Here is a 72089-nt window from a genome sequence, read left to right as displayed (position 1 = left end):
ATTAGCCGGGCATGGCAGTGGGCACCTGTAGTCCCAGCTACTCGGGAGGCTGAGGCAGGAGAATGGTGTGAACCTGGGAGGCAGAGCTTGCAGTGAGCTGACATCACACCACTGCACTCCAGCCTGGGTGACAGAGCAAGATTCTGTCTCAAAAAAAAAAAAAAAAAAGGAAATGAAAACATAGAGCCACACAAAAACCTGTATATGAATGTTTAAAGCAGCTTTATTTATAATTGCCAAGAACTGGAAAAAATCCCCATGTCCTTTAACTGGTGAAGAGCAAAACATACTGCAGTATACAACAGAACCCTGCTCGGCAACATAAAACAACAAATGACAACAAACATACAACAACAAGAAAGCAACAAACATACCACCACATGGATGAACCTCAAATGCGTTATGCTGAGTGAGTAAATCCAGACTCAAGAGACTACACATTGTGTGATTCCTTGTATATGACTTTCTGGAAAAGGCAGAACCATGGAGACAAGAAACTGAGCCACTAGGTTGCCAGGGGTTGGAGGTAGAAGAGAGGAATTGACAACAAAGAAGTAGAAGAGAACACTTTAGAGTGACAGACCTGTTCTATACCTTGATTTCGGTGGTAGTCATACAGCTGAATTTACATGTCAAAACTCATAAAAGTATACTCTAAGAAGAGTGGGTTTTACTGTATGTAAATTATACCTCACTTAAATAGATAATGTATACACACATCAGGTAAGTGCTCCTTTTGACAATCCCCCAAACCACATCCTCCACCCTGCCATACCCTAGTGCCCCTCCCTGCTCCCTATGCAAAGAACAAAATGAGAAGTTGTGTCATTGGAAATGTTACGGTTAACATAACTACAGAAAACAACCTGGAATGGGAACCGGAGGAGAAAAAGGAGAGTTTCAACAATTAAAATGATGTCTAGAAAACAGTCAGGAAAATGGAGAGCATGTTCATTCCTCCATTTGCTTTGGGATGCACGTCTATGACTTTACAATAGTGAATCTCATTTAGCTTAAAGTGGAAGTCACTGAGTCATTGTCCAACCACCTGCAACACAGGGAGACTCGTCCCAAAGTCAGTAGCCCTATTTCTTCCGGATTCACTTTGCCTTGGAACACCCTGATAAACGGCCCAATAGCAGCCCACGAAGAGATTAAGAAACAATTCTGTTTAAGAGAATGCACAGTTTCGCAAAATGATCCTTGAATCAGAATGTTCTGCTTCTGCTATCTTTTATGAACAAAAGGAGCAGAGGTTTTGAGGTCACAGTCAGCCTGACCATATTTTGTTCTTATCTCCCTATTTTCTACTCCATAATGAAATTTAAATAGCTCGCTATCGCTAAGTAAATAATTGGTGCTGTAACAGCCTTCTGGAAGCTTTTAATTGTGTCAAAGCAGCTCTTCAATTCTAAACATTCCTTACAACCGAATGATAGTTAGAGCTTTGGGTGTCTTCTTGGCAGATGGAGATAAGAACACAAAATGGGATAAGAAGGCAGGAACTTCCCATTAATCATGGCAGTGTTCCTTTATTCCAAGATCATAAAATGCCTGAAATCACAGCTTTGTCTTGGTGAGGGAGGGAAAGGGGCCTGACTGAGACGCAGAAAGTCTAGGTTTTAGTCTCTGCTGGGCCCCTGCCCAGCTTCCTGATGTGGAACGAGGTGCTTAATTACCTCTTTGGACCTCATTTTCCTCCTGTGTACCCCAGATTCCATAGCCAGGGTGTCCCCTCCACATTGCCCCAGGTCAAGGTGCTCTACCAAGCAATAGTCTTACCCCCAGTTCCAGATGTGGAGCTTCTCCCCTTCACTTTGCTGTCTGTCCAGGGATCTGCTTTGATCTTACCAGTGTCCTAGGGTCCTTGTGGAGAAGTGTCCCCACAGGGTGGCCAAATTGTGGCATGCAAGAGAGACTCCAGGCACTGGCCAGACGCTGCTAACCCAAGATAAAGGGTTACCCCAGACAACGCTTTCCACAATCAGAAACTACTGGGAAATCCATCTGAAATCAATCAAATAAATTTCTTTGCCGCACGACTTCCCAGAGTCTTTATTTTCTCATGTACTTTGAGACTTTCCTAGAGGGAGGGACGGAAGTATTTGACCAAGGAATCCACTTTTTTTCCAAAGATCTATGCTCAGGTCTGGCATGCTTTAAAAATGCTGGTCCAGATTTATGACGCCGTCTGTTGATTTTTCATTCATTATCTTCAAATCAGGAGGGACTCAACCTTGGCTGCAGAATAGCATCACCCAGGCCCACTCCCTGGGCCTCATCCCCAGGGAGTACAGTCACATTTGTCTGAGAAGTGGGTACTGCTTTCAGCTCTCCTACAAATTCTGACGTGCAGCCAGCATGGAGAGCCGCTAGCTCAGGGAGCAGGGGAAGGGGATTCCTGCTCCTAAGCATATTCTAGAGTATACAAGAGGGAGCACAGCCCCACTCCCAGGTCAATGTTAAGCAGTAAACCCAAGAAAGTGTTTATCTCTCTACCCAGAGTCAAAGCTACAAGCCCCCTAAGCCCCGTACCTACTGGGAGGATCTCCCTGGAGGATGTGGAATGAGTAACACAGCATTTCCTAACAGTTACTCTATTAGGATTCTGGCCCTAATCATCACTTTTAAAAACCCCGTGGACTTTTCCTTTCAAAACGGAAATAACTTTACTGATTTTCTGGTTGTAAATTTAATGCCTACTCATGGCGGGCGGTTGGGGGGGGATCTACGTAGAAGGGTAAAGAGAAAACTAATTGTTCTTAATCCCCCTGCTGTGAGCATTTTGTATTTACTTCTAGGCCTTAATATGTTTTTAATGTCACTTTGTAACTTTTTTTTAACTTATCAACATTTCTCAAATGTCTTTTAATCTCAATATAAATAAAACAAGATCATTATTTTTAATGGTATTGCCATATTCTAAGTAGACCATAAACTATTTAACCGAACCCCGTGTTTAGCTATTCTAGTGTTTACCATCAGTAAAGGAATAGGATCTTTGCACATACATCTTACTGGTTTCTTAGAATAAATTTTTGGAAGTGGAAGCACTCACTCCAAATCCCAGAAGCCAACTGAACCCACTTAGGTGGGCTTCCCTTTCTACTTACCATCCGGGGGCACTGCTTTTCCTTCTCATTTCCCTACCCCAAGCCCCTCCAGCTTTCTCCACTCCCTAGCTCTTGTGAAGTATTTTCTAGCTGTTGTTGATCCGTGTCCCTCCACCTTTTATTGAATCTCCCTCAAGGTTCTCTGTTAAAGCCAGTATTTTACTTTAGAAAGTCTTGGTTCTATGCAAATCTTCATTCTCTTTGCACCCCCATCTAGTTGAGGCTGGAGGTCTCATCCCCCAGCAGAGGTCACCAAATCCTCTTTTAAGGAACGAGCAAGGGGAAGCAAGCTGAGGTTGTCCCTTCTGGAAAGTCTTAGGTGACCTCCCTTCCACAAACACCCTGGCCCCTCCAGCCTTCCCCAGAGTACCTGCCCTTCCCTCTGCAGTAGCACTTGTCACTCTGTGCTATGATTACTTATGCATCAGTTTTCCCTTGACGGTGAGTCCCTTGTCCCCATCCCTGTGCCTCCCGACTCCACCACCACCCTGGCTGAGAAGATGTCTTCAGGGTTTACTGAATGTCTGATATTAAAAAGCCACATTTTTCCCAGGAAAAACTCCAAGTGGTCCTTCTTTATAATATTAAACGTAGTAACTATCACCCACATCCCCTCCTTTTGCCAAAAAAATGACACAGCCTCAAACTCATGCCTAGGCTCAAGCTGACTCTCGTGACCTCACCACTGTCAGAGGCATTTGAACCACAGCAATTCCATCTTGAATTGGGGCTGAGTAAAATAAGGCTGAGACCTACTGGGCTGCATTGCCAGGAAGTTAGGCGTTCTTAGTCACAGAATAAGATGGGAGGTCAGCACCAGACACAGATCACAAAGACCCCACTGATAAAACAGGATGCAGTCAAGAAACTGGCCAAAACCTGCCAAAATCAAGATGGTGACAAAAGTGATCTCTGGTCATCCTCCCTGCTCATTTTACACTAATTATAATACATTAGCATGCCAAAAGACACTCCCACCAGCACCATGACAGTTTACAAATGCCATGGCAATGTCAAGAAGTTACTCTATATGGACTAAAAGGAAGAGGAATCCTCAGTTCCAGGAAATCCTCGCCCCTTTCCTGGAAAACTCATGAATAATCCACCCCTTATTTAGCATATGATGGAGAAATAACCATAAAAATAGCTAACCAGCAGCCCTTGGCGATGCTCTGCCTATGGAGTAGCCATTCTTTATTCCTCCACTTTCTCAATAAACTTGATTTCACTTTACTCTGTGGACTTGCCTCGACTTCTCTCTTGTGAGAGATCCAAGAACCCTCTTTTGGGGTGTGGATTGGGATCCCTTTCCAGTAATAAATACCACTGAATTACCAAGAGCACACTACCTCTTCCAATGATCAGGCATCGAAAGGAGCTCCACTTTTCTTACTGCATTTTCTACACTGATGCCTCCTGAAGTCCCCACCTGGCCTTTGGCAGGGGCAGCAAGGTTGCTGATAAAAACCTTCTCAATGCCAGGGAGTGACTCTACCAGCAAATGGCTTAGTGTGTTTCCTTCCTGCCAGCTCCGCTTTTACCCAACTCACCAGTTTATTCATTCATTCAACCAGTACTTTGCGACTGGAAACCCTATGGTAAAGCAGGGAGACATAGTCCCAGCCTTCAAAGAGGTTAATTTTAGGGAATCCAAAAACTAGTAAACAAACAAATAAAATATGTATGAATTTTGATGAACGCTTTGAAGGAAACAAAAAGGAGGCTAAAATAAAGAATAAGAAGTTCTTGTTGATTACTCTCAGTGATCAGGGTGATTAGGAAAGGCCACCTGCCTGCAGTAGGAAAGGAAGGAGAATATTCTTCCAGGACAGAGAACAGCACCCTGAGGCAACCTTGAAGCAGAAACGGGCCTGGAGCCTGGTGAGGCAGGGGCAAACTGGAGGTGAGTTTGGGGAGACAGGCAGGAGTGCTGATGTGTATATTTAGGTACATGAGCCTTAGATTATCTGTTGGAATTCAGGGTCCAGTTGGTCATTATCAGTAAGTTACCCAGATTCAAAATTACAAAATGCCTCGGGTTTTTTTAGTATCTTCCATAAACAAAAAAATTATTATCTTTGACTCTTCAAAGTATCTCAAACCATGGTCATGTCAAGACCATCCACTTGGATAGAATGAAACTGGGACACTATATTGAAGGAGAGTCACATAAAAATTATCTGAAACTCTGATTTTAATGTGTTTTCAGTTTCTCTGAATCAAAAAACAAAGCATATCTAGAGGTGTCATTTTCTATTTTTTTTTTCTAGTTTCAACTTTTTAATTACAAGATCTTCACAGATTCCTCTGTGAAGGAAGGAGAATATGAGAGGAGGAAAGGTAAGATAGAGCCATTTTATACAAGTTTCAAAATAGAAATGTGGGCCCTCCTTTTCTACTCTAAATAGTATGGCTTAAGCTGCTCTTTCTTAGTTCCTTGCACCTATTTCTGCTCCTCTCTGGGGCCCCACTTCTAGCCATGACTTCTTTCAATGGAGGTATTTTTGCCTTCAGCCTCCTGTTTATTTATCTGGCCCCAAAGTTAGAACATATGCAGGCAAGTGTCCATGTAAACAAGGTCTGACCTGAAAGGATTGCATAGATAAGGACCTGTGTTCTGCTTCAGAGAAGGGAGGGCCACACTGGCTAAGGCAAGCATGTGTTATTGGGAAATATGACGACATTCACAGTCTTCCTTAGTCAGGGCTGTTTGTGAATACAACAAGCACTGAATCCTTCTGAGTGCTGCCTTTAATATGCTGCCTCCCAGTAAGAACATCTCCAGCTATTCAGCTTCAGAAAGTTGATCTTTGAGGATTTCCAAAAGCAACTCAAATCCGAACTCCTGGAGAAGGGGGAAAAGGCAGAGAGATGGAAGGCACAATTCCATCACAAATTGCCTAGGTTAACATGGCTCAGCCAGCCTTTTTATTCTTACCCTGAGAATAATTTCAAAAACAAGTGTCTTTGAAATAAGTCACTTTGCAAACACATACTAGGGTCTTAGAAGAGTCTTTGAAGGGGTCTTTGCAACACTGCCAGGAGTGACGAGAAGACAAAGAAAAGTAAAACATAATAATCATCCTTGAAACATTTTTGCTGATTAAACATTAGAAGATTTTCATCATCTACAAGGCAGGAGGTGGATGAAGGGGAATCTCATGAAAAAAAAAGCCAAACAGCACTTCATAGTTAACCTAAGAGGTTAAAAATGCTGTGGGATTCAAGGGAGGAAAATCCCCCCTTGAATCCATCTGTGAGTATCAGGCATAGCTTCACAGAGGAATTTTCTCTAAATTCTATTCTGCTTCTTATGCCTCAGTATTGAGGTAGGTGTTGAGAGAAGTTGGGTCTGCCAGGGTCAAATTTTCTTGGCACTTAAATTACAGGGAAACATCACAGAGTTCGTGCAACTACAAGAAATTTCAAGGTTCTGAAATTTTAAAAAGAAAGGCTAAGATTCTAAAATTTCTTTTTTTTTTTTTTTTTTTGAGACAGAGTCTTGCTCTGTGGCCCAGGCTGGAGTGCAGTGGCACCATCTCAGCTCACTGCCAGCTCCGCCTCCAGGGTTCACGCCATTCTCCTGCCTCAGCCTCCTAGATAGCTGGGACTACAGGCGCCTGCCACCACGCCCGGCTAATTTTTTTGTATTTTTTAGTAGAGATGGGGTTTCAGCGTGTCAGCCAGGAAGCTCTCGATCTCCTGACTTCGTGATCCACACACCTCGGCCTCCCAAAGTGCTGGGATTACAGACTGAGCCACCACGCCCAGCCCGATTCTAAAATTTCAATATGGACATGCCAACCAGCTGAACCCAAACAAGGTACAGGCTGGGGGTGGGGGTGCACTTCATTTTGCCATACTCTGTACTAAGGGCTCCTTTGTTGCAATGGGCTGGAAATACGTGTGCAGGAAAAACACCCAAAGCCTCAGCAAGTGTTCTCTTGTTCCTCCCATATCTAATCGAGGGCATCACAGCCAGGGTTCCTTGTTTAGTAAGAAAGCACATAAAATAGACCAGTGCTCATGGCCAATGAAGAGGCATGTTCTTTCCAAACAAACAGAGCTCCTGAGAGTTATTTTTAGGCCAGGAACATCACGTATGCTTCAAACACCTGGATAATGTCCCCATTCCACACCCAAGTAGACATCACAAATCGATCATGACCCTCATTCTCACCAAGCCCAGATGCTACCCCAGAAAGCTTTTCAACATAGGACTCCAGGAAGTTACTACCATTACAATGGGGTGGGTGGCCATTAAGGGTCTTGCAGTCTTGGGCCCTGCAAAAAGCTTTATGGAAACTTGAGGTAAATCATTAAGAAGATGGCTGCATCCTCTTCAACAAAATGAATTTGTTATGTACAATCTTCCAAGGCTCCTTGAATAAATAATACTCTTACCTTTTAGGTTGACTCAGGTTTGAGCTATAAAGTAGATATAAATTTTTGGAGGTTCCAACTTTCAGAGCAGTTAACTTGGGGGGTTAAGTCACTTTCAAAAGGGCTTTAAATGCCAAGCTCCCCTCCACCAAACGTGTTAAAGACTCTTAACTACCTGACAGAAAAGGAAAGGAGGAAGATAGATAAATATAAATTCTACCTGCAGCAAGATACCACGGCCATTTGAAAATGAATCCCAAATGACCATGAAGCAGCTATGGGGAAATGTGATTCTATTTACATAAGTCTGATCTATACACACTTCTTCAGAAAGGACTGGACTCTGAAACCATCACACGCTGGGCTTGACCTGCAGGGCCCTGTGGCTGAATAGTTGTCAAGTGTGAACCACGGGCCAAGGGCAGAGTAACCTCATGGAGAGGCAGGAAAAAAAACTGGACATTTATCACTGAAAGCACACATGAGGCCATGTTCACAAAGCACAAGTCAACCGCTCTGAAGTCATTCTGAGGTTTTCACCCAATCAAGAACAGTCATTCTCATTCAGGGGCTGCTAAGGTCAGTTGGACCGTGGCCAGTTTAATTTCGAGCAGTGGTTGTCAAACATTCCCTGGAGGTGCCTCAGAGCTGCCCAGCGGGCAGAGGAGAGGGAGGCACAGTGGACAGGACTCTGATACAACACCCAACAAGCACACACATGCTTCTCTTAGAGCGGCTTCTGTCATCTCCTCTGCAGCTTGATGCCCCACATAAGATTTCATTTGCAAAGAAAGTGCTTCACTACCCAAAATAAAAGTTTTTTAAATTACTGGCGTTATCTATTCTAAGACGTGGTCAGACATCAACAGGATCCCCAGAACCAAAACCAACATACGGCATAGTAGGAAGACAAATGTTCCTGAACCAAAGCAGGATATGCAGGACTGAATATTTTTTATTTGAATATAATTTTAAACTTAAGAGAAAAACTGTAAGAATAAAAATAGCAAAAGAATGCCTGTATTTCTAGGCTGGGTGCAGTGGCTCATGCCTGTAATCCCAGCATTTTGGGAGGCCGAGGCGGGCAGATCACCTGAGGTCAGGAGTTCAAGACCATCCTGGCCAACATGGTGAAACCCCGTCTCTACTAAAATACAAAAAAAAAAATTAGCCAGGCATGGTGATGCATGCCTGTAGTCCCAACTACTCAGGAGGCTGAGGCAGGGGAACTGCTTGAACCCGGGAGGCGGAGATTGCAGTGAGCCAAGATCACGCCACTGCACTCCAGCCTGGCAACAGAGCGAGACTCGGTCTCAAAAAAAAAAAAAAAGAATAAAAAAGAATGCCTGTATTTCTTTTACCAAGATCCGCCCATTAACAGTTAACCCATTTGTTTTATTATTTGTTCTTCCTCTCTCTCTCTCTCTCTCTCTCTCTCTCTTTTTCTAGATGTATAGTTGATCCTTGAATAATACAGGTTTGAACTGCACTGGTCCACATATACCTGGATTTTTTTCAATAAATACATTGGAAATTTTTTGGAGATTTACAACAATTTGAAAAAACTTGCAGATAAACCGCATAGCCTAAAATACCCTAGATGAAGCTATTTTAACCACATAGCTTTAAAAATTAAGAAAAAATTAGGTATGTTATGAAAATATATGTAGATACTAGTCTATTTTGTCATTTACAACCATAAAATATACACAAATCTATTATTAAAAGATGATATTTATCAAAGCATACACACACAAATACCTCCAGACCAAACGTGGTATCATTCACAGTGGAGAGAAATGTAAACACACATAAAGATGTAGTTTGAAATTGTCACCGCATAAAGTTCACTGCAGTACATACTGCATTACTGTAATAATTTCATAGCTACCGCCTACTGTTATTGCAGTGAGCACAAATGATGTGAGTAGATGCTGAGCAACACTAATCATCTCCACGTGAGCAGTTGGTCTCTCCAGTACCTCCTTCATCACAGTAAAATGTGATCTCTGGCGGTTCTCGTGTATTTTTCATCGTGTTTACTGCAACACTGTAAACTTTGAATAACACCATGGGACCCATACCAAGTGCCACAAGTGATGCTGGAAGTGCTCCCAAGAAGCAGAGAAAAGTCATGACATTACAAGAAAAAGTTAAATTGCTTGATATGTACGATAGATTGAGGTCTGCAGCTGCGGTTGCCATCATTTCAGATGGACGATTCATCTTGTAAACAGATGACGCAAACTTACAGCATCAATAAATACAGTACGGTACTGCAAATGTATTTTCTCTCTTTTATGATATTCTTTTTTTTTTTTTTTTTTTTTTTGAGACGGAGTCTCGCTCTGTCACCCAGGCTGGAGTGCAGTGGCGTGATCCCGGCTCACTGCAAGCTCCGCCTCCCGGGTTCGCACCATTCTCCTGCCTCAGCCTCCCGAGTAGCTAGGACTACAGGTGCCCGCCACCACGCCCGGCTATTTTTTTGTATTTTTTAGTAGAGACGGGGTTTCACCGTGTTAGCCAGGATGGTCTCGATCTCCTGACCTTGTGATCCGCCCGCCTCAGCCTCCCAAAGTGCTGGGATTACAGGCGTGAGCCACCGCGCCCGGTCTTTATGATATTCTTAATAACATTTTCTTTTCTCTAGCTTACTTCATAAGAATACAGTATATGATACAGATAACATACAAAATACATGCTCATTAACTGCTTATGTTATCAATAGGGCTTCTGGTCAACAGTAGGCAATTAGTAGTTAAGTTTCAAGGGAGTTAAAAATTATATGAGGATTTTTTACCATGGGAGGATTCAGTGTCCATAACCCCTACACTGTTCAAGAATCACTGTACATGTTGGCCGGGCGCAGTGGCTCACGCCTGTAATTCCAACACTTTGGGAGGCCGAGGTGGGCAGATCACGAGGTCAAGAGATCAAGACCATCCTGGCCAACATGGTGAAACCCCATCTCTACTAAAAAAATACAAAAATTAGCTGGGCATGGTGGTGGGCACCTGTAGTCCTAGCTACTCAGGAGGCTGAGGCAGGAGAATCGGTCGAACCCAAGAGGCGGAGCTTGCAGTGAGCCGAGATCATGCCACTGCACTCCAGCCTGGGCAACAGAGGGAGACTCCGTCTCCAAAAAAATAAAGAATCACTGTACGTGTGTACGTGTATACATTCTCATATAGCCAGAGTATCATCCTCAACTTCAGTAAATTTAACAATGAAACATTACTTTTATCTAATCTACTGTCCCATTTTTGTCAATTGACCCAATAATGTCTTTATAGCATTTCCCCCTCCAGAATGGAATCCAGTCTAGGGTCAGGGATTGAGTTCAGCTGTCTCCATCCTTCATTGATCTGGAGCACTTCCAGACCCTTTCTTTGTCCTCCATGATGACATTTTCCAAGTCTAGAGCCCTGCCCCGTTTTTAACAGAATGTTTCTCATTTATAGTTTGTCTAATATTTCCTCATGACTCGGGTTATACATTCTTGGCTGGAATACAACAGAGGTGCCACTGTGTCCTTCCCAGGGCATCACATCAGGAGGCATACAACAACCATATGCCCTCATTGCAGATTTTGAAAACCCAGTCAAGCTGTCAAATTTCTCTACAGTATAATTGCTATTTTGGTTTCCCTTGGAACTAATAGTCTGTAGGGAGATATTTTTAGACCAAACAAATATCCTCCTCCTTATCTAAATTCCTCCCTAGTTTTTGCATCCATTGATGATTCTTGCTTGATGATTCTTGCTGATCTTTGCTGTAATGGTTCTAAAATGCTAACTTATCAGCTCCAGCCCTTCCTCCCAATTTATAAGTTGGCATTCAGCATTTCACTGGAAGCAAGAGCCCTTGCTTTTCCTCATATAAATATTTAACCCATTTATTATCAATAGGGACTCATACATTCTGATTTTTAATAGTTTATAATTCATTATTATACTTAATTACTTAAATTGTCCCAGATTTAGCCAGTGGGAGTTCTTTCAGGCTGGCTCCTGTGTCCTTGTGACATGGTCCCATCTCTTTTTGAGCTCATTCTTAATTTCTAGTATCAGCATAACAGAACATTCTGTTATACTAGAAATTAAGAAAGTTCCAGGCTCACCTGTTAACAGTCCTGCCCTAGCCTGGAATCAGTTGGTTCTCCCGAGAGCCCTGAGTCCTTTTGGTGGGGAATGGAATTAGAGACCAAGATCTGGGCACAAGATGTGTCCATTGGCCACTGAGGTGTTATTGTTTCTTGGCCCTTTCAGCAGACAAAACTAGGTAATACACACAGGTATATATATTTATAAGTACATATTCATGCAAATTTACATGCACACATACATATGCATTTTAGAAATATAATACACAGTGATACCCCAAATTTCAATCCATCTCAACAGGGCTCTTTCTTGCTTTCTCCCCATTCCATATATTGTCACTTTTTCCTTAATGAGAACCCTGCTTCCCAATAGTAACACATTTACTTATTTGCTCACTCCTATAATACATATGTCAAACCTAAATAACAGACAGAGTGGGAGACTCTCTAAAAGAAAATGATATTTATTAAGGAGTAGCATTGCAATGGGAATGCACATGCCATAGTAAACTATGTGCCTATTCAGGGAGGTTGAGACAAATGGAAGTTTTTCAAGGAAAAATGAGGGGGATTACATAATTTGCTTTGAGTCAATTATCCTTGGCTACAAGGATCAGTAACAAGGGTGGTGTCAGTCTGAGGTTGGATGGGCAGTTGCTGAACAGACATCCTTGTGGAAGTATTTTCTATGTAAAGTTACAGTGGCCTTTGTGCAAGGTTGTGGTTTTTGCAGTGTTTTGCGAAAGTTCTTACTATCAGGCATACATTTATGAGAACCCGCCCTTCATAACCTTCCCTGGCTTCATTTGTCAGGATTTCAACACAAGTGACTTCCTTTTGATTGTGACAACTTTCACAGATATAAAGTTGTTTCAGAATTGCTTTTTCTTGGCAGGATGCAGTGGCTCACACCTGTAATCCCAGCACTTTGGGAGCCCGAGGTTGGCGGATCACCTGAGGTCAGGAGTTTGAGACCAGCCTGGCCAACATGGCGAAACCCCATCTGTACCAAAAATACAAAAAATTAGCCAGGTATGGTGCCATGTGCCTGTAGTTCCTGCTACTCAGGAGGCTGAGGCACGAGAATCGGTTGAACCCGGGAGGCGGAGGTTGCAGTGAGCCGAGATCGTACCACTGCACTCCAGCCTGGGCAACACAGCAAAACACCATCAAAAAAAAGAAGAAGAAGAAAAAGAATTACTTTCCTCTATCACTACAAAAAACAAGTCTACTTTAAAAAAAGTTCAGAATTTATGCACAATTCTACGTATTCCTTCACCTAAGACTGAGGGTATATAGTCAAATACTATGTTCATAAGTTACTAGGATTAGTCCTTTCTTTTTTTCTCTTCAAGGTGGTTATGGTATTCATTTGCAAAACAATTGACTAATTTGTTTCAGTTTGCATTCAGTTTTAGGGATTTTTGCCCTTTTCCATCCTTATTAATTTTACTTTAGAATATATAAAACATTAACATGCTTATGAAGGTCAAAACTATGCAAAAAGATCTATTCAGAGAAGTATTCCTCCTTCCATATTTTTTCTGCCCTATTCCCTTCACCAACTTTAATGCTTCCTGATTTATCCTTTGTTTCTTTTGTAGAGATAAACAAATATATGTTTTCTCATTTTTCCTTCTCTCTTACATAAATGATAGCATACCATATATATTATTTTGCACTTTGTTTATCTTAACAATATCTCTTAGAAATAATTCCACATCAGTTCATAGATAGCTTCCTCATTCTTTGTTGTTGTTGTTGTTGTTGTTGTTATTGCTGTTGTTGAGACAGTGTCTCACTCTATCACCCAGGCTGGAGTGCAGTGGTGTGATCTCAGCTCACGGCAACATTCACCTCCCAGGCTCAACAATCTTCCCACTTCAGCCTTCCAAGCAGTTGTGACTACAGTGATGTGCCACCACTTCTGACTAATTTTTCTATTTTTTTTTTTAATAAAGACAAGGTTTCACCACATTGCCCAAGCTGGTCTTGAATCCCTGGGCTCAAGCAATCCACCCACTTCAGCCTCCCAAAGTGCTAGGATTACAGGTGTGAGCCACCTACCTAGCCACTCATTCTTGTTTACAGCTGCATAGTACTCCATTGTGTGTGAGTACCCATAATTTAGTCAGTTTCCTATCCTTGGACATTAAGGTGGTTTCCAACTATAATTAATAACTTTGTGCATTTGGGTTTTTTTGTATTATTAGAAGTACATCTTCAGAATAAATTACTATTAGTTTAATTGCTGGGTCAAAGGATAAATGCACATATAGTTTCATTAGCTATTACCAAATTCCCCTCCATAAAAATTATGCCATTTTTCATTCCCACCAACAATGGATAAGAATAGCTGTTTCCCTATAGCCTTGCCAATGAGTGTATTGTCAAGCTTTCAAATTTTTGCAAATATGATGGGGCAAGTTTGGATTTCAAGGAAAGGAACTCAGCTATGCACATTAAAGATTTATGATGGAAAAATAAAAACCAGACATAGAAAAATTGTTGGAGAGATTGAGGGCAGAATAGATGACCAAATGCATTTTACATTATAAGTATATAAATTAGGGATTAAGAAGTACAATGAGATGAAAGAAGAAAGAGACTAGAACTAATAAAAACCCAAATTACTTCTCAATCTCTGGAATTCAAAAGAGTCAACTAACATTACATGCAAGAAAGAATCCAGTTTTGTCAAGTGATTGGTGAATTCTGAGGTTACACATTTAGACAGTGATGATACCAACACGTATTTTGTCCTCCCAGTTGAAATGCCAAGGCATTTTTGTTCCTTCTTCTTGAGATGCCCCCTCTGTACCCTGTATATATTTATTCAACGGCATTTGTCTCATGTACTGCAATTATTTATTTTCAAGTTTGTCTTCTCTCCCAGACAATGAGCTTATTGAGGACAGGACTACATCTTATTCCTGTCTATATTTTTACCACGGAATAATTACAAATGAGCTTGGTCTCCAGCAATTAAATCTTGGTTGAAGAAAAAGAAAAAGAACTGGAATGGAAAATGAAAGTATTTAGTAACAACTAGAATAGAGGCACCGTATATCAAAACATCGAGGTTCAATCCAGTGTGAGATTCTTATTCAAAGAAAGCCCATTTCTTTCCCCAGTTAACTTACTGGCTCTGAAACGATACTTTCTTAACCTATATTTAAATATATGTTTAGAAATCAGAATAAGAGAAGGATGTCACATACCAGGGGTGATGGCTAATGTCTAGTGAACAGAAACTTCGTGAATTTTGTCAAGATTAATCTTTTGGTGCCTAAGTAAATCTTCAAGCTTTGATTACAGGTGTCAGTGCAGAATGGCACCTTGGTGAAAAAAGGAAATCAGTGGGATTCAATGAAGCATGAAATTTAAGCACAGAAGCATTCACTAACAGACATTAGCGGCTAATAAGGCATCATTATCACTAATGTAATAAATAACTAACCTTGAGAGCTTGCCAACATTTTACATATTACTTTTTGGATTCTTACAGCTTCAAGAAATAAATGTTGTGATAGTCTTTTTACGGAAGAGGAAACCAGGCCTTACTTACTTTATCCAAGATCACTGGATCCTGGTTTTCTGAACTCTATGGCTGTACCCTGCAGGCCAAAGAAGCTGTGTTAAAATCTAGCAAATGATTAGAATTGACTGGGAAAACAGGAACCCAACTCTAATTAAGGAATTTGCTAATTACCCTTCTCTCTGCAGACATTACTCCATTCTTGGTCTTCAGCCCTGGCATGGATTTGGCCTCTATCACACTTTTTGCAACACAGAAATGGCAGACAGAATATTGTTTCCAAGTTACATTTGGCCACAGAACAAATCCCTTCTGTCCTTTCTAGAGCTACATCCCCAGCCCTTGGAGAGCAGAGCTGCCTACTGCTCCCCCGAAACCATATTAAGCCGAGCTCCCCACCCAGGCTTTCCGAGGCATGAGCTTCCCAAGGCTCTGGGTCCCACTAGCTTGCCTCTTGGCTTTTCCTTCCTCTCTTGTCCCATTTGGACCTGGTAATATAGGTTCTGGGCAATCTACTTCCTGACCAACTGGGACATCTGGAATGCAGCCCCCAGAACCACCCCCAGACCCCACAAGGCATTGCCAATGCTCAGTGCCCACCCCAGGCCAAGGCTTGAAATTGTCAATGACCAAAACAAAGGACAGGTTGTCAGCACTTTGTGTACTCTTCCAAGCCCACATGGGAAAGTCAACTCAACAAGTTTTCTATACCACCTACAACTGAGCACCACAGAAGTTAAATATAATCAAGGAAAAAGGAGAATAATGTGGAGAAAAAAAGTGGTATCAGCACACAGATCTAGATATTTCCCTGTTCCCTCTCTCTCTATTCACAGTGCCACCACAGGCATAGTGGTTGTCTTAGTCCATTTTGATTGCTATAACTAAAATATCATAGACGAGTGGCTCAAGCCTTTATTTCTCACAGTTCTGGAGGCTGAGAAGTCCAAGATCAAGGCATGAGCAGATTCAGTGTCTGATAAGGCCTTGTATTAGATTGTTTTTGCATTGCTATAAATAAATAAATACCTGAGACTGAGTAGTTTATAAAGAAGAATTTTAATTGACTCACAGTTCTGCAGCCTGTACAGGAAGCATGATGCTGCCATGTACTCATCCTCTAGGGAGGCCTCAGGAAACTTACAATCATGCCAGAAGGCCAAGGAGCAGACAGCACTTCAAATGGCTGGAACAGCAGGAAAAGAGAGAGGAGAGGGGTGCCACACACTTTTAAACAGCCAGATCTCACAAGAACTTACTATCATGATAACAGCATCAAGGCTGATGGTGTTAAACTGTGAGAAACCACCCCCATGAGCCAATCACCTCTTACCAGGCCCCACCTCTAACACTGGGGATTACATTTCAACATGATATATAGGCAGGGACAAAGATCCAAACCATATCAGGCCCTCCTCCTGGCTCACGGATGGCTGTCTTCTCATTGAGACCTCATATGGCAGAAGGGGTAGGGAGCTTTCTGGGGTCTTTTTTATAAGGGCACTAATTTCCTTCATGAGGACTCCACTCTCATGATCTAATCACCTCCCAAGGACCTTCCCACTTCCAAATACCATCACACTGGAGATTAAGTTTCAACATACAAATTTTGAGGGGACAGAAAGATTCAGTTTACAGTAGTGCTTAAGGGTACAGGCTCTGGAACCAGCTGCCCAGGTTCGAATTCTGGTTCTGCTACTAACTGTGACACTTGGGCAAGCAAATTACCTCAATGTCCCATTTCCTTCATCTGCAAAATTGAGATAATAATAGCAGGACCTACCTCATAGTGGTGTCATGAGAAATCAATGTGAAATACGTGCAAAAACATTTAGACCAGTGCCTGGCACACATTAACTATGGTTTCCACCACTTCACTTTACTCAGGCTCCAAACCTCTCTTATTTCCAACCCATTTCTAATCACTTGTCAAGCCCAGTCATTATGTACCTGCATATCTCACATATTCTCCCTCTCCTCTCCATTCTCTTCACCACTAGTTGAATTCAGACTCTGAGGCACAACCTACCATTTGCCTTCCCCAACATCCCTTCTCCCCTTTCTCCTTAATGAATGAACTCTCCATTTTAGCCAGGCACATGGCGACCCAGCTAAAAGACAACTTTTCCCAGACTCCCCTCCAGTTAGATGTGGCCATGTGACTAAATTCTAGCCAATGGGAAGTAGGCAAGCATGTTATGTGGGACTTCTGGGAAGTTGTTCTATAAAAACATGCTTTTCTACCCCATTCCTCAACTTTGCTGCTGGAATGACCTTGAGAATGACTGCAGCACCCTAGGGATGGCACAGCAGAGAGCTAGAAAAGGACTAGATCCCTGTTAACTTTGTGGTGCCTACACATCAATTTTGGACTTCTTACCATAACTTCTTTTATATGAGAGAGAAATAAACTTAACTTGTAAATGTTCCTAGTACAGGCAGAGGAAATTAATCTTGACTAATCACCTCTCTGTTTCCCAGATTACAGGAATGGGTTCCTAATTTCTCTCTGTCTGTATCCCCATCTGACCTCTCTGCCTACACTGCTGCCAGACTGATCTCCCTGAAGCACAGCTCAGCACCCTGACGGAGTCTTCAATGACCTCCCCATTGCCCAGTCTTCTCAACTACCATGATTTGTCCCCCACCTTCTTTTCCACTCTTACCCCCACTCCTTCCCTCCTTTCCCAACCAGATCCAATTACGTCTCATTTCACATTCTCATCCCATTCTGTCCTGCCCTCTGTCTTTACCTATACACTCTCCCTTTAGACTTTATGTGCCCAATTCTGGACAGTCTTTCAGCGTTCAGACGCCATTCAGCCTCCTCCATGGAGCCAGTCTACCCCTAAGCCAGGAGTAATTTTCTATCCTCAGAACCTCCCCAGTGCTCACCACCTGCTTGTGTCAGGGAAGGTAACAAACATGATAAATGTTAGGCAAGTCACAGGCTTAAGGAAGCTCACAAGCCTCTTTTTCTTCTTTTTAAATTAAACTTTTGTATTTGAAATCATTATAGATTCACATGCACTTGTAAGAAATAGTACAAAGACATCTCCTGTACCCTTTACCCAGTTTTGCTAATCACACCATATTTCAAAACCATAGTACACATAGTACAATATCAAAGCCAGAAAAATGACATTGATACAATCCACCAATTGTATTCAAATTTCCTTTTTTTTTTTTTTTTTTTTGAGACGGAGTCTTGCTCTGTCACCCAGGCTGGCGCAAGCTCAGCTCACTGCAACCTCCACCCCCCGGGTTCAAGCGATTCTCCTGCCTCAGCCTCCTGAGTACCTGAGATTACAGGCACGTGCCACCAAGCCTGGCGAATTTTCTTTGTATTTTTAGTAGAGACGGGGTTTCACCGTGTTGGTCAGGCTGGTCTGGAAAACCTGACCTCGTGATCCACCCCCCTCAGCCTCCCAAAGTGCTGGGATTACAGACGTGAGCCACCGTGCCCAGCCTGGATTTCCTCATTTTTATGTGTGCTCGTGTGTGTACGTTTGGGCTTCTGCAGTTTTATTACATGTGTAGATTAGCATATCCACTACTACAGTGAAGATACAGAACCATTCCAAGGCTTCCTTCTCCTGTTACCCTTTTATAACTACCTACATGCATCCACCTCACTCCCACCCCACACTCCCATTGCTAACCCCATCCATCTCTAATCTGCTCTCCATCTCTACCATGTGTTATTGTTTATATAAACGAAATCATACAATATGTAATCCTTTGGATTGACTTTTTCACTCAGCACATTTCCCTTGAGATTCAGCCAAGTTGTCCCATGCACCAGTAACTCATTCCTGTTTATGGCTGAGCAGTATTCAGTGATATAGATGTACCATAGTTTATTTAACCATTCGCCCACTGAGAAACATCTAGCTTATTCCCAGTCTTTGGCTATTACAAATGAAGCTGCTATCAATATTTGTCAACAGGTTTTTGTGTATTCTTCCTCTATTTTTAGAAATACAAATGCAAATCCCGGTGGACTTTTGCTACAAAGACGTTATTTCCTTTAAAGCTGTAAGTTAAACAAGAGAGTCACAAGCCTCCTTGGACCATGACTCCTGCTCAGAGGCTCTGGCATCTTCTTGAGCAGGAAGCCATACCAGCACTGGGCTTCCTCCTTCTGGCTTCACATCTATGGGTGGGGCTCACCAAACCCCCAAACCACGCCCCCCCATTTTAAACCTGCTGTCAACATCCTCCATGATAGCCCTTTTTCCAGAAGCTAGGAAAGAAATAGAAATAAAAGCCCAAAGCAGATTTATCCTGGCTCAAGAAGACATTACGTATCTCAGAGAACCTTCAAACTAGAAACTGCCTTTTCAGGGGTTCTCTGCCCCTTATGAGAAGGAGTCACTGGGGCCATTTCCTCCTGTCTTCTTTCATTACATTTTGTCTCTTTCTATCTTAACACACCCTATAGTAACGGTGTGTCTATTTGCATCCCTTCCCATCCCCAGCTATACTTGACTTCTCTCCTGGTAGACTGTAAACTTCTTGGGGAAGAATCTAAATTTGGTTCATCTTTGCAGCCCTACCGAGCATACCTAGACCAATACCTCGCATGAGTAGCCACTCATTCAAGCATTAAATTAAAATAGATGAGATTTATTAATTAACTGCATCAATGAAGACCAGACTTGGCAGAAAGAATCTATGGAAAAGACAGACCCCAAAACCATCATACAAAGAAGAGATCCACTTGGATTTGCTGAGGAAAGGAAGAAACACTGTTGAGCAGGGGTTGCTAGGACCCTAGATTGATATTCTGGAAAACACTCTCCCTCTGCCTCTCTCATGAGCACATACCGGCCCTCCAAGCTTCATGCATGGGAGCCTCCAGCTTTATGCAGGCTTTGGGAACTCAAGAATTTCTGAAGTCAGGGATCTCAGGGCCCTTCGATTCTACTATTAATATATCTGGGATAGCTGGTCTTCTGGAAGACCAATGACAGTTTCAAGGGAAACCTCAGACCCAGGCTCTACAACTTGCACAGTTTTTCGATTCCCACATTCTCCATCCAGTTTTGGAATTAAAAATAATAATAATAGGCCGGGCGTGGTGGCTCACGCCTGTAATCCCAGCACTTCGGGAGGCCGAGACGGGTGGATCACGAGGTCAGGAGATCGAGACCATCCTGGCTAACATGGTGAAACCCCGTCTCTACTAAAAATACAAAAAAAATAAGCCAGGCGTGGTGGCAGGCGCCTGTAGTCCCAGCTACTCGGGAGGCTGAGGCAGGAGAATGACGTGAACCCGGGAGGCGGAGCTTGCAGTGAGCCGAGATCACACCATTGCACTCCAGCCCGGGCGACAGAGCAAGACTCCGTCTCAAGAAAATAATAATAATAGTAATAAAAGGCTATGTGTATGTGTTGAGAATATGGAGGGGAAGGTTGGAAGTAAATTTGTTGAGTAAATATCCTCCAATCTGCGTAATTCATTGTAAGAAAAGTCATTAGACTCATATCAGGCCACCTTTGTGAAAGCCTGTTACATGAAATTGTTTGGACTTGCAACCAAGGCAAGAAATCCTTCTTTGGAAAGGAAACAGTTATTTTATTATAAGATAGGCTATCAATCTCAAAATAATTACTGATGGTCAAGGAAAGATTCAAGCCAATTAGGTTTTTTGCTCAAGTTGATTCCGTCCCCGCTTCCAGTACTCTTGTGAAGCCTTTATATAATCCAGAGCAAGTCCCTCCCGACCACAGGAGGTCACAGATGAGAGGGGCAGCCTGACCCAGGCTTCATGCAGAGCAGATGTCCCCACTTCAAGCCAATTTGGAAGCAGGAACTGTGCTCTCCAACTCTAGCCTCTCATTATCTGTTTATATGAAGTTCTATGTAACTGGAACTGCTTGGAAAACTAAGCCATGTGGAAGCCATTTAAAATCATTTCACTTCTAATTATAAACCAGATAGAGTCATTTTCATGCAAGGGCAGGAACACTTCAGAGACTGTCAGGGTTCAGAACATTCCTTGGGTGACAGGTGGCTGGAATATTTAAAGAACTCTCTGTGCCCAAGATAACCTTGACTAGAGGAGTGAGCAAGGGAATTTTAAAGATACGTGAAGTTTGCATATGAAGTTGGAGCACGTGAAATACTCACTCAGACCTGATTTCAGAAAATGCATTGGACAGGTGGGACCACTGGGTTTCCTTGGGAGGCCACAAAGTGGGAAGGATAGATGGCTTTGGTGCTAGACCGAGCTGGGCTAAGTAAATGAGTGAGTTATAAGTCTCTCAGAGCCTCAGGTTATTTATCTATAAAAGATGGGAAATGCCTATTTGCAGGATTATTGTTCTAAAAACTAAATAAGGCTGGATGCAGTGGATTATGTCTATAATCCCAGCACTTGAGGAAGCTGAGATGGGAGGATTGCTTGAGGCCAGGAGTTCAAGACTAGCCTGTGCAACATAGCAAAACCCCATCTCTAAAAAAATTTAAAAAAAAAAAATTAGGCATGGTGGCATACACTTGTAGTCCTAGCTACACAGGAAGCTAAAGCAGGAAGATCACTTGAGCCCAGGAGTTTGAGGCTGCAGTGAGCTATAATGGTGTCACCACACTGCAGCATGGGCCACAGAGCAAGACCCTGTCTCAAAAATAAATAAATAAAATCTAAATGAGATAATGTATGTGAAACCATCTAGCCCTGTGTTCAGCACATGGCCGCTCCATCACTACATGATAATTATAGTCCTACTTATTATTATTATTATTATAAGTCATAATTATATGTTTGGAATAGTAGGTCAGGACTGGCCTACCACATATGACTGGCTGTGCTTATGCAAGAAGTATTTACAATGGCCCAGGAAAAATGAACGAGAGAAATACAATCTCCAACTTCAACATTGTTACATAACTCCCAAAGCTTTTTACCTTTTCCCATCTTCCTCCCCATTCTCAGCCCTTCCAGACAGAGTGATGCATCTGAGAAATTCAGTGTAGGATACAACATTCAGAACTAAGGATTCAAGGTGACCAGGGGATCAACTTTCTTGATCTTGCAGGAAAGCATATGTACAACTCCATGAGAGCTGACCTAGTAAGCTGAACCATCAGAGTCATGGAGGCCAGAACATGGTTGGACCAGATGAGCATGTCCACTAGTCTGGACTCTAGGGAGAAATGGTTACAAGTAAGGGATGTTACTGACCTATGGTCCCAGGTATGATCAACCCTGGTTTGGTAGTCTGCCCACTGGAAGTTTAAGGAACTGTAAATAAAACAATTATTTCAACAGCACTCAGTTGCCTCATTTGATGAAGCCTGGGGGGTAGCTCCTTGTAAATCTACTGCATTTCATCAGTTGCCCATAAATTTTAGACATGTCAGTGGTGTTTATTTTCATGGTTGGACAGCTCATCTTGGGTTACAGCTTGGTAATCCAACCTACATGTGAAAAAAGGAGTGCAGATGTAAGTCAGAAGAAATATTCAAAATATTTTGACAGCCAGGATGACACTAATACAGACCAATCAACCATGAGCTCTGTAGCAGGAAGGACTCTGTCCCTTTCCACAAAACGGATCCAACAGCACCAGTGCATGTAGGCCGAGTTCCCTGAATGGAATTAATTTTTCTTCACACTGGTAGTCAGAATGCACATTTACCAGCTACACTAGCTTTATACAAAACTTGAAAGCCAAGTTTAATCCTGTGTGATTAAAAACCCTGAGCGCCACATTCCCTCAAACTGGGCTTAAACACAGAACTCAACAGGTTTGTAATTACATGCAATGCCACTCTCTGGCATGACTATAATACCATTTTACAACACAAAGGAGAACTATTGAGTTCTATTCACAAGAGAAAGTGCTACATTGATTCCTCTCTTGGTGGGATAGAAAGCATATGTCACAGCATATATTTTTTCTGCAATTAATTTTTATGAAACCAAGCATAAAAGATAATGCACCTGAATTCTGTATTTGTTTTAATGTGCCCTGGGGAAGTTCTAACAAACCAGGAGAAGCAGGAACAATGATGGGACCCATCCGGATTTCAGCAACTGAGTAAGCAGATACCCCCAGTGTGAGAAGTAAACTTGTTTTGTTATCCTTGACTGCCTTTCCTCCTCCATCCCCTATCCCCCATTCCCTACTAGGCAAGACCACATGAAATCCAAAATCCACCCCCAAATGGATGAGACTTGCCTATTTCAAAGGTCCCTAAGGAAAGCCCACTTGGTCTTCATCCCAGTGACTAACACACCTCATTATCAGAAAACTCTGCCTCACAACTAAGCCCTATGTAACTGAGATGTCCAGCGCTTCTGACTCATCCACATTTCCCCAGGGGGCACTTGCATGCTTCAGACACCCTTCAAAGTGTGGGCACTGGAGCCCCTCTCCCTGACTGGGTTAGTGGGTGTCACTGCCTGCAGGAGCCCCCAAGAGAACCCTGGAGCAGAGCCTCAGTGGGTAGGAGGGACAAGCCAAGAACGAGGGACACGGGCACACACCAGGCCAGGCCAGGTGGGTCCTCTGCCCCACTCTTGCCTCAGGTGCTGGCAGGATGCCAGTCTTCACAGCTATTTCTCTGTGCTCCCTTCCTCCCCCACTTTGTGGACTGCAAGCCAACCCTAGAATGCAGGATCCAGGTGGGCTCAGCTTTCACTGCCTCATGGCCCCAGGGCCCCAGGCACCATCTCTGCTCCAAGCATCCTCTAGAGAATTATTAGTCTCTCCACCCAGACCCTGGTCCCAAAATGTCTGCTCACACCTCTTTTTCTGAAAAATAAAACTACCTGTAATCTTTCTCCATGTCTCCAGGAGTCTCAGACCTCTACATAGGAGCAGGAGACAGGGTACTTTCAGTCATTCAAAGATTTATTCTCCCTAAGAAATAAGATATCGTCGGGCATGGTGACTCATGCCTGTAATCTCAGCACGTTGGGAGGCTGAGGCAGGAGGATCACTTGAACCCAGAAGTTCAAGACCAGCCTGGGAAACAGAGTGAGACCCCATCTCTACAAAAAATTTAAAAATTAGCCAGGCTGGCAGCATGTGCCTGTAGGAGGCAGAGGTGGGAGGGTCACTTGAGCCTGGGAGGTCAAAGCTGCAGTGAGCTTAGATTGCCACTGCCCTCCAGCCTGGGTGACAGGAGTGAGACCCTGTCTCAAAAAAAAAAAAAAAAAAAAAAAGCAGGGGGAAAGAAGATATCTTTCCAAACCTTTCTTGCTAGAACAGAGGGAAAATACAGATTTAATCTCCAATAGAGCACACTGCTACATTTACAGGGTACATTTATTTTCTGTTTTTTAGTTCCCTCTATAGTGGATACAGAATAAAATTGATGAGTCCTCTCGATGCAGTCCTTGAAAATTATTGTAGTAAATCTCCCTATGATTCGTTTTTCTTCAGTTAGAACTAAGTTCATTTCCTTCACATGCCAGATAATTCAGATAAAATCCCACTAGAGCAAATACAATTAAGTAAATGTTCTACATAAAGCAATTTGCCTTTTATTAAAAACTTCATTGTTAAATGCCAATGTGAAAACAGTAAATTTTTTATTTCATCAGCTTTATATTTACACTGACTATGGATGCATGTCTCAGTTCAAATTGGCAGCAATTTACTAATTAATTAATTGCATTAAGGAGATTACAAGGTTAATAGCTGCCGTTTCTGATCATCGTTGGACTTTCATGCAGGGTATTAAAAAGTAAAAATATACTAGTATTTATAGAGCATGGGTTTGCACCAAATAAATTCAATCTAATCCAAGAAGAGGGGTTCTTTTCAGTGCAGGCAATATCAAATTTGGTGCAAAATGCAAAAACCTAGATTTGACTTTTGATTCCCCAAATCACTCCATCTCCTTTTTCTCTCCACTAAAAATGTATTTGACAGACTTAGATTTCAAATGGGAAAAATGATACCCAAGTGGTAGCTATAAGTGGGTAACAAGATCTGCCCAAGTTCCCTGAACTTGGATGTCACTCCTCAGTCTCACTTTCCTATCTGCAATTGTCCTTTGCACCTGACCTTGGCATCTACATTTCTCTTTGGAAGCTGAGCTCTGTGCACTGTTGAGCCCATTCCATTCTTCTAAATATTAATACAAGCACAGAGTTGGACACACAAGCTTAGAGAAGCTGCATTGGAGGTGGAAGCTGCATTAGAATCAGCCATAGTGCCCCTCAGACCCACCGAATCAGGATTGCTAGGAGCAAAACCCAGCAATGAGCATTTAAACAGGCTCAGGCTGAAGCGTAAGCACACGAGGGACACAAAAGGAGATGATGATGCTGTAGACAAAAGGTCTCCTGCAGATGTCCATGCCGGAGGTTATTGGATCATTGGCCACAGTGGGAGGCCACAATACTGTGAGTGACAGTGTGGGTGGCCTACCTAAAGGGCAGGTTCTTCCCAAAGCCAGTTGTCCTAGATCAGGACATTAAAACATGGTGGACAGGCTTGAGATAAGAGGTGGGGACTTCCTCTTCCCGGACATAGCTCTCCTAAACTGGACTCTGAGTATATAGAGATTCTCAAGATACCCCTGGGCAATGAGATGGAAAAATTGTCTTTGATGAGGGCCACAAGCTGGGGGCTGCCAAGAGAGGCCCCAGGGACAGAGCTGTTCCCATTGCAGCCACAGCTGGCTGCCCATACTCACTAGCTTGTCTGTGGGGAGCCCCCTTTGCAGTTCCCCCAGCAAGCCTGCAGAAATGTCAGAAGCACACACCAGCCTGGTCTCAGCTGTGCTCTAGGGAAAGATCTATGTCTTCCCTTGGCCAGAGCAGTAATCAGAGAACCGAGTTCAGAGCTAGTGAGTGAGGACAGCAGTAAACAGTCCCCCAAGAGGATGACAAACCTCCAGAGAAGAGTTGGAACCGGGAGTTCTGCTGGTGAGAGTCAAGGAGTGGGGAGAGGGCTGCGTTTGAATGCTATGCTAGGAGTCCAGAAGGCCTGGGAGGCCATTGAAGAGTTTTTAGCAGAAAGAGCATTATGATCAGATTTGTGTGCAAGAAAAATAACTGTAGCAGGCAGGATGGATTGCCTGGGGGAGGGCAGTGTGGAGGGGAGAAGGAAACAGAGGGATGGGTTAGGAAGACACTGCAGTCATTGGGTTCGGATGAGGAGTGAAAGGGAGCACCTGTATCACTTTCCCCATCTGTCACTTCCAGACATGCCATCAGGCCCTCATCCTTGTCCCTTCTGCCCAGGACACCCCTCCTAGGAGATACTGTCTGGACAGTCCCGCCTAGGACTGGCCAGAACCCTGGTAACTCCTGTCTCCCTCTCCTCCGCCGGCACCAGCTAAACTACTTAGAATGATTATTTTGTTTAAAACCAACTCTGTTCAGCTGTGGTTATTTATACCTTTCTTTGGTCCCTGGGAAGGCAAGGGCCTTTTGGAAGAAACCCCTCCAGCTAATGCTATTGAAGACCCCTTTGCTGTTCCCCCAACAAGCCTGTGGAAACATCAGAACCACACAGCAGCCTGGTCTCAGCTGTGCTCTAAGGAAAGATCTATGTCTTCCCTTGGTCAGAGCAATAATCAGAGAACTGAGCTCAGAGCTAGTGTGTAAGGACAGCAAGAAACAGTCCCCCAAAAGGACGGCAAACCACCAGAGACAAGAGTTGGAACTGGGAGTTCCAACTGCTGGAATGTCCCTTGCTGGGAGTTCCTTGCAGGAGTGAAGCTCACAGGCCCAGGCAATACAAATACTCCTTCGTGCTTCCTCACTGGTAGGGTTAGGGTTAGGGTGAGGGCTCAGGGTCAGGGTGCTCCTTGCATTGTTTTGTTCTTCATTTTAACTATAATCATATCCCTTTTGCTGTGTTGCTTTTTGCAGTGCATCTGGCTCAGCTCTCACCACTGGCTGTGCGACAGCCATGGGAAGTCACCTCACCTCACATGCCTCCAACTCTACTTGGATCATTCCCCAAGGGCCCCAGAGCTGCATTCTGAGAGCTATGTCACCTTTGCACTGAGGCCAATGACTGCACGAAGCCCAGATGCCAAGGCAGGTCAGTCTGAGGCTGGTGGACGACTTCGGTTCTGAGACTCCGCAGCAGCCTTGCTTAACCTTGCTTTATTTGCAAAGCAGTCTATGATGCTGCCACCCAGCCTTCCCTCCCCGCTCCCTCCTGCACTGGGGTGCAGAGTCACTCTTGCATCACACCCTGAAAGCTCCCAGACCTTTTCCCAGCTCTCTCCCCATTTTCCCTCACATAGGAATTTCCTCTAATAAAATCTTTGCATGTCTAATCCTGTCTTGACCTCTGCTTCTCCAAGGACCCAGATAAACGCAGCTGTCCAGAAAAGAGAGACAACAGTTGTGCATTTGGAACCTGGGACCCTCTAGCCCCTTATTCTTTCATTTCTGAAACGTCTGTGGAGAGCTTCAGGAACTCCCAGCACTGGGGTGGGGGATGGGAGAGTACTAAGGTGATGCTTCCAGAAGAGGCAGGTTGGGGATAGGAGCTCAAAGTCAGGTCAGAATCTACCAGTCTGAACAGCGCCCTGGGCACTGCCAAGAACTCAGCATGGCTCCATCTCAGACTCTAACAGGAGGAAAGACAGAAAACCCTTCCTTACACTGCCCCCTCTGGGAAATATTTCACACCCCTAACAGAATGACAGTTGTGAAGAACACCTAGCCAGCTTGATTGACAGGACCCAAGGACAGGTAAGGCAGAAGAGGAGCCTGAAGGATTAAAAACCACATAGGAAACACTTCCCAGCAAAAACCCAAATGTGAAATCAAGCTGAACGATTAAAATGGCTTACTCGCAACAGGACTTCATGGTGAAAACCCAAAAAGTCGCTGCCAATCAGGTGCTCTTTTTGCAATTTTTTTTAATTCATTTATACTTTTAATGAAAATGAATGCTGGGGCATGAGAAAATTTTGTTAACCCTCAATGTTGCCTAATCATGGCTAACAAGGATTCTCATACTTCTTCTTGACTGAGGATTAAGCTGCTGACAGCAAGTTTATTAAATGAAGTCATTGTAATGAGGCAGCCAGCTAAGTCTGCAGAGCTCTGTCCTGTGGTTCATGGTAGGTATCATTTAACCAAGAGCCATGAGTTGATGGACCTCAGTAATCACATTAATCTGCCTTTTCATTGTGATCTGGAGGATGTGACAAAAAGGAGTTTCAACATGATCTGCAGACAAGTTGGATCAGAGGAGTTGACAGAAGAGTCTTTTTATCCCCCAAGAAAATCAAGGGGCCTGAAAAGTGTTAAGACTCCGTATCTGTCACTAGGAGGTTGAACACCCCAAAGAGCGTTCACAAAGACAGACCTGTAAGAGAGCTAACAGAGAATAATGCGGAACTTGGCCAGCCTCGGCAAGCAGACTTTGCGTTGCAGTGTAGTCAGCTTGCCCAGAGGCCGCGAGCCAAAGGACTGTTTAAAGACATTCATCTAGGTGGGGGATGGTTGCTAGTAGAGCCAGCTGCAGGCAAACTGTGAAGTGGCAACTTGCTCTCTGCAGCTCCCACCCTTCCCTTTGCTTGTCCTGAAATGCTCTCTACCTCTCTGTCCTAAAGATCCTATTCCAGACCTAAGAAGAGAGAGGAAAAGAAAGGGAAACTATTAAGTGTTCCATTTAGTTATTCTATTTCCCGCATTACCACAAGCGCATTACAGTGGGGTTGGCTGATAAATTTCTAACAGTAATGTTTGAATTGAATTTTTCCCCTGTCCTGCTCCATAACCACCCTCTAATATCTCCAGGCTTTTGGTGAGACCTGCTCTGCCTGGGCCTTATCATTACTGTATTGGAAGAATGAGGACTGGTGGTTTCTAACAGAGGGTAAAGCAGGTAAGTAAGAAGTGAAGGCAGTCCCAGGAGACGGCATGAAGGTGAGGAGAGAATGACAATGGAGACAAAGGCAGGGACACAGGTCAACATAGGCACAGCAGAAGAACTATATCCTAGAGGAAGGTGACCCTCAAAGGGAGAAGGCAGACACTTGGGTAACATGTATACATCTAGCTTTCTTTCTGCTTTTTAAAAAATTTATTGCCATAAAAGACATGGAATCAACCTAGGTGCCCATCAATGTGGACTGAATAAAGAAAATGTTGTACACAGACACCACGGAATACTACCCAGCCATAAAAAAACACAAAATCGTGTCCTTTGCAGCAACATGGCTGCAGCTTGAGGCCATTATCCCAAGTGAATGAATGCAGGAACAAAAAACCAAATACCACATGTTCTTACTTGTAAGTGGGAGCTAAACATTGGGTACACATGGATATAAAGATGGGAACAATAGACACTGGGGACTCCAAAAAGGGGTAGGGAGGGACGGAGGGAGGGAGACAAGGGTTGAAAAACTATTGGATACCATGTTCACTATTTGGGTGACAGAATCAACAGAAGCTCAAACCTCAGCATCATCACTCAATATACCCATGTAGGAAACCTGCACATCTACCTCTTGAATATAAAAAAAAATTTTTTTTTTTTTTGAGACGGAGTCCCACTCTGTCACCCAGGCTAGAGTGCAGTGGCACGATCTCAGCTCACTGCAAGCTCTGCCTCCCGGGTTCATGCCATTCTCCGGCCTCAGCCTCCCAAGTAGCTGGGACTACAGGTGCCTGCCACCATGCCCGGCTAATTTTTTGTATTTTTAGTACAGACGGGGTTTCACCGTGTTAGCCAGGATGGTCTCGATCTCCCACCTCGGCCTCCCGAAGTGCTGGAATTACAGGCGTGAGCCACCGCGCCTAGCCCCAATAATTTTTAAAAAGAAGTCAGATTTAAGTACAAAAAAAATTAATGCTATAATGTACATAATTGAAATGAAGGCTAGTTTTTGATGACATAGGCTTACCTGAAGGGTGGTACTGCCCTTACATTTTGGTTTATACATTCCAAAAATGTCTGACCTTCCCAAATATCGCCTATATAGTTTCTAAATACCATAAAGTTTGCTAAAAATCCATAGCATAAGAATTAAGACAACCTGATGTGAGAGCAAAGTACTCAAAGGATCTTAATCTTAAAAAGGGAAAGCTTTAGAATCCAGGGAGTGAAAGGAGCTGAAGGCAAACATAGCCTCAAACCAGGGATCAAGGCTAAGAGAGGTTAAGAGTCTCATTCAAGGTCACGCAGTGGAGATGAAGCTCCAAGAGCCAGGTCTTCATTTAACTAATGCTGGGTTCTTTCCACTATAGTCTGGCCTAAGAGTGTCCTTACTTGTCCTCTGAAAAAAAAAAATTTTTAATATTTCACTTTTGAGGTTCTCAATCATTTGAGACTAGAACTTCTGTAGGACAGTAAAGCCTTATTTAATATTTTTTTAACCAAATTGTTTCCCCAGGAATCTGTTCTGGTCCTTTGCTTGTCGCTCCCCTTTTCCATGTTTGATTCAAGCCTCTGGATTTATTTAGTCATGGCTGGAGTAAAGAGAGAGGGGAGGAGACGGCACAAGAACGTCTTTAATAACCATAAGATGGCTGGCCGCTAAATCCTTTTCAAGAATTGAAGCTTTTGCTGTCTCACTGCTTTTCAGTCAAATTACAGGGAATGATGTCTTGGATGATTAGGTCTGTGATGAAACTGGTTATAGAAGCTATTTCAGAACCCACAGTGGTTCCCACTTAAAATCTAAACACGAAGACCTGCCACAGATACTCTATCTAAAACTATTTCAACGTGTTACGCTCTTCTGCACATGTCAATATTCTCTCGTTCGCAAAGCTAATCAATAACTAAAGAGAAAAAAAAGCAGATCTCAGTGAAAAAACATATTTGGCAATCCTTGGCTATATAAAATACTGCTTCAGTGCGGCATCCTTCGGTTGTATTTGCTGGCTTTGTTATCTGTGTAAGCTGTCCTCTGAACTATTTTTGTTCTCTGTGTTTACTTTTGAAATTGAATTTTTTTCATTCTAAAGTGCACCAAGGATGCCACTGTAGACAATCCAAGCTCATGCAGCATAGAGTTAAGATTTGATAACAATCTGGTTTAGTTTGACCATTGGAGGCCATCAAATCAGTTCTTTTAGTCGCAAATGACCATTTGTGGGTCTGAGGGGATCCCACATAGCTCTGAAAAATCAATCACGTTAACTGGAAAATAGGCAAACTCCCAAAGCCCTGTGTACGGTAAAGACCTCTCCCAGTTGTTTTTAACAGGCTTGAACTATTACCAATGAGTCACCACGGACTTTTGTCTTAATTCATTCCTTACTCTATGAAGACTTTTCCAAGGCAAACCTTACATGCTATGATGTGGATCACAACAACAAAACAAAATAACCGGGTCGGGTGGTATTTTCCTTTGTTGTAATATCAATGTGTTTTTTAATTTACCACATGAAGAAAGCTACGGCAGGTACAGTATTTAGGAAATGCTAAGAAACTCGCTCCGTAACACTTGAAGCAACCGGTTTCTGCCCTTGATGTACTACAGCTCTCCTTCCACACCCATGACCCCTGGGGAGAGAAACAAAATCAAAGGTAACCACATCCTACTTACTTTTGGCAAGTGGGATTACTCTCTATTGGAACCGTTAATAACCCCTTTCCGGGGTTTTGTTTCCTGCCCTGAATTCACTGCAGATTGAGTATAATAAAGAGAGTAGAAAAGGGCAAGTAAACTCCTTTAATACCATGTCCGAAAGGCCGCTACACCCTGGAGAGTGAGCCAGTGTCTATGGTAACTAGCCCCCTCTCCAGCTGCGTGTGAATTGCTAGAAACAGAAATCTTTAGAAGTAAACAAAATAAGCTAAGAAATGTAGATGTGCTTTGTAAATGATAAAGCAGATAAATGTTTGTTGTCCCTGTTACTTTGGTAAATGTGAATGCAAACATTCTCAAATGCCCTTAGTGATGAACAAGACATTCACTTACAGGAGACCTAAAATGAGACCCAGGAACTGCTAATGCTGTCCTCTACCTGCTCAGGTTTCAGTTCTTCCTATGAAAGCCTCAGATTGCAGGGAAGTCTTTTTTTTTTTACTTTGGACATCCCCAGCTGGTGGAATGTGCTCATTTATAGGGCCCTCTGTGACTGAGGGGAGCCAAGGATAAAAGGAAAAATGGTATTCTCAAGTACGCAGATCGAGGAGGAAAATCCACCAACTTCTATGTGACCAGTAAGAGAGTAGTGGGAATATGCCAACAGTGTGGTGGTAAATGGTTTTTGGTGGGTGTTTTGGGAGGCGGGGGCAGAGTTTAATGTTTTTTTTTTAAATTTTTTACAAATACGCTAAAGATTCATGCAGTGCTGCCAGCATTGGACGTCAGCCTGGGCCACATGGCTGCATACTCCTTTGCAACTGGCCCTGTGATGGCAGAACTTTTCATCACACCTTTATTGCTTACTACAACCCTGGCATTATCTTCAAAATAAAGAAACAAGCCATCTTTTCTCTGGCATGACTTCTGTTGTCACATGACCACTGCTGGATGCACCTTCCTTCTGAGCTCTGGCTCGCCTTACTGACCATGGCCATCACCACGTTACCCACACCAGCAGAAAGTTTCGCTGTCGCTTGATCTCATTCACAGAGATGACTACAGATTTTTCACTCCTGTGTGGTCAACACACTTGATCACATTTCCTACCAGAAGACCCAGGGAAACCCTGAATTTCACATAGAAGGACCCACCACATCCTCACACTTCAACATCTTCAGAAAGAGCGTTGGTAAATATTTAACAATTGCTCTCTGGGGAAAAATGAATGCATATATAGATATACTGCATGTAGATGTTTGATACAAATCTTACCAATATAAAGGATCTATAGTACCCAATTTACAGATAATAACAAATTATACTCTTTATGATAAACTCCATATAGCCAATAGATCCTCACACAAGGCTTTGTTGATTTTTGCAAAATTCTTCTACTGTACTCAATCTAGGGTTGGAATAGATAAATGAGTGTGGTTACAACATGAATGTTGGTTGATATTTTCCTTTACATTAACAAGAAAAAAGAAAGTGAGTTAATAAAGATGTATGTCAGTATTTTCACTTGCTCTTCAATGACATGAGTGATTGCTTGCTGTATCAGATGATAGTTTCAAATACCGGGAGAATTTCCTAAGCTTTTTTTTTTTACTATTCACAATGTAACAGTTACGGACATGACACACGTTTAAGTTTAATACGCATTATTCACATCTTCTCCATCACTTTCTTAAGTCTAGGCAATCAACGAGACAATAAATCAAGCCCTGATTTGTACCATTTGCAGATTTCCAAGGTGTAAATATTCCCACAGGGGTTGATTCCAAGCTACCATTTTGATGTCATGGACTACAGAATTGGGAAGAAATGTGCAATAGCACACCGTGATATACTGTTTCCACCATACTGAAAAAATGGGTAGAAATAACCTCACGATCATAGAGAACAGTAAAAAGGTAGTAGAATAAATAGGAAGTAATGAGTTTCGAGAATTTATTGCCTTTTTCATGTAATTCACTTAATTGTAAATTTACACAATTTAATTTTTAAGAATGGCTGTGTTTAACAATTGGCTTGAAAATTTCCTGAAAATTTGACAATCAGCTCTCATGAGCTGGTATGAGCCACTCCAGGACACCACAGGAAAATGCCCAAAACACACCTGTGTGGGCTGGGAATTTTTGAGAGGCTGAGCATTTGAGGCATTCACATACCTGGGTTTTAGATTTTAGGCAAGTTGCCTAATTTTGAGCCTAAGTTCTTGAAGTGGTGGTTAAGATGTGGAGAAGCCCATCTGAGCTCCTGGCCAAGCTTTGACGGCTCCTCCTAGATGTCACTGTTAATCTTCATGCATGATCTTTCCAGTCCAACTAATTATACCTATTTTGTTTTGTTCTGAATATCACCCATTTGACAAGTAAGGTTACCAAACCTAGCACAGCCTTCTCCAAAGCACATCCTGAGCCTGAAGTCTGATCAGCTTGGTTCCACAAGGAACCAACCGTCAGCTGATAAATCACAGGAAGATGACCGGCCAGGGGAAGGCTGAAGGATACCTGAATAATTTCACGATAATCATCTGGAAGATACTTGATCTAGGAAGAGGAGGCAGGAAAAGAAAGATTGCTGGACCAGGTTTGAATGCAATAATATGCCTGGCGAGAAGAGGGAGGAGACGGTGAGCAGTCACATGGGTTGGTACCCAGATCCTTAATTTAGTGTTTGGTGAAATCTTGCTACCACTCCTTTGCCCCCATGGCTTAGGGGAAATGCAAACATCAAAATTACCTAAAGTCAGAGGTATCTTATTTGGTGCACTTGAAAGTTGACATGGTTCTCCTGTAAGGTCCAATCACCCTTGGGTCAGAAAAGCGTTGAAGTAGAGAGCTAGTTGCACACAACTTGGGGAAATTCTCCTGATATTTCCTACAATTTCAAAGAATATGAACATCTGAACACCCAACAAGAGGGAAAGAACAATCATGATGAAAAGTCTGCTAAGAGTAAGTAGAGCCAGAGAGATCAGGGTTAAAATCTCTGCTTCCCCACTTACTAGCTGCGTGACCTTCAGTGAGCTTCCTTAATGGTAACATGGGAATAATCATTTTACTTACATTTTAGAGTCATCTGCAGATTATATTTAAAGCCTCTAGTAAGTTGTAAATATATAATATATTCGCTTTAAAAAATGCAAAAAGAGGAAGCACCTATAGTTGTTTTTTTAAAAGCAGAAGAATACAAATTTATTTACATTTCTGTAGTATATCGGGAAAAATGGCCACAATATTTTGCAACTTCTCTCATCAAGTGGCAAAATCCATTTATCCAATCCTCAAATATGGGCTTGGCATGTAACTAGCTTTGGCCAGTGGAATATTAGCAAATGTGACACAAGCAAAGACTTGATAAGTACTTGCACAAGTTCTTGAGAATTACTTCCCTTCTTGCTGATGGGAACACTTCTGCTGTCATGTGACTGGCCCGTTGGATAATGGGAGGCAGGTGGTCATCATCCCAGTTGTCATCACATCAGCTGCCACACATGTGAGTGAGGCCATCCTAGACTATCCAGTACCAGCTTAGCTGGCCAGAACAGAAGAACCACCTACCAGACTCCAAGAATCATGAACAAATAAAATGCTTCTTGTTATAAGCCACTAAATTTGAGGGTTGTTTTTTTTGGGCAGCAACAGCTAACTGATACAGTTCTGACTGCAGCTATATAAAGATACTTATGCAATGAAACAAGATTTAAGGGATACTGAGCTAAATGCCTCTTGCCCTCAACTGCTCACAATCATTTAAGTGAGAGAGACAAGACATAGAAATAGATAATACAGTTCAGCACAGAAGTTGCCAATAGGTTCAGGGTGGTATTAACTATGAGTAATTTTTTAAATGTTCTCTTAATATTATGATAAGTTTTTTCATACAGTTTTTAAATTGAATTTAGAAGGAGTGACTTAAGACTGTTAAGCTAGCATCTGCCTGGAGTGGAAGTTATAGGAGACAGAAAGAAGATGTGAAGTCTTCCCATGTGTACCCTCCTGACTCTAAAGGAGAGAGCCAGCCTGGCCAAATCATTTTCATTACCTTGAACAACCCCATATCAAAGTCAGGATGTGTAGATTTACCCGAAGTTATCTACCTTATCATTTCAATTAAACATATGGCTGAGGAATCTAATGAAGAAGGCTTGAGTGATGGCCGTAGAATCAATAAAGTCTTTCTGGACTTATCGATTTAGCATTCTCCATGCAGTAGAATTGATTTATGTCCTCAGATTTATTTTGATAACTCAATGATAACTCCACTATTCCTAAATTAATGTCAACTTTTCCTCAGGCTAAACTTTTTTCTAGGCAAGGAAAAAATCTTATATCAAGTCAAACTGATTTTGCTAAGTAATTCCATGGCTAACAGGATGTCATAAATCAAAGAGAACCATGTACTACTATAATTGTAAATCATCCTTGTCATGGAAAAGTACAATGGCATTTATTTGTCAGTATTGTGATTGTATCATGCAGGGCCTCTTTCCTGTCAAAACTCATATCTTCCAATACAAACTCTATAATCTAATTGCAATTTAATAAATTCAATAGATTGCTTAGAAACTACATTAATTTTCATCTCCTACAGCTTAAATTTCCAGAACATGTGAGATGGATAGGTCCTAATTTCTAATTAGCACAATCTTATTGAATGAGATAAACCATCATCTTTGCATGAGGAATATTCATCTTGGGCATACACAAGCAAGACAATTAGTCAGTGCCATGTAAATGGGTATATTTGCAAATGCTTTTTGGGAAAACTATTTTTCAACCAGATCTACAAAGCAAAAGGAAAAACAGAGAAATTTTTCAATAAAAAAATACCATAATGAGATAGTCCAATTAATCACCAAGTCTGTGAGTCCACCTCCTACACAACTCTGAAATCTACCCAATTTTCTCTATTGGCCCAGCCACCATCAGGACCAGGAGAGCATCACTGCTTGCCAGATGCTGCAATAGACTCCTTGCTTCTCTTCCTGTCACCACTGCCACTTTTTCCAATTCATTTTCTACATTGCAGCAAGAGGGCTTATTTTCAAAAATGCAAATCTCATTATAACATCACTGCCTACTCCTTCCCCTGGCTCTCAGAATAAAGAAAAATAAGCTATCAAAGCAGTCTGCAAGACCCTGCCTGCCTCTTCTAACTCATCTGTCCAGGCCCCTGCACTCTCTGCTCCGGCCAGGCTGGGCTTCTGTCAACACCTCTGACATGCCCCGCAGTCCCACACACATGCTAGTCTCTTGACCTACAGCACACCTGCACCCTCTCTTTGCCAAGCTAATCCCCACCATCCTACAGTTCTGGGCTCAAACACCACTTGATATGATTTGGCTGTGTCCTCACTCAAATCTCAAATTGTAGCTCCCATAATTCCCACATGTCATGAAAGGGACCCAGCTGGAGGTAACTGAATCATGGGGGCGGGTCTTTCTCATGTTGTTCTCATATAGTGAATAAGTCTCATGAGATCTGATGGTTTTATAAAGGGGAGTTCCCCTGCACAGACTCTCTCTCTTGCCTGCCACCATGTAAGATGTGACTTTGCTCCTGGTTTGCCTTCCACCACGATTGTGAGGTCTCCCCCCACAGTCACATGGAACTGTGAGTTCATTAAACCTATTTTTCTTTATAAATTAGCCAGTCTCACCAGGCGTGAGTCTCACAGGCTCACTCCTGTAATCCCAGCACTTTGGGAGGCCAAGGAGGGCAGATCACCTGAGGTCGGGAGTTCAAGACCAGCCTGACCAACCTGGAAAAACCCTGTCTCTACTAAAAATACAAAATTAGCCAGGCGTGGTGGCGTATGCCTGTAATCCCAGCTACTCGGGAGGCTGAGACAGGAGAATCGCTTGAACCCAGGAGGCAGAGGTTGCCGTGAGCTGAGATCACGCCATTGTACTCCAGCCCGGGCAACAAGAGCAAAATTCCATCTCAAAAAAAAAAAAATTAGCCAGTCTCGGGTTTATCTTTATTAGCAGTGTGAGAACAGACTAATACACCACTTCTCCCAAGAAGGGTTCCGTGCTCCCCCAGTGGGTTAGACCCTTCCACAACCTGCACTTCTCCTTTACAGCCTTTTGTGCTTCTCTGCTTAGTTTCTGTCTTCTCTGTTAGATGGTAGCGTACTGAGGATAGGGACAATGTCTGCTTACTCCCCACTCCCCTGTCATACTGGTGCTCAGCTCATGTTTGATTACTTCTTGACTGAGATAGGGCAGGCAAGTGGGGACAGGGACCAAAAGAGCAGGAGCATTCACTGGGACAGGGCTGACGTAAATCCAAGTACACACCAAAGGTCCCATGGGGGAAGGCGGGCCAGGCCAGCAGTGTGCAAATGGCAGGTGCTTCTGTGACAGAACGTTGACCCACCTTCTTAATTAATGGACCTTTTCATTTTCAACGAACTTCAAACCAACAGAAAAGCTGCAAAAATAGTGTAACCAAACCACCATATATCCTTCACCCAGATTCACATATTCAAATTTTACCAACTTAATTTGTGTCTTTAAACCTCTTAAACAGTTACCAATTGGAGACAGCTAAAATACTTAGCCTAGCCAACTAGGCAACACCTTGTCTCTGAAGTTTTCCAGAGGTGGCAAATTATTAAAACCCAGTAAAACCGCAAAACCAGAAAAGTTTCAGGTAAAGTAAAATTCCCAGATTTTCTCTGAGCAAATGCAAACCACCTATAAGCACAATTCCAGGATCAGTTTGGCCTCTAAAAATCCTCCAGAGGCAACCCCCTTGGGCTTATAAAACTTTAAATCAGATCAAATCCATCTTTAATGCATTGCTAGGCAGGTCAATAGCAAGCACAAGCTCATTCCCAAATATAAGTGCCACCTCTCCCAACTGGACCAAAGTGAGATACAGAAACAGAGTTAATAAGGGCAGGGACAGGGGCTGGTCACAGAACAAGCACAGCCAGGGGACATTCAGTAAATTAAATGGCCCATGGGAGGCAGTTCACACTCGAAAGAGCAATTTAAACTATTTATGATCGTTGATGGGCCCTGAATTAGTTATAACTTCCTAAAGAAAAAAATCTTGAAATTATCACAAAGCCAGCGCTGAATATGGCTGCACAGTGCTCACTGGAGGTCATGAAGGAGAATGAGCTATTAGTCTGTATTAAGGAGCAAACACCACGGTAATGGCGAACTAGTGTGTAATACAAATGCGGGCGGCCCGACCTTGACTGCCGTTCAGTGCTGGGCCCTCCATCTCAAAAGGAAATAGACGAGGCAACAGGAGGGCCACAGGGTGATTAGTGCATCAGTGAGGGCTCAGAACCTCTAAATGAGGAAAGGTTTAATTATACAGGCAGCTAATTAGGAAGAAAAGAGGAGAAAATGGACAGAGGTGTGTACATGAAAAGATGAGGATTCAGGGGTGACTGAGTGAGGCCCCAAAGGTTCTAAATGAGACTTGTACAAAACACATCCATAAGGTTGCTTTTGAAAGAAAATTTTCAGTGGATCAACAAATTCTTTGGAGGAAATAAAGGGCTGGGCTCCACAGAGCAGTTCTAAACATCTAAATAAATATGCGCCTGTTTGGAATTGACCAGAAATTTTAACCGGTTATGAACTATGTTTTATCCAGGAAACTGGATAGAATAGAGTCGTGAATTCAGTTGTTTGTGACTGTTAGAAAAGACTGCCATAGCTAGAAAGGAATGATGGGATACTCAGACGAGGGTCAGCAAACGATGGCCCTCGGGCCACTTCCAGCCTGTTGTCTGTTTTTATACTGTCAGCAAGTTAAGAATGATTTTCCATTTCAAAGCGGTTGAAAAAACTCAGAAGGAGAGTACTATTTCAAGACACATGAAAATTATATTCATGTTCATGAAATTTTATTGGAACACAGTCACATCCTTTCGCTTTTGCACCATGACAACAGAACTGAGGAGCTGCGACAGAGACTGTATTGAGCCACAAGTCTAAAATATTTACTTTCTAAACAGGGCATAGTGACTCACGCCTCTAATCCCAGCACTTTGGGAGGCCCAGGTGGGCGGATCACCTGAGGTCAGGAGTTCGAGACCAGCCTGGCCAACATGGAGAAACCCCATCTCTACTAAAAATACAAAAATTGGCCAGGAGTGCTGGTGCACGCCTGTAGTCCCAGCTACTTGGGAGGTTGAGGCAGCAGAATTGCTTGGGAGGTGGAGGTTGCAGTGAGCCAAGATTGCACCACTGCACTCCAGCCTGGGCAACAAAGCCAGACTCTGTCTCTAAATAAATTGATTAATTAATTTAATCAAATATTTACTTTCTGGTCCTTTTCAGAGAAAAATCTGCCCACCTCCACTCTAAGGTGTTGTGTGTTAAATATTTCCATTGTGGCCAGAGACCCACACAATCAGCAAGTGCTACCATTCCCATGCCTGGTATCAGGGGACGACGTAAGCCTCTTGCTAGGGTCCCCCGCCTGGGCCCCAGGCTCAAAGGAATGCAGGTAAAGTGACCGGAGGAAGCTCCTGCACTAGCAAAGAGGGCCACATACCACAGCAGATCCCAGTCGGGGCCGCCCAGCGGCCTGCTGGCCTCCTAGAGAGGCTCCCTAGCAACATGGAGTCAGTGTGCTCGGAACCCTTGACTTCACAGAAGCATTAGGTGAGCGCTCAAGGGCTTTTTGTGCACCAGAGCCAGTAAAATGCCATGTTTGCCAGCATGTGAAATGCCCGGGGATATCAGATACATCTCAATTTTTCAGAAAGTTTTTTGGAAAAATAAATAAAGACTAAGCTGTAAGGGAAATATTTTATTCCTATAAATATAGTACACAGGATTGTGACTCCATTAAAAAATAATACGGTTTTGATACACAGTCTATTATCCCTAAAAACAAGAATAAAATCACAGAGCTAAAAAGAAATATCTTGGTATTTAGGAATATGAGTTGCAGTGAAAAAATACTTAAATTCATAACATAGGGGAGTTACTCAAATTCCATATTCATCTGTGTGGTCTCTGGTTTTTGTTTTGTTTTTTGATAAGGGGATGAAAAGCGCTCACATTTGCAAAATGTATGTTGCCATCTTCTGCCACTAGGGGGTAGCATGCCCCATTATTTTACCTCTTTCTCAGCCTGCCAGCTGTCCCCGATACCAAAGCGTAAGACTGACAAGAAAACTTGTGTATATAATAAACAATTAGATATCGTACAATGCCATATATTTGATATATGTTATGTGTATAGTATTATGTAATACGTAATATATCTTATGTTGTAACATATACATTATTCATATATAAAGTATAAAATTTTATTTTGCATATATAATCCATCATTTGGGAAAAGCGGGGAATGTATCCTATATACCGGTAAACACAGCAAGCCTCACTGGTGCACAAAAAATCTAGTCGGAGTTCACCTGCTTCTATTAAAAGATTGAGGGCAGCTCTGCTTGATGTTAAAGGAGGGATTAGGGCTATTAGGATCTTCCCAGCGGAAAGCTCCAGAAAGTTTGGACCACCTAGAAGGCTCCGTGGTCACCGACCGGCTTGTGGAAGGAGAGGGAGGACGGGAGTCATGGGATGTACAGACTCAGTAGCCAAGGAATCTGAGAGATGCCCAATCTAACTCAGAAGCCAAGAGGCCAGAGCACCGCAAGGACACAGGGAGCCCTGGAGCCTGAGGGAGAGTCCAGAGCTGCAGGCAAAGCCGTGTCAAGAGTCCAGGCTTAGAAACAGCCGCAAACCAACGCTCCAAATAGCTCAATGCGTCACATAGTCGGAATCTCAAAAATGTGACTTTAAGTTCATTTCCAAAATAAGACAAGGAGTGGCAGAAGGGAGATTCAAATTCCAACCTGTTCAGACATTCTAAAACATAAAACCCTGAATGTTTGGGGGCAATTAATACAGAAAACATCTCAGTCAGCTTCTAACATCTGCCGCTGGAGCGAGGATGGAAAGCACTGGAAATGAAGGGCTTTCCTGGATCTGGGAATCTGGGTGCGCAGGCCAGTTCCCAACGCGCATGTGAACATCGCTTTTCTGCAGTCAGGACTAAAGCTGCCTTCCACATGGTCCACGTACATGAGGTCCACACACATGAAATGTCTTTGTGCTGCTTCTCAGCATACATCATACTTTTCCCATGAATCATTTAAGACCAAAAAAAAAAAAAAGACCTAAGAGATAGGTATTAATATCATACCCACTGTACAGATTAAGAAACAGACACAGAGAGCTTAAGCAACTTGCCCAAGGTCACAACAGTGAGTGACGGTGCCAGGAGTTAAAACAGAAAACTCTTTGTATTAGTCTGTTTTCATACTGCTATAAAGAACTTCCCGAGAATGAGTAATTTATAAAGGAAGGAGGTTTAATTGACTCACCGTGCAGCATGGCTGGGGAGGCCTCTGGAAATTTACAATCACGGCAGAAGGTAAGGGGGAAGCAACGCACCTTCTTCACAAGGTGGGAGGAAGGAGAATGGCCGAATGAAGGGGGAAGAGCCCCTTATGAAACCATCAGATCTCGTGAGAACTCACTCACTGTCACGAGAACAGCATGGGGGAAACCACTCCGTGGTTTAATTACCTCCACCTGGTTTCTCTCTTGACCTGTGAGGATGACGGGGCTTGCAATTCAAGATGAGATTTAGGTGGGGACACAAAGCCTAACCATATCACTCTTCTTGCTTCAGAATTGCCTGTTCTTTCTGCTACATTTGCTGCCTCCAAAAAAAATATTTCTCTGAGCCAAGAAGTGTATAAAAAGGCAAGCTTCAATGAGCACAATAGATTTGTACACATCAGAGGCATTCGAACCAGAGTGACTCCATTTTGAACAGTGGCTGGGTGAAATGAGGCTGAGACCTGCTGGGCTGCATTCCCAAGAGGTTAGGTAATCTTAGTCACAGGATGAGATTGGAGGTTGGGCCAGGTGCGGTGGCTCACACCTGTAATCCCAGCACTTTGGAAAGCCGAGGTAGGCGGATCACGAGGTCAGAAGATCGAGACCATCCTGGCTAACACGGTGAAACCCCGTCTCTACTAAAAGTACAAAAAATTAGCTGGGCATGGTGGCGGGCGCCTGTAGTCCCAGCTACTCGGGAGGCTGAGGCAAGAGAATGGCGTGAACCCAGGAGGCGGAGCTTGCAGTGAGCCGAGATTGCGCCACTGCGCTCCAGTAGTCTGGACAACAGTGCAAGACTCCGTCTCAAAAAAAAAAAAAAAAAAAAAGACAGGAGGTTGGCAGGACCATTATCACAAGATACAGGTCACAAAAACCCTACTGATAAAACAGGATGCAGTAAAGAAGCCGGACAAAACCTGCCAAAATCAAGATGGTGACAAAAGTGGCCTCTGGTCATCATCACTGCTCATTGTACACTACTTATAATACATAAGCATGCTAAAAGACACTCCCACCAGCACCATGACAGCTTATAAATGCCATGGCAAACTCTGGAAGTTACCCTATATGGTCTAAAAGGAAAGGAATCCTTAGTTCTAGGAAATCCTCCCGCCCCCTCCGCCTTTCCCAGAAAACTCATGAATAATCCACCCCTTGTTTAGCATATGATCAAGAAGTAACCATAAAAACAGCCAGCCAGCAGCCCTCGGGTCCGCTTTGTCTATGGAGTAGCCATTCTTTTATTCTTTTACTTTCTTACAAACTTGCTTTCACTTTACTCTGTGGATTCGCCTGAAATTCTTTGTTGTGTGAGATCCAAGATCCTTCTCTTGGGGTCTGGATTGGGACCCCTTTCTGGTAATATATACATTAAAAAGAAAAAAACAAACAGTCAAACATAATAGAATTTTTCCAAAGGCTAATGGGTAGCCAGGGGTCATGAGAGAAAAAGAACAGGAATTAGGGAAGAAAGAAGGAAAGGATTCGAATCATGAGACAGGAAGATGGGCACTAACCTCGTAAGTATATTTTCAAAGCAAGCATAAGAGGTGCCTGCTGGCCGGGCGTGGTGGCTCACGCCTGTAATCCCAGCACTTTGGGAGGCCAAGGCAGGCGGATCACGAGGTCAGGAGTTCGAGACCAGCCTGGCCAATATGGTGAAACCCCATCTCTACTAAAAATACAAAAATTAGCCGGGTGTGGTGGCGCTCGCCTATAGCCCCAGCTACTTGGGAGGCTGAGGCAGAAGAATTACTTGAACCCAGGAGGTGGAGGTTGCAGTGAGCCAGGACAACAGAGCAAGACTCCATCTCAAAAAAAAAAAAAAAAAAGTGCCTGCTGCATTTGGTGGCTTAAAGTTCTTAAAGTTCTGAGGGAGTCTTTGGCCAAAGAATGGAATCAGGAAAGGTGCCTTGGTATGTAAAATGAGCTGAATCAACAACAGTGGAAGGAATGCAGGAAAAAGGCGGATTTCTGCCCGGTCTAGTGGCAAAGGACAGCAGTGGAAGCAGGGGCACTCCAGGGACTGAACAGAAACAAAGACTCTAAGAGCAAGTTGAGTCTCTCCACAACTGCACAAAGCCACATTCTTTGCCTAATTACTTAAGCCAGAGTGTGTTCACCTGGAAATTTCCTGCTGGTCAGAGGAAGCAGTTTTGTTTCTGTTGTTGATGTCTTGGTTGAGGGAGGGGCTCCAGGTGATTGTAGCAGACAGGGCAGGACAACAGGGAGCAGGGAATGTGGCATGCCGGATGCCACGATTCCACACACCACAAGTGGTTCCATTTCAGCCCAGAAATGATGAGACTAGCCTGGGATTTGCTACTTTTCCCATTCCTCCTGCTATGTTCTTTGCTTTAATGAGAGAGACAAAGGGAGAGGAGAGATGGACAGAGAGAGAGAGAGAGAGAAAGAGAGAGAGAGAGAGAGAGAATGTGTCTCTAACAGTAAGAAAATAGCCATGTATCCATCCAACAGGAAGGCAGGTAAAGAAAGGGGGAAGGCCAGGCACGGTGGCTCACGCCTGTAATCCCAGCACTTTGGGAGGCCGAGGCAGGCAGTTAGCCTGAGGTCAGGAGTTTGAGACCAGTCTGGCCAACGTGGCAAAACCCTGTCTCTACTAAAAATACAAAAAAAAAAAAAAAATTAGCTGTGCGTGGTGGCGTGCGCCTGTAATCCCAGCTACTCCGGAGGCTGAGGCAGGGGAATTGCTCGAACCAGGGAGGTGGAAGTTGCAGTGAGCCGAGATCGCGCCACTGCATTCCAGCCTGGGCAACAGAGTGAGACTCCACCTCAAAAAAAAAAAAAGAAAGAAAGAAAAGAAAGAAAGAAAGGGGGAAAAGTGGTCACTGAGAAATTTCCAGCAAAGACTGGCCTCCTGGAAACCTTGGCGTGTCCCTGGAGAGGCTGCTGACTGCACCGTGTGCCGAGTCCTGCCTTGGCTGATGCTCACCATCTCAGTCCAGAGGGGAGGCTGTTGCAGCGGATCAGGTGAGGCTGAGTCAAGCACTCGGGGCAGATTTAGTGCCTGCCGTAACCTCATCTAGTTATGTTGTAGGACTTTCTCCTTAGTTCAGCTAAAAACGGGGTCCTTGTCACATAGCCAGGAGAGATTAGGCTCACAGGCACTTTGAAGGGTGAGAAAAATTGAATTTATTGGGCAAAGAGGAAAAAAAGGAAATAGGAACTCCCAACAAAGTGAAAGTCCTACTAGCTGGCTTCCTGCCTCACAGATTGAATCCCCAGGGTACCAACCCAGAACAAATGGTGCGAGCTTCCCCACTGCAAATGGTGCGAGCTTCCGTGGCTCCACCCTCCTCTCAGTGCGTAGGTGGATCCGAGCCGCTCCAGCGAGCCCTGACTACCTGTCTGTCTCAGCTGCACCTAAATTACCTGCTTATAGAAGACTGTGGTTTAGTCTACCCAGGATGCTTTACCCACTGTCTTCTCCTGACCCTTTGGGGAACTCACCCTCACTCTTTGTGGCCCCTTGAGGCTATCAAACACATTGGTGACGTTTCAGGTGGAGACTCTGCCCACACTTGTGATTCAGAGGTCCCCATATCTCTCTGTCTGTGGTGAATTGATCGGGAATCAGCCAACCCAGGCCAATGGTGATCTTGTCAAGGCCAGATACATGGATAAGAGGCGAAAGAGAAAGGAGAGCGCAAGGGGCTGCCACCGCCACCACCAGCACAGTGTGCAGGAGCCCAGAGGAGACCTGGGCTGTCTCCCTGCCTCCTCTTTCCAGCAATCTGCTAAAACAGGGTGGATTACCAAGAAGTTCCAGGCATGCAGAGACATGCCTCACCTGAGGACATTAAAAAGGCATATTGGAAACTGGCACTGAATTGGCACCCAGAAAAAAGAAAGAATACCCTGAGAGGAAAGAAGCAGAGAGAAAATTCAAACAAGTGACTGAGCCATATGAGGTGCTACCAGATGCTTTTTTTAAAAAAAAAAGACATCCACAGCAAAAAAAAAAAAAAGTGACAATTACAGCCAAGAAGTATTAAATGAGGGAGGTAGGAGATAGAAGTCATTTTGTCAGTCTGTGTGAGCTTGGCTTCACATTCCATAACCCAGGTGATGTCTTCAGGGAACTATTTGGTGGAAGGGACCCATTTTCATTCAACTCCTTTGAAGATTCATTTGAGGACTTTTTTGGGAATTAGAGGGGATCCCCGAGGAAGCAGAGGCCAAGGGATGTGGTCATTTTTCTCTGCCTTCACTGGATTTCCATCTTTTGGAAGTGGATTTTCTTCTTTTGATACAGGATTTATTTCAATCAGGTCACTAGGTCACAGGGGCCTCACTTCATTCTCCTCCATGTCCTTTGGTGGTAGTGGGGTGGGCAACTTCAAATTGATATCAACTTCTACTAAAATGGTTAACAGCAGAAAAACCACAACAAAGAGAATTGTCAAGAAAGAGTAGAAGTTGAAGATGACAGCCAGTTAAATGATGGCCAGTTAAATAAAGTCTTTAACAATACATGGTGAGGGGCAGGCAGCAGCTGAGCTTGGATAACAAGCAATTCAATGCACACATTTAACAGAAATGTTCAACTACAACAAGCATCATTTGAAGATTAACAGGAACAATTTTTTGACGATTTCAAACGAACTTGCCTTTCAGTATAGTTGCACCTAATCTAAAGTATTTAAAAACAGCTCATCAGAGCCCCTATTTGTCATAGACTTTTGAGTTTATTTGAGACTGTATTAGTCCGTTTTCATGCTACTGATAAAGACTTACCTGAGACTGGGCAATTTACAAAAGAAAGAAAAAAAAGAGGTTTAATTGGACTTACAGTTCCATGTGGCTGAGGAAGCCTCACAATCATGGTGGAAGACAAGGAGGAGCAAGTCACATCTTACATGGAAGGTAGCAGGCAAAGAGAGAGAGCTTGTGCAGGGAGACCCCTGTTTTTAAAACCATCAGATCTCATGAGTTCCATTCACTATCACAAGAACAGCACAGGAAAGACCTGCCCTCATGATTCAATCATCTCCCAGCAGGTCCCTCCCACAACATGTGGGAATTATGGGAGCTAAAAGATGAGATTTCGGTGGGGACACAGAGCCAAACCATAACAGAGACCTTTTTTTTTTTTGGTCTTTAAAATTGTTGTAAATCTCTGTTTGCACTTTGCTTTTTTATTAAACTTACTCCAAGGTGAGCCTTGACTCTTTAGTGGTAGGACAAGATCATACACTGATACCAGCATGGACCTGCTTTTCCGTTGTGTCTGAAATGTGAGTCAAGTAGTATCAGCCTGCTATGACATTAACATTGCCAGGATGAATCTCTTACCGAAATCACTTCGATTTTATTCGGTATTTAGTAGTGAAAGATATTCATGCTTTAATGGTAATACTTTCTGATTTAATATACATTAAGGATGTTTTTCAATTGTGCACGAATGCTGATGACTTCGTTTTGACAATTGTTTATGTATGTCATGTTAAGCTTAGGTTTAAAAAAGTAAAGCCAGTAAACTGGGTCTTTATTATTTGCTTTAAAAAACGAAAATAAATGTGAATGCGTTTGGTGCATTAAAAACAAACAAAAAAGAAGTCCAACCTTCTCGTTCCACACACGTTCCTAAGCTGGAAGGATGTGGGTCTGACACGACTACTGGTCATCTTATCTGCTGCTCAAAGGCAGCTCTTCAAGGACAAAGGAAGAAAGAAGAGCTGAAAAGGCAACAAACTCCCAACGATAAAATGTATGTTCTTGGATACAAACATGTCTGAAGTGAGTCCAGCCTTGGGCTTCCCAATCACACGAGTATTTGTTGTTCACTCAGGCTTGGGTTTCATTTCTGCAACCTGCTCACCTCTTTTCCCCAGCGGTTCTTGTTTCCCCCATCAGCCTCTGCCCACACCATGGCTTACTCTCCTCCCATCTCTACATATTTAACCCTGAAGTCTTTTAAGTATCCACTCAAATGCCACGACCTCCCCCATGAAGTCTTTCCTTACCTCTCCTGTGCCAACTCCCCTGTCCCACCTGGACAGCCCCCTGACACTTAATCTGTACTTTTCTGTGTCTGTATCAGGATTACATTGAGCCTCAGGGCACACAAAACTACAGAAGCTTAGATAAATAGGGATTTCTTTTCCTCACATAAGAGGTCGTCTCATGGAAGGCAGCTGCCAACTTTGCTTTGGGGGCCTGACAATATCAGGGACAGCATCTCCACAGTGGCCTTTATCTGGTACAGTCCCCAGATGGACTTGGAAGACCTAGTTCCTAGCCCCTTCCTTTCTGCATGTAGTTCTCAGAATAACTTTAGAAGGTGCTGGAATGCAACATCCTGAGATAGGACTGCCTGAAAGAGCTTAGCTCTTTTCCTGTTCCTCCTGGGGAATGTAAGATCTTGAGTTAGAGGGAACTGTTCAGGACAGCCCACACTTTGTTCCTCTCTTCCCTGGAGGTAGGATGTCCTTCCAAGCTTTGCTCGGTGAGTCATGGAGCCCCTGAGGCTTTTAACTGGAAATGAGCTATCTTTTAGGGGCCCTCAGCTGCCATGAAAGTAGGGCACAAGCAGTGGAAACTCCATCCACCCTGGGCAGCTTTCTTGAACACATTCACACTCCTTAGGGGACTGGCTCACAGTGGCTCCCAGTCTTCTTTGTCCCTTGCTGACTATTGCTGAGTAATAAATCCATTTCCTGTAACTTGTTGCATGTGAGTCTGTTCTATCTCACGGGACTCAAGCAATTGGTAAAACTACAGCCCGCAATGCAATGGGCAGAAGTGTTCAGAATCCTAGTCATGGTGGTTGGCGTAGTGATAGTCTTTGCCGTCCTCCAAGCACTGGGGGTCCTCTCTTGTGACTGGTTATTGGTGAACCCGTTTCTCAGCCTCACAGTTGCAAGATGGCTGCCACACATCCAGGCATCATATTTGCTTTCCAGGCAAGAATAAAGGAGAATTAGGAGGACCAATTGCTTCCTCCTTTTTAATCCGGAGAACAGAAGTTTTCCTGGAACCCACTAGCAGACTTCCACTTAAAATTCATGACCCCAAACCACATCATCACTGACTAGTTGCAACAGAGGGCAGGAAATGGGGATTTAAGTCCCCTAGAGTAGACAAGGAAAACAAGAAGGAGATAGGGAACGGCTATTAGGTCAGCCTAAGAATAGTCACTGCCCTGCTTGCTCAAGGCCCTGGTCACAGTTGTATCTTTTATTACAGTTTTTTGCATACTAAAATCTGAGCTCCCTCTGGGAAGGGGCTGAGTTCTCAATCACTACACCCTTCAGAAAGCCCAGCACATGAGACTTTGATAAATCTATGCCTGGTGACTGTGGCGCTGCTACTTGCTCATGTTCATGGGGCCTCCTGGCAGGTTGAGCAGATTGTGGCTGCAGTGGGGTAATTAAATGTGCATCCTTCTTTGATCTCTAAGCTCTCCTGTTTGGAATTCATCTGAAAGGAGTAGAAAGATACTGGGGATGTGGACTCCCCTGCCTTGTCTAATCATCCAGAAAGGGTTAAACCATTTCTATTTCAGGTCTCTTGTGATCAAGAAAGCTCTGCTGGCAGGAGTGCCTATTTGGTGCCTTAAAGGCAAGCAATTGTGGGAATTAAGAATTAGCTCTCACCCTGACTATTCTCTCGATATAGTTAGAATAAAAGCAGCAGTGACATTGCCAATGACCCAGATGTTGGAGAACCTTGGATTAAGCCACAGAGGCCCTTGCCTCCAAATCCTATAATATTGCATTAACACAGACTCAACCTGCAGAATTGGATTTAAATCCAGCCCTCGAATGCTCACCCTACTCCAGCCCCTTCCCCACACCTAATCTCATCTTGTCCTCAGAGTGCTGAAAATAATGGTAATGTAGTTGCCGTGGAAAGTGACTGTGTGAGCATATTTTACATCAGAAAGGCTCTTAATAAAGTAAAAATGCTTTAAATGCAGAAGTCTCTCCCTTTACATCCCTCCTTCCTGGATAATAAATGATTTGTTACAGTTTCAAACTTCCATGGCCTGCTGGGTACAGGGGCTGGAGACAGCCAAGCAGCCCTCTCCTGGGCACAAGGTGCTCATGTGTGCTGGGATGTTGGGTCCAGACCTACGTGAAACACAAGACAGGGACAGCTTTATGGCCAGAGGCTCTCCTCCACCTTCACTCATACATGTCAACAGAATAATAATAATAATAATAATAATAATAATAATAATGGCAGTTACCATTTGTTGAGTACTTATGACATGTTAAGAGCGGTTCACACATTGTCTCATTCAATTTCCTCAACCTACCTAGAGGCTGGGCGCTATCATTGTCCCCATTTTACAGATGAGGAAACTGAGGCTCAAAGAGGTCAAGTCACTTACAGGATCACACAGATAGTGGGTAGGAGAGCTGGAACTCATGCCCATGAAAGCCCCCATGCTGCCTGGTCTACCTCCACGTTGGAGTAGGGCAGTGGTTCTCAGTCAGGGGTGGTGGGATACAACCACCTGGCAAGTTTTAGGGACCCCACTCAGACAATTAAATCTTAACCTCTGGGTACAGGGCCAGTGCTTGCCGAGACTTTAAGCTCTCAGCCGCATTCTGGTGCTGTGGTCTGAATCCTTGTGTCTCTCAAAATTCCTACGTTGAAACCTAATCCCCAGTGTGATGGTATTACAAGGTGGGGCCTTTGGAAGGTGATTAGGTCATGAGGGCAGAGCCTTCCTGAATGGAACTAGTGCCCTCATGAAAGAGGCTCCAGAGAGCTCCTCCACACCTTGTACCATGTGAGGACACAGCGAGAAGTCACCATCTATGATCCAGAAGGTGAGTCCTCACCAGATACAAATCTGCCTTGATCTTGGACTTCCCAGCCTTCGGAACAGTGAGAAATCAATTCCTGTTGTTTATAAGCTACCAAGTCTATGGTATTTTGTTATAGCAGCCCTAAGGGACAAAGGCATCCAGGTAAAGTGGAAAAGACACCTTCCCTGGAGTCAGGCCTCTGGAGTGGCATTCTGGCTCTGAGCCTAACTAGCTGCCCTGCCCACTTCCCAAGGTGTTTGCAAACACCCTGTGAGGCTCAGTGATATATGACAACACAGACAGGCCCGGGCCCCGGGCAGCAAAGTACAAAACCAGCTCTAAGAAGTACACCCAGGAGCCATGATTCTGTGATTCATCCTTTCACCATTGATTTTCTCTATTCATTCAATAAGCATTCACTAAACACTTATTATGTCCAAGGCTTTCAGCTAGAGAGGGAGGAAGACAGAATTCCTTCCATCCACAGGAATTATCTTGCCGTTCCCTGCCCTCAATCCATTTATGATCTAACTGAGGAGAGCAGCCGGCATAAGAAAAATGACAACATCCGCATGTACATCAAGTGCCAGATGAGTGGCACAGCCAGGAGGGCTTTAAGGGTTCTAAGAGGGAGTGATCTCCAAAGTCAAGGAACTTCATATGAGGGGAGGGTTAGGGCAGAGCTTTGGAATGCCAGCATAGCCTTCCCGCTGGGCAGTAGAACCTACATGCTCCCACTGGTCCAGGGAAACCCTTCCTATCCTAGGTCAGTTCTGGCCTGAGCAGGGCTCCTCGTAGCTGGTCCTGGAGTCTGCAACTCGGTGCCCACCACGGCAGGAGGGCAGGATGGTGGAGAGAAAGAGCAAATCAGGTTCTCTTTGGCAGTTGGGTGACAGCAGGACAGCAGGCATCTCCTGCCCCATCAGGACACCTCGGCAGACTTGAAGACTGGTTTTCTCAGCTGTTAAACCAAGGCAATAGTACCTTTGCACAGCGCCAGTGGGAAGATCAACCATTACAATGACCGTCAGCTCCACCACCATTGATGGAGCCCTCTCCAAGGGCCGAACACAGTGCTCACCATGTCATTCACTTTAGAATCTCAGGGAATCCTCCCAACAATGATGGGAAGGGCACCATTATTATACCCTGTTATCCAGAGAAGGAAACTGATTCTCAGAGAGGTTAAGCAATTTTCTCAAGGTCATATAACTAATGAATAACACAGCTGACTCAAACTCAGACCTGTCTGATTCTAAAGCCCACCCCCCATACCATGACACACCATACAACAGGAGTTTGTAACCTGGAGTCCATGGATAGGATTTAGGTGTCTTTGAACTTAGATGGGGAAACAACGATACCAGAATTACATCTCTATTCAGTGGCATACGGGGGTGAGGGAGGCAAGTAATGGGAACCTTTGGCCCCTGCAGGGATGTATTTTGTCACTGACAATCTTTTTTTGTTGTTGTTGTTTTTTTTGCGGAGTTTCACTCTTGTTGCCCGATCTTGTTGAATCTCCGCCTCCTGGGTTCAAGTGATTCTCCTGTCTCAGCCTCCTAAGTAGCTGGGATTACAGGCATGCGCCACCACACCCAGCTAATTTTGTATTTTTAGTGCAGACGGGGTTTCTCCATGATGGTCAGGCTGGTCTCGAACTCCCAACCTCAGGTGATCCGCCAGCCTCCGTCTCCCAAAGTGCTGGAATTACAGGCATAAGCCCCTGTGCCTGGCCACTGACAATCTTGAAAGCCAATGGTACATAGTGATAATAAAATCAAGACTGGCCAGACATGGTGCATCACACCTGTAATCCCAGCACTTTCGGAGGCTGAGCAGAAGGATCACTTGAGCCCAAGAGTTTGAAACCAGCCTGGGCAACATGGTGAAACCCCGTCTCTACAAAAAATACAAAAATTAGCTAGGCATGGTCGCATGTGCCTGTAGTTCCAGCTACTCGGAAGGCTGAGGTGGGAGGGTCGCTTAAGCCTGAGAGGCTGAGGTTGCAGCGAGCCGAGATTGCACCATTGCACTCCAGCCTAGGTGACAAAGTGAGACTCTGTCTCAAAAAAATAAAAAATAAAAGACGGCAAGACCAACTTCAATTTTTTCATTGTTTTTAAATTTATTACAAACCATGGACCCCTTTCTGCCTGCATTAACTTCTAATTAAAATTTAGCATTTCTCTCAATTAGAATGTAGGCACTCACATGGAGGTATTAACATACCTGTGACTTTGTCACAAACAGAACCACAGATATTTCATATCACACTACAGTTGTTGCAGTGTCTAAAATATATAGTTTATACTCATAACTACTTCAATATTAGGGTGATTATAAAACTATTGCTAGGTTTTATTATTTAATGGGCTAATACAAAAGATAAACTGTTACTACATTCACAAATTTGATTTTGTTTGGTTTTTTAGTGTTTGGACAGCCATATTACAATATGATCAGCTTCCTTTATAATCTTTTGTATTATAAAAGAGGTCCCTGGCCAGGCTTGGTGGCTCACACCTGTAATCCCAGCACTTTGGGAGGCCGAGGCAGGCGGATCACAAGGTCAGGAGTTCAAGACCAGCCTGGCCAAGACGGTGAAACCCCGTCTCTACTAAAAATATAAAAAAAATAGCCGGGCATGGGAGCAGGCGCCTGTAATCCCAGCTACTCAGGAAGCTGAGGCAGGGAATTGCTTGAACCCAGGAGGCAGAGGTTGCAGAAAGCCAAGATCACGCCACTGCACTCCAGCCTGCGCGACAAAGTGAGACTCTGTCTCAAAAAAAAAAAAAAAAAAGAGGTCCCTAAACTCCAACAGACAGACACACACAGAAAATGAAGAGTACCTGCTACCCACTCTCTTAGATGACAGTGCTATATAAATGCTGGAAATATTATAATCTTTGTACTATTTTACTTTACATGTTTGTGGCTCTTGAGAGAATGGACTGAGTCATATAGTTCTTCCTTTCCTCCACAAGCCTTTAGAAAGCATAATCACTCAACCACTACTTATTGATTCCCTGGCTGGCAGAAATCCCTCAAGCTTCCGTAAACTCAGTATCACACTCAGTGACCAGGAGATAAACAATATGGCAGGAGGAAGAAAGGTATTGAGATCAAACCTTCCGGATGGTTGGCAAACCCTGTGCATGGGGTGCTGGAACTTGCTTCTTAGAGAATAAATACATCTGTAGAGAAAAAGGTCCATTGGAATTTTCCATCAAGGCTGATAGGGTAGGGCAGAGTGCCCAAATGTCATGGGAAGCAAAGCAGACTCCAAGCTGGGAAAACACTCCTGGACAAGATGGCATCATTTTTATATGCATTAGAAGCCCTTATGAAATAACATCAGAAGTCCGGGGATCCCAGTTCCCTGCAAAGAACCCCACTCTACCCAGAACATCACACAACTCCTGACTCTCCGGCACTAGACAGCTGAAGGGGGTTCTGGGACCCTCGGTTATAGCTGACATCAAGAGACTCTGACTGTTTCCGTCATCTTTGTTGTATCCCCAAGACTTTGTGACAGAAAACAACCACCATTTTATTTTGCTCCTAATTCCTGTGGGGATTCAGGTACAGTGGGGATGGTTCTTCTCTTCTCCACGATGTCTGGGGCTTCCAAGGTGGCTTCTGCACTCACAGGTCTGGTGCCTGGGCTGGGATGGCCAAAGGACTAGCCAGAACACCTATACATGACCTCTCCATGTGGATTTGGCTTTTCACAACATGGCAGTTGAGTTAGAGAGAAGGCTTTCTGAAAAGGGGTCTCTAGAAAGCAAACACTTTCAGAGCACCAAGTGGAAGCCACATGGCCTTTTCAGTCTTAGCCCTTCCACCATACTCTATTGGCCAAAGCAGAATCAAGAGGAAAGGTCATAGACTCCATCCCAGATAGGAAAAGTGCCAAAGAATCTAGGAGCTATGTTTTACAACCACCACACTGGCCAAGTGAATTCCTTGCTTCCAAGCTTAGAGATAATATCTAGAGTCCCCAGGGGGCTAAACATGGACTGGTCTCTAACTTGGGTGGGAGAAGAGCGGGTGCTGGGGACTCCAGCAAACTCCTCACAGTTGATTCTCGAGAGTGTGTTTGCCCTGCCCCAAGAGAGATGCCCAGAGGAGGCTCAGCCCACAGGCAGCCCTTCACAAATGAAAAGAACCCTCTTGTCACTATTACCCACAACCCCACCTTAATTGCTATTCCTCCTGAACATCTTTTCACCTCCAAATTACCCTCCAGCAAAAAACCTGCTCCCACAAAGCACGCTGTGCATGCCAGTGTGTCTCATTGTTCCTCTATTAAGACACATCATTCACAAACACTAGGCTTCTTAAAAGATACCCTCAGCTGTCACTTACATAACAGAACTTGGCAAAAACAGATGGAGCACGCCAGCGGTGTCTTTGCCTGGGTCAGTATATGCTAATATCTTGGCACAGGCACCTTGAGCTGCTTTTTTTCCCAGCAAAGTTCCATCAGCTGGAAAGTTCGAAGGGGAGAGCAAGATCATAGAAAAGTCAGTAGAGGAAGCTGTTCCTTTTTTACCTCTGGAAAATAAAACCACCTTTTCATCAATCAAATAGTGGGAAAAATCTGTAGAGCTACTCCCCAAAACTCAGGAGAAAGGAGGAAGCTTGATGCTACCTAAAGAAAGGTACGACACACAAAAAGAAGGGACATTCAACCCAGGATGTAGGAGAAAAGGGCATTTCGGAGAGAAGGAATGACAGGCACAAAGATGGGGAGGCAGGAATGTGCCTGACTTGTTCCCAGAGCATTGAAATAGCTGGTCTACCTAGAGTGGAGGGTTTGGGCTTGGGAGTTGTAGGGGCCATTTATTATTTCGCCTTCCCAGAACAACACCCCCGCTTCATTTGGGAAACAGCTCTACTTCCATTTTGTTCTCTATAGCCCTAGCTGGGCTAATCCTAGAGACTGATCCCTTTGACATCAGTAATTGGCCCAGGGATAGGCAAACGACCAGGCCAATTTGAGCCCATTCCAGCCCAACTGGAGTGAGTGGGAAGAGCTCTTTTCTCTCTGCTCTCAAGAGGAGGGGCAGGAGAATGCACAGGGCTAAAAGCCCAAGCTCTTCAATCAGAGTTGACTCCAGATCCCAAAGTTCTTTACCAGCTTTGTGAATTTGGGAATGTTCCTCACTGAGGCTCCATTTCTTCGTCTGTAAAATGGGGATAACAAGACCCACCTCATAGGTTCATGCCATGGATTAAATGAGATAAGCAATTCAGGTGCTTAGAATTAAGATGGCAGCCCCAGAGCTGCCCACACCGTGGTACCAACTTTAGGGTACTGGCCAGCCTGAGAGTTAAGTCAGTCCTCAAAGGAAGCAGGGATGAGAGTAAGTTAAGCAACAACCCAGGCTTCCTGCAGCTTGGTGATAGGAGTCAATGAATTTGCCTTTTCCAAATGTAAGCTGGCTTGAGTTTGATTTCTGTTCATGGCACCTAATAGTGCTTGAGTTGTATTTTTTAATGCAAAAATGTACTTAGAAATACATCCACAATGTATTTCTCTAATTATAAAATCCATCCATTGAAATAATCCTAGAGTTTTGTAACCATTCCTTTCTTGGTTTTCCTTTCCCTAAAATCAACTTGCTAAGCTCCCAAGACTACAAGTCAAGCTGGAGGAAGCACCAGGAAGGAGGAGGGACGATGGGACAGGGATTTGAGTTGTGGACATGGAGGAGAGGATTAAACAGTCCACCAGCCTTGTGGACCCCCAATTCTAAGGATCCTCTGAGCCCCTGACCTTCACTCCCCAGAACCAATGAGAGCCCAGGTCAGAACTCAGGTTCAATATCCCAAATCATAAACAAAATCAGAGAAGCAGAATTCTCAGAAGAAACCAAATGGAAAACCCAAGAAGACAGGAAATGTCCATGTTCAGCACTGAAACTCACCATTGCCGTGGGAGAATAAAAGTCAGAAACATAACAGAGAAGATAATATTATAATTATTTGCAACTAGCTTTGACTCTACACCTGGAAAACCAAAGAGAATAGAGTTAAAACAAAAACAAAAACAAAACTGTTAAAATCAATAGGATAATTCGGTAAGATGGCTAGCTATAAAAATGTATATATGAGAGTCAATAGCTTGCTACATACACACAACTGATTGGAAAATAAAATGAAAGAAAAAAATCCCATTTAAAAAGCCACAATCAGCTGGGAGCTGTGGCTCACACCTGTAATCTCAGCACTTTGGGAGGCTGAGGTGGGCGGATCACCTGAGGTCAGGAGTTCAAGACCAGCCTGGCCAACATGACAAAACCCTGTCTCTACTAAAAATACAAAAATTAGCTGGGCATGGTGGCAGACACCTGTAATCCCAGCTACTCGAATAGCTGAGGCACGAGAATCGCTTGAACACAGGAGGTGGAGGATGCAGTGAGCAAAGATCGCACCACTGCACTCCAGCCTGGGCAACGAAGCAAGACACTGTCTCAAAAAAAAAAGGTAGCAATTCGAAAAAGTAAAAACAAACAAAAAGGCTACATACAGATACACCTAATAAGAAATGTACAGAATCTACATGAAGAAAAAATGTTTAATTTTTTTTTTCTCCTAGACAGGGTCTTACTTTATTGCCCAGGCTGGAATGCAGAGGCATGATCTCAGCTCACTGCAGCCTTTACTACCCAGGCTCAAGTGATCCTCCCACCTCAGCCTCCTGCATAGCTAGGACTATACTATATGTGCATGCCACCATGCCCAGGTAATTTTTGTATTTTTTGGTTTTGCCATGTTGCCCAGGCTGGTCTCGAACTCCTGGGCTCAAGCAATTCACCCACCTCTGCCTCCCAAAGTGCTGGGATTACAGGTGTGTGCCACCACACCCAGCAGAAAAATTTTTAAATTCTAATGAGGACCTTATATAAATTTTTAAAGACCAGCAAATGATAAGGCAGAATGGGAGAATAGACATACAGTACTGGAGAACAGAGATCAGAGGAATCAGATAAAAGAGAAGCATGGAAGAGAGGCAGAAAGACAAAACCTTTCATTTTTCTTGGGCCAGCGAGAGTCGGGGGCTGCAGGTGCTTTCCCAGAGGACCCATGGTCTGGGCACTAGTGGGGAGGAACTGACCTGCATGGCCACCATGAATCCCTTAGGCACCCCTCCTCCCCTGGGGTCATGTTGCACTCCAGGCCGCCAAAATTTAGGGGCAGACTGGAGACTGAGTAAGCCAGCCAAGGTGGCCACTGGGGGGCAGAGGCATTGCTGTTGGCAAAAGCAGCACTCCATCCCAGCTGATGAAAATCAGAACCCCCATCTCAGATCCCAATTTACAGAGCATTTGCACTTTCATGAGCCTATATCTTGCTCACAACTTCCCTGAGAGAGAAGAAATCCAGGGCAAATATCCCCGTGCCTAGCTTCCTGAAGATCAACTTGGATTTTGTATTAGTCCATTCCCACACTGCTATAAAAAACTACCTGAAACTGGGTAATTTATAAAGAAAAGAGGTTTAATTGACTCACAGTTCCGCATGGCTAGGGAGGCCTCAGAAAACTTACAATCATGGAGGAAGGCAAAGGGGAAGCAGGCACCTTTTTCACAAGGCGGCAGGAGAGACAGAGCAAGCGGGGAAGTGCCACACTTTTAAACCATCAAATCTCATAAGAACTTACTCACTATCACAAGAACAGCATGGGAAAAATCTGCCCCCATGATCCAATCACCTCCCTGATCAAGTACCTCCCCCTGACAAGTGGGGATTACAATTCGAGATGAGATTTGGGTGCGGACACAGCAAAACCACATCAGATACCCGGGTCACATGTGGGTCATTGGGTGGCAGACCCTTTCAAAGGAATAATTTTAAGGCTTTCAACTATATACATCCTGCTTGAATATCAAATTGGTTTTTTAAAAATTGTATTTCAGTAGCATTAGGAGTACAAGTGGTTTTGGATTACATGGATGAATCATATTCAAGTCTTTTTAAATGAGAGCAGGACAAGAATTAGAATCTTGCAATCCATGACAGTTCTTTCTCCACAACACTCAGTAGATACCTTGATATATGCATACTCGTTTGTTTGATATGAAACATATGAGGGGAAGATAGGAGAGGAATCTCTCATTCTGATTCAGTTGCCTGAAAATCCTTGCCTTAGCTCATTCCTTTGAGCCGAAGGTATTGAAGCCCTCCTTTAAAATGCAAATATCATCTAGGAAGAGTGACACATAAATCATTGTCTTTCATTAGTCCCACAGACCAGAGCACTTCATCAATCACTAATTTTTCTCCATGCTACTCAAGAGAACGCTAACGTGGAACGTGTCTAGACTCACTGAGTGGGGTGGGGTTGCAGCTGGCAGGACACCTGTGTTCTGGCCTCTGTGTTTTCACTCGCGAAACAAGGAGGGATGGATTTGATGATCTTTGAAATCCTGAGGCTCAATGCCCCCCGCTATAGCCTGGATGTGTCATTGCAAAATTCATAGGTTGAAAGTTAATCAACAATGTGATGTGTTAAGAGATGGGGCCTGTTTAGGGGGTGATTAAGCTCTCATGGGTGGGATTAGTGGCCTTATAAAAGAGGTATAAGGAAGCTGTTCACCCCTTCTGTTGATCTCAGATCTCTCAACCTCCGGAACTGTGAAAAATAAATTTCTGTTGTTTATAGATTACGCATCCCAAAGAATCTTGTCATAGCAACCCAAGTGGATGAAGAGACCCCCACATCCATCGGAGGGTAAGCTCTAACTCGTACATGTGTCTTGGGGATGCCGGCACAATAAAGTCTCGCCTCGTCCCATCTCTGTTTGGCATTTGAATCCAAATCTCTTTGTTCTGTTAGGCAACTGTTTGGGGCTTTTTATTCATTTGACAGGTGGATCTTTTTGAAGTTCTCATTTAAAATAATTTGATATTGAAGCTGTATGTGTGTGGTTGAAAGTCATAAAATTATTCATCTGAAAGACCTCTCCTTTTCTCTCAGATACCAATTGAAGTTTGCAGCAGTTCCCCCGAGCAAAGCTCGCTGCCTAGAAAGCTCTTTTTCAGCAACGCTCTGCCATCATCACTAAATTGAGTTATTCCAACAGCCTTTGATGCTCTGTTTTTTTTTCCTAAGTGTGCATATGAAAGCTGAACAGCAACATAATTTAATTCTTCAAGATTTACTTTTTAATCACCAGGGTGATTCTTGTGGGGTACAGAGAGTTGACCCCATTTTCTCAAGTTGAAATTGATTTAGGTCAAATAATTCTTAGAATTTGAATTAGATATTTTTCTCCTTATCGGCCTGAACTTCAAGCTTCATTTTCCAACAGCTGGAAACATCTGTGCTACCTATGAATTACAGACGATTTGAGAAAACTAAATGTGGGCAAAGAAGATATTCACAACTCACAGAATTCTATCGGCAGAATTCTTCATAATGAGCTGAATTGGTGTTGAGGTACAATTGTGTTAGGTGTCTGAGTTCCTTTTATGAAAGAAAAATGAGACAATTACCAAGGACTAAGAATGCAATCAAAATAATACAACCATTTTACTGTTGAATAAGAAATCTTTCTATAAACACTATGGCATATTATTCCAGAATAAAAATATTTACCAGGAGGGGATTCTACTGAGAATTGTACCATGGAAAGTTAAGAGGCTTCTTCCCCTTAACTCAAATGTGCACCCACAGCATTATTGTCTGATTATGTAGTCAATGAACAAGGAACAAATATGTCTATCTAGAATAAAGCACCCTGTTTACATCAAGGTATTTGTTCACACAGGGATTGAATTTGAATACATAAATATTTCCATATGATTTGTTAATTACCTTTAGTAATAAATGTACTTAGATCCTCCCAATGCAAAAAGAGTCTCTGAAAAGCCAACTGATTAAAGAAAAAAAGCAGGGGATAGATTAACTTGGAAATCAAAGAGGTAAGACAAAGCATCTTGGGTGAGCAACCAATAACTCCACTCCTCAGCTGCTTGCAGACTCATACCTTCATTTATTTGACCATCTGGGCACTCAATGAATTAAAGTCCACAGCTGTCCAGCCCTCCTCTCATACTCCCAGTTTAGGATTTTTTAGGAAGACAGGGAAGGGCTAGGGGTGGATCCCCAGGCCTGAGGCCCGTGAGGATGTCAATTTCAGGGAAGTTCTAGGGATTCCCGCTAGACTAGGGTTTCATGAGAGCTTTGATCTCCCCACTAAGCCAACAAAAAACATCTGCAGCAGGACAGAGAAGACTGAGACACCTTTATATCAATTCAGTAAATACTTCCTGAGCACTGATTATGCTTAACTCTATGGGGACTCCAGATCAAGGATTCAGGCATGAGGTGACACAAGTCGAGTTCCAACACATATCAGGCACTTGATATTTACTGAATGAAGGGTTGGTTGAAGAAGAGGGCAGTGTGAATGAAGAACAGAAAATATTTAGTAATATTAGTAATCGCACAGAAAATATTTGAGGACTTAATAACTGTCTGGGTGGAGAAATGAAAGAGAAGGGAAATTGAACTGTGGCCCCAAAGGTTTCTCACCCAGGGACCAATGTAACAGGAATACCAAAGGTGCAAATAGGGACATTGGAGGAAAGAAGGACATTCTGGTGGAGACCGCAGCCTACCTGTCCTCAGAGAGGACTTGTTCAGAGCTGGCACAAACCGCTCCAGGATGGTTTCCCTTGGAGAGCTGAAATTGGAGGTCCAAGATACAGAACTGTAGAAACAGATTCTCCAGTTGGGGGTCTCATTAAAGGCCTATCTTTCAACCACCCATATGATCCATTAATTTCTGGCTTATGCTACCCAAATCTTCCTTACATGGGCCCCAAACCTGTTTCTCTGTAATTACTCAGATTAAAATTTTCAGAATTTAACATTTCCATCTTTTTCAATTTATTTGCCCATGGTGCTTAAAAACATATTCTCCGGTCTTTATGCTCTCATCTAATTTCACCCGGTCTCCTCCCTCCATAGAAATAGCTACTGACATTCACTTTGCCTTCCTGAGACTTGGCAGACCTGCTTTCTTTCTCATTCAGGAGGCATGAAGGTATCTGATGCCTGGGAAGGGAAGCCAGTCGTGGGTTCAGGCTTAACCAAACTGCATCCATTGCGTACAACTGGTCTAAATGATCTAAATTGCTCTGATGTTGTGTGACTCCCCAGATGCCATGCACTGATTAAGAGTCTGCCTGTTTCTTCTGGGAACCCCCATCCCAGAGTCAGAGGGTTGCAGTATCACGGGGCAGGGAGCGTGCGGCCATGGGATGGGGCAGTCACTCAACTGACCCAGTGACTCGTCTCTGTGGCCATGCACAGATGGAAGAGCAAAAGGAAGCCAGGCAGAAGCCAGAGGACACTTCCTGCTGAAGCTTCTTCCTGAATATAAAAATGCCCGGAGGTATCCTCATTCGAAAGATGCTTTGCCGGGCGCAGAGGCTCACGCCTGTAACCCCAGTACTTTGGGAGGCCGAGGCGGGTGGATCACAAGATCAGGAGATCGAGACCACCCTGGCTAACACGGTGAAACCCCATCTCTACTAAAAATACAAAAAATCAGCTGGGCGTGGTGGCGGGCACCTGTAGTCCCAGCTACTCAGGATGCTGAGGCAGGAGAATAGCTTGAACCTGGGAGGCGCAGGTTGCAGTGAGCCGAGATTGTGACACTGCACTCCAGCCCAGGCAACAGAGCAAGACTCCGTCTCAAAAAAAAAAACAAGAAAGATGTTTGCGCTGGAAGTTCCTTCAGGTGAGATTGGGAGTCTACTGCTTCCCAAACTTCTGTCACCTGGGCCCCACCTTCAGAATTTTTGCCTTCGTCACATCACACTTGTATTTATAATTTTCTTAATACTTTTTGCTTAAGTCAACTCACACTGTATTTAAATAAAGTTACTTTCTAAAAAAAACTTTATGTCACTGTTATAAAAGGGAAAACCAATTTCTCTTGCCATATAAGTGCAAAATGTGAGATAACCATAAAAATAAATGTAATGAAAAACTCACAAATTAATCCCTGCTCTCTGTTAAAAGGAGATTAGCAAGTGCTAAGAGAGGTTGTTGAAAACATATTAGCACCAAACTGAGATCTTCTCTTTATTAAATCAGAATTAGAAGTAAATTCATCATTATAACAGGAAACACTTACACAAAACTCTGTGCCAGGCACAGCTCTCGTGACAACACCAAAAGGCAGGTATCAATCTTATTACCTTGAGAAATGTGGAAACTGAGGCAAGGAGAGATTAAGTAACTTGCCCATGGTCACTTACATACTAAATGGTAAGGCCAGGATTCCAACCCAGCCAGTCTGGCACCAATCAGAATCCTTTGGCCGGGCGTGGTGGCTCACATCTGTAATACCAGCTACTTGGGAGGCTGAGGCTGAGGTGGGCAGATCACTCGAGCCCAGGAGTTCGAGAACAGCCTGGCCAACATGGTGAAACCCGTCTCTACTAAAAATACAAAAATTAGCTGGGCTTGGTGGCAGGCGCCTAGAATCCCAGCTACTCAGGAGGCTAAGGCAGGAGAATTACTTGAATCCAGGAGGCGGGGGTTGCAGTGAGCTGAGATCGAGCCACTGCACTCCAGCCTGGGAGACAGAGTGAGACCCTGCATTAAAAAAAGAAAATTAATCCCTTTCTCATGATGTTGCTTAACGTTGTGCATCTATCACCTACAACCCCCACCCCAACTCTTCAGCAACCAATGATCAAGTGCAGCCTCAGTCAGAAGGGAGATGTGTCAGGCCAAGCTCACACATTCAGAGTCAGGACTAGTATTCACTGCACCGTGACCTGGATCAGAACAAATCCTGCTCTCAAGGCCTATCTGCCTTATTAACTTGTTACCTTCAACAAGTATTTCCTTTACAACTCACTTATCATCTCTGTTTCTAGGTGAACTCTGCCTGTTGCTCTGCTTCCTGTTGTTCAAATAATATGGTCCTTTTTTTTTTTTAGACAAGGTCTCACTCTATCATCCAGGCTGGAGTGCAGTGGCGTGATCACAGCTCACTGCAACCTCAACCTCCCGGGCTCAAGCCATCCTCCCACCTCAGCCTCAGCCTCCCAAGTAGCTGGGACTATAGACACACACCAACATGCCCAGCTAATTTAAAAAAAAATTGTAGAAATAAAGTCTCACTCTATTGCCCAAGCTGGTCTTGAACTCCTGGGCCCAAGCAATCCTCCTGCCTCAGACTCCTCAACTGCTGGGATTACAGGTGTGTGACATCACACCCGGCCAACATGGTACTTCTTAAAAGAACTGAACAGACTTCAAGAAACCTGAACATTTAACACTTAATTTTCAGCCTCACCATCTTCAGGCTTCAAACTAATCACATTGTTCCTGGGGCGGGAGGAGCGAGGGAAACATCTCACTCAGGCCCCTGCAATTCCTTCAGGAAAAAGAGAGACGCAGCCTCTTGAAGCTTGAGATCTGATTAAAGAGGCAGCAGTTCCAACCATTTTAGAATTATTGACTGAAGAGGAGACTTCGGTAATTGCTCAAGCCAGGGTTGGTGACTTAATATACTCGTGTTTGGATTAGTTAATAGTTCAATTCCAAGAGGTTATGATTGTAAATCCCAGGACTGCTGGCTTAGCTTCAACGTGCAGCTCAGGATGGTCTGTGAAGTTGCCATTTACAGTCAATTTCCTCTGAGGCAGAGGGAGAAGAAAATGGAAAGAGGGAATATTTGAATATCAAGTGAGTGCTTTTAATGCCTATGTTAGCCCCTGGAGAATCCTGGTGAAGTTGACAGTACAAGTTGACGACCACACAGTGAAGCTGACAGTAGACAGGCTGGGACCATACGTCACCCTCTTTGGAGTGGCACATTCATTCCTCAAAACCTAGGGGGTCAGCTGGGCGCAGTGGCTCACGCCTGTAATCCCAGCACTTTGGGAGGCCGAGGCAGGCGGATCACAAGGTCAGGAGTTCGAGACCAGCCTGGCCAATATGGTGAAACCCTGTCTCTACTAAAAATACAAAAACTAGCTAGGCGTGGTGGCACATGCCTGTAGACCCAGCTATTCAGGAGGCTGAGGCAGGTGAATCACTTGAACCCGAGAGGCAGAGGTTGCAGTGAGCCAAGATCACGCCACTGCACTCCAGACTGGGTGACAGAGTGAGACTCCATCTCAAAAAAAAAAAAAAAAAAAACCTAGGGGATCATGATGGTAGAAAATACATGGGCTTGAGTCCCCTCTCCCCACCCATGACTCCCCCACTTCACCCTCATCCCCTCATCCTCAGGTCTCTCCTCCACCACCTGGTTTGTCTCTCTGCCCCTCCTGGCTGAAGCCATCCTATTGAAACCTCTCAATTAATATTTCTAAAGCCACCCTGATTGTGCCCCCTCTTAAGGACAGGCCAGAACCCATTTCTGGCAGGTTGACCCTGCCAGCCCAAATGGTGATCTGGGAAAAGACCTGTTTATAGAAGCTCTTATTTAGCTTTGAACCTGATAAATTAGTTACATTTAAAAAAAAAAAAAATCCAGGGCTTTGCTGAGGCAGAAGCCAGGTCACTCCCTGATTGGACCTTATTTACAAAATGTGTGCAGAACAGGCTAAAATAAGTACAAAGCCAGCAAAGGGAAAGGAGCTGGGAGCATTCACTGCAGCCGATGACAGCCTGTCCTCTGGAGCCCAGCCAGGAAAACACCAGCTCCTCTTTCAGCAGGCAGTTCACACGTCTCAATTTACAGCAGTGGGGTCCTAATTGGACTCAAACACTGCAGAGCCCTCTCCCTACCTTGCCCTTTAGTAAACCACTACTTTCCTAAATGAGGCAGATAGAGTTTTCTTGCCCTTTCTAAGCTACAGTGATAGAAAGGCCACCCCAAGGCTTTGGTGGGGTGGCAAAAAGAAATTCCAGGAGCATATTAACGCGTTAGGCTTTTTTTTTTTTTTTTTTTTTTTTTTGACACAGAGTCTTGCTCTGTCACCCAGGCTGGTGTGATCTTGGCTCACTGTAACCTCCACCCAACATGTTCAAACGATTCTCGTGCCTCAGCCTCCCAAGTATCTGGGATTACAGACGTGCACCACCGCACCCAGCTAACTTTTGTATTTTTAGTAAAGGCGGGGTTTCACCATGTTGGCCAGGCTGGTCTCAAACTCCTGACCTCAAGTGATCTGCCCACCTTGGCCTCCCAAAGTGCTGGGATTACAAGTATGAGCCACTGCGCCCGGCCTAATGCACTTGACTTTTGCTCTGAGGGGATCTCAGGGTTAGCAAGACAAAGATGCTTATCTTGTAGAATTTCCCCCCTTGGGTGGCTAGAAAAGCCAGTCCCAGGCCCAGAAGAAGGTTAGGTTTCCTGAGAAGCTAATGAGGGCCCCTCCTGAGCTCTGGGTAGGGTAAGGCATGACTCACCTGGTCAATGGTTTTGTAAAATTTGCAGAAATAAGACATTTTTGTATGCTTTTTCTCAAAGAAGACCTCTAAGTATAAACTTCAGGCTCCACAAAATTCAAATCTACCCCTGCCAGACCTGGGACCGCGCCCATAGCTCCCTCCTCCTTTTGCACAACAGAATTTTCCCTGCTGATATGGTTAGCCTGTGTTGCCACCAAAATCTCAACTTGAATTGTATCTCCCAGAATTCCCACTTGTTGTAGGAGGGACCCAAGGGGAGGTAATTGAATCATGGGGGCCTGTCTTTCCCGTGCTATTCTCATGATAGTGGATAAGTCTCATGAGATCTGATGGGTTTATCAGGGTTTTCTGCTTTTGCTTCCTCCTCATTCTCTCTTGCCACCGCCAAGTAAGAAGTGCCTTTCACCTCCTGCCATGATTCTGAGGCCTCCCCAGCCATGTGGAACTGTAAATCCAATTAAACCTGTTTTTCTTCCCCGTCTTGGATATGTCTTTGTCAGCAGCATGAAAACAGGTTAATACACCTGCCGACACTAACTGGTTGACACACTAACCACAGAAACCATAAGGTAAAGGAAGGAGCGATGGGACCCATGAAGAGGACAGAGCCAGAGAAGAGAAAGAAAGAGCCAGGAAGGAAGATCCATGAAGGCCTCCAAGGGGACAGGTGAGGAGCAAGGTGGAGAACTGCTTTCCAAGGTCTTTTAGACTCAGGATAGCCGAGGCAGCCTTGTGTAGGGCAACCAGACTGCTGGGGTTCAATATGAGCTCTACCGCTTATTGGCTGGGTGATCTTAGGCAAGTTACTTGACCTCTCTGTGCCACAGTCCCCTTCTTGGCCAAGTAATAAAGAGTAGGTGTCTCATTGGATTCTGAGGATCCGATGAGCGTTGTGCATATAAAATGCTTAGACCAGTGTGTGACACATAGAAAGCACTAGCGGGTGACAGTACCTTCCTGCTTTATCAAACATGAAATGCACAGCTAAGGTATTCTTTACAACAGGGATCCCCAACCCCCAGGCCGAGGACTAGCACCAGTCTGTGGCCTGTTGGGAACCTGGCTGCACAGCAGGAGGCGAGCAGCAGGCCCAGCGAGCATTACCGCCTGAGCTCCACCTCCTGTCAGATCAGCAGCAACATTAGATTCTCCTAGGAGCATAAACCCTATTGTGAACTGTGCATGCGAGGGATCTAGGTTGCATGCTCCTTATGAGAATCTAACTAATACCTGACGATCTGAGGTGGAACAGTTTCATCCAGAAACCATTCGCCCATCCATGGAAAAATTGTCTTCCACAAAACTGTTCGCTGGTGCCAAAAAGGTTGGGGACCGCCGCTTTACACAATGCCAAGCCCACTGTATATTTTGTCACTCCAATAGCTTGCAAGTGGTAACAATATCTTCCTTAAAAGCATTCAGAGACCAGCTCCCCTTGCCTACTGTGTATTTCCTACACCAGCAGTAGAGACCTGTCCCAGGCAGGACCTACTCCACCTTCCAGCATACTCCCCACTTCCTCTCACACAAACTGCCCATTCTGGCTGGGCACCTCTTTCTCTCCCCAGGTCAAGCCATGCTCCTCCCAGCCTCAAGCCATTGCTTTCCCCCATCAGGAATGCCTTTCTTCACCCTCCTTTCTAAATCTAGATCTCTGAATTCCTGTGACACTCAGGTATTTCCTTCTTCATTCTTGCACTTAATGATTGCCCTCTGGCTCAACAAAGAAAGCATGGCTTTGTGTTCATGCTAATGATCATCTGAGCTTCCACCAAAGTATGAGAACATGAAGGAGAACAGGCATGGGGGAGAGTGGCAGGGAGGGGGTTTATACTTGTCCTTTCATTTATTCATTCATTCATTCCTTCAAGCAATGGTTATGGGGTGCTCACCATGTGCTTATATTCTATAGAGGGATACAGTGCTCTAGAACAGGGCACATCAGAATTACCTGGAGGGCTTGGGAAAACACAGATTCTCAGGGCTAGAATTGGCTTATGAATTTGCATTTCTAACAAGATCCCAGATGATGCAATGCTTCTGGTTCAAGACTACAGTTCAGGTAGCACTGCCACAGAAGGCAGCCCCCACTTGGTGACTGATCTATGATGATTCTGATTCACCAGTCACCTCTGAGCAGCATTCCCTCTCCCATGCATGCATTCCTGCCTGCATCAGGGTCTCCGCACACAGAGTATTTCCTCTGGAATACTCTTCAATACTTGTACTTCCTTACAAAGCTTGCCTGACTTCATCACAGCCTCCCTACCCAGCACCCTCACTACACACACACACACACACACACACACACACACACACTTCTCTACTTCTGCTCCTTATTTGTTTCTTTCATAGGACTTTCCAGAATTTGCATTAGGTACTTGTTTACTTGTTTCTCCCCCTAGAATAGAAACTCCATAAAGGTGGGAACAATTTCTCTTTAATTTTTCTGTGAATCCCCGTGAGGTGGGAAAAATTAAAGAAAGAAAGAAAAATAGAAATTAAAAAAGAGAAAAAACAAGCTGCCTGTATTAGGCTGACTCATTTCAAAGGCAGTAACAGGCAACGTTTTGATAATGTTATCTAAGGGCCAGAGCTCAAAGGAATGTGCTCTGAAGACTCTCCTAGTTCTCCCTCAACATAAGGATGTGAAGAGATAAGTTTTCCTAGCTCCCCTTTAGTGTAAGTAAACTTCCCCTCGAATCCCATCCCCTCTACTATGTGACTATACCTTGCTCCTTGCTCTGTAAATTTTATGAGTTCCTGTTTTTCCCATAGTTAATGATTGTAGGTTTCTGCTTCTTCACCTAAGCAGTATAGCAAAGGTTACCAGACATGCCTGAGCAGGTCTAGCTTGCAGCCAGCTAGACACCATGGTGGGGGTTGCAAGATGAGTCTTTGTGAAACTCCTTTGAACTAACCAGATAATGACCATCTGGGTTGCATAGTAAGGAGTATACTGAACCTGAGTTATGAGCCTGCCTTAGTTTGATTAATGGCCTTTGTCTTGCCTCTGTACATTCGTGTTCGTGCCACTTAGGAGTGGGTATATAAGCAAAACCTTGTCTTTGTTCGGGGCCCAGTCTTTGGACGTTGAGTCCACTGGGTCTGAGGGCACTTAATAAAAGATCCTCCTGTGTACCCTGAGGTCTCTCTTGCCCTCCTGATTTTCTGCAACACCCAGTGTCTAGCAAAGAGCTTGGAAGATAGCAGGTGCCCAATAAATGTGTTGATCCATTAACTAACTCTTCTGACAATATTTGGTGAGTGCCCACTCTGTGCCAGGAACTATTCTAGGTGCTGGAGATACAACGGTGGACAAAATTGACCCAAAAAACCCTCAGTTAGTGGAGAATACATTTTCATGGGGGGAGCCTGATATTAACCAGGGAGTGTGATAAATGATTATATTGTATAAGACACTATAAGGTGTTAAGTGCTATAGAAAAAAGTGAGCAGAGCAAGAGAGCAGGAATGCTTGCAGTGGGGAGCTGGGCTGTGGGTTGAGATTTTAAATTGAGTGGTCAGTGTGGGCCTCATGGAAACGGTGACATTTGAGCAAAGATTCAGGAGTTGAGGGAGTTTGCCAAGTGGATATCTTTGGAAAGAGCTCTCCAGACAGTTTAAAGTCCTTAAGGCAGCACTGTGCAATGGAACTTTCTGGAATGATGTTTTCTACCTGTGCTGTGCAATACAATAGCTACAGGCCACCTGTGGCAATTGAGCACTTGAAACGTGGCTAGTGCAACTGAGGGACTCAACTTTTTTCTTTCTTTCTTTCTTTTTCTTTCTTTCTTTCTTTCTTTCTTTCTTTCCTTCCTTCTTTCTTTCTTTTGAGAAATGCTAGAATGCAGTGGCATGATCATGGCTCATTGCAGCCTCGAATTACTGGGCTCAAGTGATTCTCCCACCTCAGCCTCTCCTCCTACCTTTATGAGGAAAAGAGGTTTAATCAACTCACAGTAGCTAGGACCACAGGCACACACCACCACACTCAGCTAATTTTTAAATTTTTTGTAGAGACAGGGTCTTGCTGATATGGTTTGGTTCTGTGTCCCCACCTAAATCTCATCTAGAATTGTAATCCCCATGTGTCAAGAGAGGGACCTGGTGGGAGGTAATCGGATCATGGGGGTGGTTTCCCCCATGCTGTTCTCATGATAGTGAGTGAGTGAGTTCTCATGAGATCTGATGGTTTAAAAGTGTTTAGCAGTTCCCCCCTCACTCTCTTTTTCCTGACGCCATGTAAAGAAGGTGCTTGCTTCTCCTTCACCTTCCACCATGATTGTAAGTGTCCTGAGGCCTCCCCAGCCACACGGAACTGTGAGTCAATTAAATCTCTTTCCTTCACCTGGGATTACAGAGGTGCGCCACCACGCCCAGCCTCAACTTTTAATTTTAGTTGATTTTAAGTAACTGCATGTGGCTAGTGGAAATGACTCAAGCAGTACAGCCCTAAAGCATGAACAGGTGAAGGAATTAAGTGTGGCACAGTGGAGGGGGCTGGGGAATAGTGGGAGATGAACTCAGAAAGGCACAACAGGATGGAGAAGGACTTTATTGGTCATTGCAAGGACTCTGGCTTTTATCCCAAGTGAGATGGGAGCCATTGGAGGGTTCTGAGAAGAGCAGGGATATGATATGATTTCTGCTTTTAAAGGATTCCTTTAGCTATGCTTTGAGAGTAAACACAGAGGGGCTGAGGGTAGATGGAAAGAGACCAGTTGGGAGGCTCGGAGAGACAGCCAGGTGAAAGACAGTGGTGGATCAGACCAGGATGCAGCAGTAAAGGAGATGCTAAGTGTCAGGTTAGAGATAGATTTTGAAGGTTGAGCCCACAGGATTTCCTGGCAGATGCTGATTAAAGCATATATTAAGCTCCTAATATATGCCAGGCACTAGGTATGAACTACTTCTGATCCAGATTTGCCAGAGAAATGTCACCCAGGCTTTGACTGGTACCAGCTATTCCTAAGACTGATTGCACCACAGGGCATTTCTCACTCTCAATGTCCCACAATTTGGTCTTCAAACATTGCCTCTTCAGATCAGAGCCAATATAGCCTGCTGGCACTGTGAAATTTGTTGTTATTCTTATTATTATTCACCCAGCATCACTGCATGGTATCTACATTAAGAAAATAGACGACTTGAGTCCTCCATAAATCCTTCATTCTCCTGCTTTATTTCCTTGTCCATCACCTCCTCATTTATTCTTAATATTCAGGTTTTTGCATTCAAGGCCGGGCCAGCTCTCTTGAGGACTTCCATCTTCTTCCTTGCACATCTGCCCTGTCCTCCTGAGACTCACACAGCCTGAGGATGGGAAATTGAGTCATCTGTCTTCTGTAACCATATGGATAAGATGTAGTCATTACCGTTCTTAGCATTGTTGTGCTTTGGAAGCTAATTAAGACAATTAGCTATTAAATACCAAAAACAATTAAGCTAATTGAAATAAACCATATGCAGCTTACACCCTTGTGTAGACAAAAAATTAACATGTGGCTGAATGGTAGCACTATAGACACTCCGATGTCAAAATAAATCAGGGACTATGGGAACCAAAGATGGAGGTGTCTTTGCACCCAATCCGTTTACCACCATAAAATGTTTCTCAAAAACATTCGGCTTGATTTTTGGAGGTTTCTTGTATTCTGAAAAAGAAAAAAGTGCATTCCCGTCCAAATGTTTCTTTCAGGCTGTAAAACAGCAGAATCATGCTGTTTCCCTGCCTCTGACTCAACTCTGTGGCTGGATGCCGCACAGAGGAGAAAGGCAGCCTTCTCAGGGGACATCTGAAGACTATCTTTCAAAGTTAACCAAATCTCTAGGTGGAAAGGTGTCCCATGGTTTTAGGTTGAGACTGGAAGTTTTAGATCACATTTAT

The 72089-nt window shown here is 43.9% G+C and overlaps 2 pseudogenes; one reads left to right on the top strand and one right to left on the bottom strand.

Moving 5' to 3' along the window:
• Window positions 1-32031: 32031 nt before the first annotated feature.
• On the bottom strand, window positions 32032-37939 carry LOC112439071 (large ribosomal subunit protein uL14-like; annotated as a pseudogene).
• Window positions 37940-44474: 6535 nt separating this feature from the next.
• LOC100990845 (dnaJ homolog subfamily B member 6-like) lies at window positions 44475-46515 on the top strand (annotated as a pseudogene).
• The last annotated feature ends 25574 nt before the right edge of the window (window positions 46516-72089 follow it).

Source organism: Pan paniscus, chromosome 13, assembly GCF_029289425.2.
Source record: "Pan paniscus chromosome 13, NHGRI_mPanPan1-v2.0_pri, whole genome shotgun sequence".
Classification (NCBI taxonomy): domain Eukaryota; kingdom Metazoa; phylum Chordata; class Mammalia; order Primates; family Hominidae; genus Pan; species Pan paniscus.
Note: the sequence above shows the minus strand (reverse complement) of the source record. Positions and strands in the feature narration are given on the sequence as shown.